At 47.7% G+C, this 70,721-nt stretch overlaps 2 protein-coding genes and 1 pseudogene across 2 annotated transcripts; all 3 read left to right on the top strand.

Moving 5' to 3' along the window:
• Positions 1 to 1,869: 1,869 nt before the first annotated feature.
• On the top strand, positions 1,870 to 17,431 carry LOC132571660 (zinc finger protein 14-like). The gene is made up of 7 exons (XM_060238453.1): positions 1,870 to 1,985; positions 8,193 to 8,694; positions 8,929 to 9,043; positions 11,828 to 11,904; positions 12,078 to 12,204; positions 15,303 to 16,667; positions 16,806 to 17,431. Exons 2-7 carry the CDS (start codon positions 8,281 to 8,283, stop codon positions 17,429 to 17,431), a joined length of 2,724 nt encoding a protein of 907 aa, XP_060094436.1. The 5' UTR covers positions 1,870 to 1,985; positions 8,193 to 8,280.
• Positions 17,432 to 23,230: 5,799 nt separating this feature from the next.
• LOC132571659 (zinc finger protein 84-like) lies at positions 23,231 to 40,081 on the top strand (annotated as a pseudogene).
• Positions 40,082 to 51,281: 11,200 nt separating this feature from the next.
• LOC132572090 (zinc finger protein 345-like) lies at positions 51,282 to 66,550 on the top strand. Its single transcript, XM_060238884.1, has 7 exons — positions 51,282 to 51,381; positions 54,625 to 55,125; positions 55,357 to 55,471; positions 60,161 to 60,237; positions 60,456 to 60,582; positions 62,530 to 62,652; positions 63,720 to 66,550. Exons 2-7 carry the CDS (start codon positions 54,703 to 54,705, stop codon positions 65,426 to 65,428), a joined length of 2,574 nt encoding a protein of 857 aa, XP_060094867.1. The 5' UTR covers positions 51,282 to 51,381; positions 54,625 to 54,702; the 3' UTR covers positions 65,429 to 66,550.
• The last annotated feature ends 4,171 nt before the right edge of the window (positions 66,551 to 70,721 follow it).

Raw genomic sequence — 70,721 nt, 5'->3', positions numbered from 1 at the left:
TTCAGAGCACGAATTCTAATTTGGAGGAACCGGTTTTGATTCCCCATGCCTCCTCCACATGTAGCTTCTGGTATGACCTTGGGCCAGTCACAAGTTCTCTCAGAGCTGTTCTCTAAAGAGCAGCTCTAGAAAGAGCTCTCAGCCCCACCCACCTCAAAGGGTGTCTGTTGTGAGGGAGGAAGGGAAAGGAGATTGTAGGCCGCTCTGAGCCTCTGTCCTTGAAAGGGCAGCTGCTGTGAGAGCCCTCTCAGCCCCACCCACCTCACAGGGTGTCTGTTGTGGAGGAGGAAGGGAAAGGAGATTGTGAGCCGCTCTGAGACTCTTTGGAGTGGAGGGCGGGATATAAATCCAATATCTTCATCTACCTCACAGGGCGTCTGTTGTGGGGGAGGAAGGGAAAGGAGATTGTAGGCCGCTCTGAGCCTCTGTCCTTGAAAGGGCAGCTGCTGTGAGAGCCCACTCCAGCCCCACCCACCTCACAGGGTGTCTGTTGTGGGGGAGGAAGGGAAAGGAGATTGTAGGCCGCTCTGAGCCTCTGTCCTTGAAAGGGCAGCTGTTGTGAGAGCCCTCTCAGTCCCACCCACCTCACAGGGTGTCTGTTGTGGGGGAGGAAGGTAAAGGAGATTGTAGGCCACTCTGAGACTCTGTCCTTGAAAGAGCAGCTGCTGTAAGATCCCTGTCAGCCCCACCCACCTCACAGGGTGTCTGTTGTGGGGAAGGAAGGGAAAAGAGATTGTGAACCGCTCTGAGACTCTGTTCTTGAAAGGGCAGCTGCTGTGAGAGCCCTCTCAGCCCCACCCACCTCACAGGGTGTCTGTTGTGGAGGAGGAAGGGAAAGGAGATTGTAGGCCACTCTGAGACTCTGTCCTTGAAAGAGCAGCTGCTGTGAGAGTCCTCTCAGCCCCACCCACCTCACAGGGTGTCTGTTGTGGGGGAGGAAGGGAAAGGAGATTGTAGGCCACTCTGAGACTCTGTCCTTGAAAGGGCAGCTGCTGTCAGAGTCCTCTCAGCCCCACCCACCTCACAGGGTGTCTGTTGTGGGGGAGGAAGGTAAAGGAGATTGTAAGCCGCTCTGAAGCTTTGATTCAGAGAGAAGGGCGGGGTATAAATCTGCAGTCTTCTTCAGGGCCAAACTGAGCATCTATTCATTTCACCCCGGGAAACCTATCTCCTGGATCCATGCTCTGAGCAAACGGAACTTTGCACTTTTTGTCTAAGACCTGGGAGAGCTCAGACCTTGCTTTTGTCAAGATCGCCAAAAATCAAGTTATTGTTTAAACCACTTTAAACACTCAGCTATACCTCCAGGTTACGTTTTTACCTCCTTATGGAGACCCTCTGGACATGCTCAGTGTGTCTTGCCTTTCCAGAGACTTTGCACCCTATTAGCCATCGTTATATCCATGAAATAAATTTCTGCACGAGGGCCTGAATTTTCAGCACAAACGGGAAAAAACAACTGGATGAGTCGTGACCTAGAAATGGACTGACTTCTGCTGCAGAGAAAGCATGTCTTCTGTTAAACATAAACTCAATCGGCAAACACGGCCGGGAACTGGGGTATTGATTCGTCTCCATTCCTCATGCCTAATTTTCCTAGCCTCTTGATTGTGTGCATTTTGATTGCTTATCTGTGATTGTATTCCTACATATCTCCTAGTAAACGTTTTAAAATATTTTTTACTCTGGAGTCTTCCTTCCGATACTGGACCTTTTTATTACTGATGGAAAGTTCTCTGCTCCAAAAATATCTCTACCTAGACTCTAAAGGTAAAGATAGTCCCCTATGCAAGCGCCAGTCATTTCCGACTCTGGGGTGACGTCGCATCATGACATTTTTGTGGCAGACTTTTCACAGGGTGGTTTGCCATTTGGCGTGAGTCGAAGGACGAGAGCTCTTGGCTTGTGGCTCTTAGCCTGGGGGCTCTGCGAGAAGCCAGAAAAACCAGGAACTGGGGGCCCTAAGCTCCTTGTGTCCCAATAAGGTAAGTAGACTTTAAACAAGGAGAGTCACATAAAAACAAAAGATATTAAAGGTGGTGAGGGGGGGGGTTGTATATTAAAGAAGCAATTGTGAAGGCAGAATGCCAGCAGGAAGGTGGGGGCTATCCAGTGTTTTGCACTGAGTGTCCCGTGTATGACTATCTGCTCACAGGACAGAAGTCTTGGGTGTGTGCTCGATGCAAGGAGCTCCTGGTCCTCAGGGAACGAGTTCGTACCCTTGAGGCCGAGGTAGGGTGGCCATAATGTCTGAAGGCCAGCCAGGGACACCTTTGGGGGGGGGGGAAGGTAGGGGTGCGCGCCGCCGGAAACAGGAAGTGATGTCACTTCCGGTGATGTCACTTCCGGTGATGGCATGCCACCGCCGGAAACAGGAAGTGACATCACTTCCTGTGACATCATTTCCCCCGCGCCACCTGCCGGAAACAGGAAGTGACGTCACTTCCGGTGATGTCATGCCACCGCCAGAAACAGGAAGTGACATCACTTCCTGTGACATCATTTCCCCCAAATGCCACTGCCGGAAACAGGAAGTGACTTCACAGCACTTCCTGTGACGTCCCCTAAAATCCCCCAAATATCACCGCCGGAAACACCAAGATTATTTATAGAGAGGGAAAGGGGGAAATAAAGTTAAATAAAACTCTTTTTTTACTTTTTTCAACGTGAGAAGACTAGAGAGAACGGGTTCCACGCTGAGAAGCCAGACAGATTCCAGTGAGATTCCAGGGGAAGTTCTCCAAGAGAGTTATGCCTACACTATTAGTACAGTGTAGTGAAGCAGAATTACAGAAATCCTGACTAGCCTTCCCAAGCCTCCCGCCCTGGCGGGAGAATACTGGATTTTCAGCCTCTTTTCCCGCTTTCCATAACTCTGGAAGCGGGGGGAGGAGGGGGGAATGGCGCCAAGGAGCATTTGCGTCGTCCGGGGAGGAGGTGCTGAGCCTGGCAAGGGAAATCTTGAGAAGGGAGGCTGGCTCGCCAGCGAGCGGGTGGAGGTGGCTGCCGAACGCAGGCGGGTCTTGACGGACTCCAATGCCCGATGCTTCTCCTCCTCCCTTCCCTTCCCACCCAGCCCCGTTGCAGCAGCCGTTCTTCCTTTTCGCAAGCTGCTTCCCGCGCCCAGTCAGCTGGCTGGGGGGGGGGGGGAGGAGAGAAGCCCCGCCTGCAAAGGACCATGTGCCTTTGCACCTCCGGAGGCTTGATTGCAAGGCTCCACTTTGGGATGGTGTGACTGCTGCTGTAAAGAAGCTGGCAGCAACTCGTGAGTAGAAAGGCCAGTCCCTCGCTTCAGTTGCCAGAAAGGGGGGGGGGGGAGGGAGGAGGAGAGGGAAACGTCTTCATTATTCCCTATGTGGAGATCAATTCTCATAGGGTATAATGGGGAATTAATCTGGAGGTTTTGGGGGCTCTGGGGGAGCTGTTTTTTGAGGTAGAGGCACCAAATTTTCAATATAGTATCTAGTGCCTCTCCCCAAAGTACCCTCCAAGTTTCAAAACGATTGGACCAGGGGGTCCAATTCTATGAGCCCCAAAAGAAGGTGCCCCTATTCTTTGTTATTTCCTATAGAAGGAAGACATTTTAAAAAGTGTGCTGTCCCTTTAAATGTGATGGCCAGAACTCTCTTGGAGTTCAATTATGCTTGTCACACCCTTGTTCTTGGCTCCGCCCCAATGTCTCCTGGCTCCACCCCCAAAGTCTCCTGGCTCCTCCCCCAAAGTCCCCAGATATTTCTTGAATTGGACTTGGCAACCCTAATCCTGACTGTCATTTGGAATAAAAAGAGAGCCATCTCTTAGAACGGGATGGTGGTGCAAATGTAAAAAGGAGCTCCTTTGATGTATCACTACTGCATTTTTACATGCAAAACTGGTATGAACCTCTCTCTGGGTGCACACTACTTACATACAACTCTCTATCACAGATCTGTAGGAAAAACAGTATGCTAAGACACTAGGGTCAGGTTCCCTGCATAAGAACATAAGAGAAGCCACGTTGGATCAGGCCAGTGGCCCCTCCAGTCCAACACTCTGTGTCACATAAGAACATAAGAGAAGCCATGTTGGATCAGGCCAGTGGAGGGAGGGAGCTCCCTCCAAGTGGGAGAAAAAATCAAGAAGGTAGGCTGGAAATGGGGCCTGCAAACCAGAGCAGGCACGTTCTACCACACTCTCCATTCTCTGCATGGTTCTGCCTAGAGTCACATGTCTTTACAGGTCTCTCATGTAAAAATAATTCCATCGTTGTGGGACCCAGGGGGCCGGCGCAGCAGCACGCCGAAGCAGCCTGTCACAGGTCGAGATGCAGGACAGGAACCCGGAAGTGACCGACAGGCTGCTTCAGCGTGCCGCTGCGCCGGCCCCCTGGGCCCCACAACGATGGGACCGATGCCACAGGGATGGGCTCGAAACACTCTATGACCCCTCAAAAGAACAGCAGTCTAGCTCGCTTCCCCCGAGCCCTGCCACCATAAGCCTCAAGGGGGCTCATTTTGCGGCATCTCCCGGCAGGAGGGTGGCATCCGCACGGGACACATATCAAATGAAAGAGGGGGCGCAGGGCTATCAGAAACAGCCAGCGGAGGGAGTCGCGAGACCACCCCACTGGGGGATCCACACCCCGAAAGTGATGAAGGTGGCGCAGATAGAGCCAACAGAGCAAACAGGACAAAATAAATAGGCTGCATTATGCAGCACAGTTGAGAAAGTGCCTTATCCCATATACTGATGAAGTAAATACAGGATCTGAGAACAAAATTGCACCAGAAGACACAAACACAAAGCTCCCTTACACTGAATCAGTGCTTGGGTCCACCAAAGTCAGTATTGTCTACTCCAGTCACAAACACAAAGCTCCCTTACACTGAATCAGTGCTTGGGTCCACCAAAGTCAGTATTGTCCACTCCAGTCACAAACACAAAGCTCCCTTACACTGAATCAGTGCTTGGGTCCACCAAAGTCAGTATTGTCACATAAGAACATAAGAGAAGCCCTGTTGGATCAGGCCAGTGGCCCATCCAGTCCAACACTCTGCGTCACATAAGAACATAAGAGAAGCCCTGTTGGATCAGGCCAGTGGCCCATCCAGTCCAACACACTGTGTCACATAAGAACATAAGAGAAGCCCTGTTGGATCAGGCCTGTGGCCCATTCAGTCAGGAAGGGAGGAGGGAGGGAGGGAGGGAAGGAAGGGAGGGAAGGAAGGAAGAAAGGAAGGAAGGAAGGAGGGAAGGGAGGGAGGGAAGGAAGAAAGGAAGGGAGGGAGGGAGGGAAGGAAGGGAGGAGGGAGGGAGGGAAGGAAGGAAGGAAGGAAGGAAGGGAGGAAGGAAGGAAGGGAGGAAGGGAGGAGGGAGGGAGGGAGGGAAGGGAGGAAGGGAGGAGGGAGGGAGGGAAGGAAGAAAGGAAGGAAGGGAGGGAAGGAAGGAAGAAAGGAAGGAGGGAGGGAGGAAGGAGGGAGGGAGGGAAGGAAAGAAGGCCAGCCGCTCCCCCCGCCAGCCCCCCCCCCCCCGCTTTTGGCTTACCTGGATCCAGGGCGGTGGCGGCCTCTCCTCCGGGCTGCTGGCGGGGCTGGCGGCGGCTGTGGAGGCCGGAGAGGCCGGCGCTGGTCTCTGGAGGCCTCCAGGGACCAGCGCTGGCCTCTCCACGCTGCCTCCGCTGGTCTCTGGAGGCCTCCAGGGACCAGCGCCGGCCTCTCCACGCTTCCGGCGCTGGCCTCTGGAGGCCTCCAGGGACCAGCGCCGGCCTCTCCACGCTTCCGGCGCTGGCCTCTGGAGGCCTCCAGGGACCAGCGCCGGCCTCTCCACGCTTCCGGCGCTGGCCTCTGGAGGCCTCCAGGGACCAGCGCCGGCCTCTCCGGACCCCGCGCGCGGGCGGGGAGGGCGGGGAGTGAGGCAGCCAGCGTCCCTGCGCGTGCGCACACCACTGTGCGCACGTGCAGGGACGCTGGCTACCTCACTCCCCGCGTTCCCCGCCCGCGCGGCCCGCCGGCTCCCCGCTGGCTATACCGGGACCTTGTAATGGTCCCGGTATAGGCAGCCCGGGAGCCGGGATTGGGTGGCCAGAACCGGGAAAGTCCCGGGAGACCGGGACGGTCTGGCCACCCTAGGTGGTTTCCTTAGAAGTAAGTTATGGAGCAGTGGGGGGAGGGGGAGATGAGCTTTTAGATATTGGAAGAAAGGGAGGCGGAGACCATCCCAACCAAGCCAGGCCTGTCCTAGGCTGGTCAACTCCCTCCAGCGTATCCGTTTTCTCCCAGGGAACTGATCGCTGTCCCTTGGAGTTGGGTTCTAATTCTGGGAGAACTTCAGGCCCCACCAGAACCTGAGAAATTCACAGAAACACCTAAAGCCACCATAACCCACTACTGTGAATACGCAGCTAATACACAGATCCAAGTAGGCGGCCGTGTTAGTCTGAAGTAGTAGAACAAAATAGGAGTCGATTGCACCTTTAAGACCAGCTTCGTTTTATTCAGAACGTCAGCTTTCGTGTCCTCTCTAAGCACCCTTCATCAGACGAGGAATCCAGCAGGAGCAGAGCCACGCATAGCTGGTAGGCAGTGGCCCAGAATGCCAAATGGTACAGATTTCAGATCCAATGACAGAATAGTAAAATGATCTGGTAGGCAGTGGCTTAGTGCCGTATTCCTCGTCTGATGAAGTGTGCTTAAGGGCACATGAAAGCTTACGTTCTGAATACAACGAGTAGAAGAAGAAGAAGATATTGGATTTATATCCCGCCCTCCACTCCAAAGAGTCTCAGAGCGGTTCACAATCTCCTTTCCCTTCCTCCCCGACAACAGACACCCTGTGAGGTGGGTGGGGCTGGAGAGGGCTCTCACAGCAGCTGCCCTTTCAAGGACAACCTCTGCCAGAGCTATGGCTGACCCAAGGCCATTCCAGCAGGTGCAAGTGGAGGAGTGGAGAATCAAACCCAGTTCTCCCAGATAAGAGTCCACGCACTTAACCACTACACCAAACTGGCTCAAACTGGCTCTGAGTACATTTTTACTGCAGATCCAAATATTGTTTCTTACGCTCAGTAATCAATCGATCAGTCCACATCTCTTTCATGAGTATATCCGTTGCACAGATCACAATATAAAGTGCCCCTAAAACGCTCTTAAAGTGCAAGCGTCTTCTCAACCCCTCACAAGAGCAGGGGGAAAAGTGCTTGGGCGGATCCTGCGTTTCTTGAATCAAGGGCTTGCAGAAAGACTGCTCCATTTCATATGTCGATTTCAGTGCAAAGTGGGAGCCTTATGAGGATAGCAGGGATCCATTTCTCAGGAATTTCTTTGGAACTGTAGGAAACGTTGTTGGTTAGTTATTCAGGGTAGTTGATGATTTTGGCTTCAGCCACCTAGAGGTTGATAATTCTGTTAGGCACCAGTTTTGTTCAGCTATGTAATTGGGGTTTGTGGGGGAGCAGCGATAATCAGTGTTTTGCAGTGTAAGAAAAGTTAAATATATACAGACGGTAGCACCAGAACCAGTGGGTTGAAATTAAATCAAAAGAGTTTCCGGCTCAACTTTAGGAAGAACATCCTGACTGTTAGAGTGATTCCTCAGTGGAACAGGGCTTCCTCGGGAGGTGGTGGGCTCTCCTTCCTGGAAGGTTTTTAAGCAGAGGCTAGATGGTCATCTGACAGCGATGAACATTCTGTGAATTTAGCCATGAAATTAAAAGACGTTTGCTCCTTGGGAGGACAGCTATGGCGAACCTGGGCAGTATAATAAAAAGTAGAGACATCGCCCTGCCAACAAAAGTCCCTTTAGTCAAAGCGATTGTTGGAACTCTCTGTCTGGGGCAGTGATGCTCTGTTTTCTAGGTGCCTAGGCGGGGGGGGCACAGTGGGAGGGCTTCTAGTGTCCTGGCCCCACTGATGGACCTCCTGATGGCACCTGGGGGTTTTTTTTGCCACTGTGTGACACAAAGTGTTGGACTGGATGGGCCATTGGCCTGATCCAACATGGCTTCTCTTATATTCTTATGATCTTCATTCAGGGTGAGCTGGAATACGGGGCCAGGAGAAAACTGTGATGATTCTCTGGATGAAGGACTTGTTGCATATTCTCTGCTTCTTTTTTGGAGTGGAGGTTGTATTTATATATGTGTCTGCATGTTTGTGTGTGTATATATATACGTATTTTCCTTTTTACACATCTCCTGTCTGTCTCTGTCCCCTCAGAGAGAAAACTCTCTTCATAGTGAAGTGAATAAAGGCAACTTTTCAGAGACAGAGGTGGCCCAAGAGAAGGGGAAGGAGATGGAATATAATGACCCAGAAGGACCTGGAACTGACAAGACAGCAAGCAAAGGCCCCTGATCCCATCCCACCTGGAAGTGGTGTTGAATTCTGGGAAAGGGCTGTGTCAGAGCCCCTGGCTAAGGACACCATGACCTCAGAAGGATGTTGCCAACGTTTCTGGCTATTCCGCTACCATGAGGTGGGTGGGCCCCGAGAGGTTTGCAGCCAGCTCCATTTACTTTGCAGCCAGTGGCTGAAACTGGAGAGGCGCACCAAGAAGCAGATCCTGGACCTGGTGATCCTGGAGCAGTTCCTGACTCTCCTGCCCCAGGAAATGCAGGGCTGGGTCAGAGGATGTGGGCCGGAGACCAGTTCCCAGGCGGTGGCCCTGGCCGAAGGTTTCCTCCTGAGCCAGGCGGAGGAGAAGAGGCAGGCTGGACAGGTGAGGGGATTCCCTCCAGGTGTATCTAATTCAAGCAACAATATCTGTCCTTATCTTAAAGTTTCCTTGCCAGATAATTGTGTAGAGCCTCTTCTGCTAGAGAATTTCTGACCCCTGCAGATAACTCATCAGATCTGCTGATAGGAGGGTATAGAATGTGGGGGTGGGGCAGGATCCATTCCTTGGTCTCTTTTCCATTCCATCTCTTACCCCTCTCCCTTGCTGCTGTTTCAGATGCGGGGACCACCTTTGGAGATGGAAGCTGCAATCCCTGAGGCAGAAGGAGCTTCCTTGGAGCAGGGGCAGAGGGTGCAGGCGGTGGAGCGTGCCCAAGATGCCCTCTCCTGTGGTAAGGACTCCTTGTGCTTGGGGAGCCTGTGAATGTGATGGGTAGGAAGTTCAGGTCAGGTGGAAAAATACATATTTCTGATCTGCAGACAACCCAGAGTTAATTGGTGGCCCTCAATGCCCACACTTTGTGATGTCTCTAAAAGATCAGACAAACTCTTGTAGGGTAATTTGTCCCATAAATTAAAAAATTAATATCTCACCTTCCTTCCCTAAAAGGCCTCAAATTCCCTGGGGAGGGTGGAAGGTAGGCAAACCTCAATAGGGACCCTCCACCTTCTGTGGGAGCAGAGCTCTAATAACCAGTCCCTGGGGGCCAATAATCATAGGGAAATCTGCCCTCAGTTCTTGTGCTTGACGGGTCATCCGGGGGGCTGCTGTGGGCAGCAGGGTGTGTAGAATGTGGATTCAGATTTGCACTAGAACATGCACAGAGTGCCAGGTACATTTGCACTAACTCTAATCATAGAAGATATTTGCATTAACTCTGATCACAGAACCTGCCTTAAAATGCACAAAATAGCACTTTTCTATGAGCTATAGGCCTAGTGATTTTGGGAACAAAGAAGAATATGCTTTCTTATTGGAATCTTTGCTAAGCACATTGCATATCCCTTTTCTCTAGCAAGAATATGTTATCAGCGTATGTTCTGTAAACATCTTCTAGGAGAAAGTAAAGCATTCTCCTATCACCAGGAAAAAGGGCAGAATCACCCCGCGCAGTAGAGATTTCGCTTACTGACACATTTTCTGGAAATCTAAGACAAAGAACTTGCACAACATCCCTTGGCCATCTGCACATTCCTAGAGGAACACGTAACCACAGAGTTCTGTCGAGATGTCATATGCCAGGAAGGCAGGAGACTGGGAGTACAGAACAAAGAAATCCCCAAGCAATTATCTCATCCTGAAAGAGACGGGTTTCTTTGAGCCAATAGGAAAAGTCTAAAACCTAAACGCGAGAACTTTGTAACCAATCCTCAGGCCGGTCTTTGTTATCAAAATTGTATAAACGTTATGCCTTTTTATAGATGGCTTTGAGGAAAAACGCAGGAAGGATGTTGGTACAGAAAGAGAGAGAGTGTTGCTTTTCCTCCTGCCATTGGTGGTAATAAAGGAATCTCTGGATCGACCTTCTTGAACCTCTGGCTGTTGAGTCTCTTAAAGATGAGGTTCAATGTGGCCAAGTGCAAAGTAATGCACATTGGGGCCAAAAATCCTAGCTATAAATATAAGTTGATGGGGTGTGAACTGGCAAAGACTGGCCGAGAGAGAGATCTTGGGGTTGTGGTAGATAACTCACTGAAAATGTCAAGAGAGTGTGTGATTGCAATAAAAAAGGCCAATGCCATGCTGGGAATTATTAGGAAGGGAATTGAAAACATATCAGCCAGTATCATAATGCCCCTGTATAAATCGATGGTGCGGCCTCATTTGGAATACTGTGCACGATTCTGGTTACCACACCTCGAAAAAGATATTATAGTGTTGGAAAAAGTGCAGAAAAGGGCAACTAGAATGATTAATGGTTAGAACTTTAAAGATTAAAGGTTTCCCTGTGAAGAAAGGCTAAAACGCTTGAGGCTCTTTAGTTTGGAGAAGCGTCAACTGCAGGGTGACATGACAAAGGTTTACAAGGATATGCATGGGATAGAGAAGGCAGAGAAAGAAGTCCTTTTCTCCCTTTCTCACAATACAAGAACTCGTGGGCATTCAATGAAATTGCTGTGCAGTCAGGTTAGAATGGATAAAAGGAAGTCCTTCACCCAAAGGGTGATTAACATGTGGAATTCACTGCCACAGGAGGTGGCAGCGGCTACAAGCATAGCCAGCTTCAAGAGGGGATTGGATAAACGTATGGAGCAGAGGTCCATAAGTTGGAACTCTCTGTCTGGGGCAGTAATGCTCTATTCTTGGTGCTTGGGGGGTGGCACAGTGGAAGGGCTTCTAGCCCCACTTGTGGACCACCTAATGGCACTTGGGGGGTTTTTTTGTGGCCCCCGTGTGACACAGAGTGTTGGACTGGATGGGCCATTGGCCTGATCCAACATGGCTTCTCTTATGTTCTTATGTGACACAGAGTGTTGGACTGGATGGGTCATTGGCCTGATCCAACATGGCTTCTCTTATGTTCTTATGTGACACAGAGTGTTGGACTGGATGGGCCATTGGCCTGATCCAACATGGCTTCTCTTATGTTCTTATGTGACACAGAGTGTTGGACTGGATGGGCCATTGGCCTAATCCAACATGGCTTCTCTTATGTTCTTAAATTGGGCTGGGGGACTCTATTGGCATTGATGGTGTGCACAACAGGTGTGGAGTAGGGATGGCAGGCTATGGTCCAGCACTTGCAGGTGCTCTGTAGTGGGTCAGGGTGGGGCTTGGGACAGATGTGGTATCATGTTGAAGTTGCATCTTGCTGAAAACCTGGTTGTGAAGTTGGCATGCCCAGAGACACTCTGAAAACTCTTCCATATGACCCTCAAGTCTCCAGAATTGCTCCGCTTATGTCTGGTCGCACGTGACAGTGAGGTTTTCATCCTATTGCATTTCCACTCCACTTTTCCCTCCCTGTAGAGCAAACACAACTTTCACAGAAGCATTTATAATCCCTGAGGCTCAGAGGTCCCTGCTGCTTCTCTTCTGTCTCTCTCAGAATGTAGTAAAAAGTGTTTTAAAAATGTGTTGAGTGTACTAAGGGCAAGGTTTCACAACCCTGGAAAGGAGGTTTGTGAAGCAGAGACCAAAGAAGCAAACAACCTTCTTTCCTCCCTTAACTCAGGAACAGGCAGTGAAGAGATGCCATTGAGCCATTGTCTTTTCAGAGGGGTGGAAAAGGCTGCTGCACCTCCAATCCAGGTAGGAGACATGAATGGGGTGGGGGTGGGGGGACAATGAGAGATCCTTTGAATGCTGTTCCATTTACCCATCCCAAGCCTTATTTTCCGTACCATCCCAGGCTACTCCCTTCCAGTGTGCGATCTCTGCCTGGCTTGATCTCTGAAGAGGAGGGAATCTTCTTTTTCTTCCAGGGTCCCTTTTCCTTTGAGGAGGTGTCGGTCTCTTTCACGGAGGCAGAGTGGGCCCTGCTGGATCCGGGACAAAGAGCTCTGTACAGGGAAGTCATGCTGGAGAACTATGAGAACGTGGCCTCTCTGGGTAAGGATCTTTCATGGGTGCCAAAGGTGCAACTCGCTGCCATTGTGAAGAGGAATGAATCAAGATATTGAATAGCAATGTATCATTTTAAGGTCTGTCTCTCTACTTGGGGAGGGGCTTTGGCTCCCTGATAGAACATCTGCTTGGCATGCAGAAGGTCCCCAGTTCAATTGTCAGCATCTCTGGAGTAAAGGATCAGGTAGGAGGGGAAGAGAAAGATCTCTGCCTGAGACCCTGGAGAGCCGATGCCAGACTAAGTAGATTATACTGACTCCAAGGGACCAAGGGTCTGATTCAGTATATGGAAACTTCATTCTTCATAGAATCATAGAATTGGAACTGGCCTCCAGGGTCACCTAGTTCAATCCTCTGCAAAATGCAGGGAACCCACAGGGGCCAGAAAAGCCCAAGCACAGCATGTAGTTACATAAGGTGAAAGAACTACCAACAACATCCTTAAATTCTATCACACGAGAGGGGCTCTTGATGGTCCAGCTGCCCAAAAAACTATTTCAAGTGAAGGCAGTTGCACAAATGCTCTGTGGCACTCTATTGACCCTTCCTCTTCCAGTTCTGCCTCTCTCAAGAGGGTTCAGACCAATATCCTCAGAATGATCCTTCAGGTCTCCAGATGTGTCCCGAACGACTCTTGGGACAATAAGTAAGAAGTAAGAGTAAGAAGAAGTTAGAGTAAGAAGAAGACCAAGGACATGGTATGCCCATTGCGAGGGCAGGAAAGTGAAATTGTAACAGGTGATGAAGAGAAGGCAGAATTGATCAATCCCTACTTTTCTTCAGTCTTCTCTTCTGAGGGAAACAGTGCTCAACATGGCAAAAACAGGACATATAAAGAGGGTATGGAGTTCCAACCTACGATCAGCATAGGGGTAGTACAAAAACACCTTGTTTCTTTAAATGAAACCAAGTCCTCAGGGCTAGATGAACTGCATCCCAAGAGTACTAAAAGAGTTTGCAGATGTAATTTCTGAGACTCTGGCCATTATTTTTGAGAATTCTTGGAGAACAGGAGAGATGCCAGAAGATTGGAGGCTGGCAAATGTTGTCCCCATCTTCAGGAAGGAAAAAGGAGGATCCGGGTAACTACCGACCCGTCAGCTTGATGTCTATACCAGGAAAAGTTTTTGAACAAATCATCAGTCAGTCCTGGAACATTTATAAAGGATGGCTGTGATTTCTAAGAGCCAGTATGGGTTTCTCAAGAACAAGGCATATCAGACTAACCTGATCTCTTTTTTTGAGAAAGTGACTACCTTGCTGGATCAGGGGAATGCTGTAGACATAGTTTATCTTGATTTCAGTAAGGCTTTTGATAAAGTTCCACATACTATCATTGACAAGTTATTAAAATGTGGTTTGGATCCTCTTACCGTTAGGTGGGTCTGTAACTGGTTGACAGATCGCACCCAAAGAGTGCTTGTGAATGGTTCCTCATCCTCTTGGAGAGGAGTGACAAGTGGAGTGCCTCAAGGATCTGTCCTGGGACCTGTTTTGTTCAACATCTTTATAAATTATTTGGATGAAGGAATAGGGGGAATGCTTATTAAATTTGCTGATGCTACTAAATTGGGAGGGGTTGTAAACACAGTAGAAGAAAGAAACAGGATCCAGGATGATCTTGACAGGCTAGGAAACTGGGCTGAAACCAATAAAATGAATTTTAACAGTGATACATGTAAAGTTCTGCATTTCGTTAGGAATAATCCCATGCATGGTTATAGGATAGGGGAGACTTGTCTGGGCAGTAGTATGTGCAAAAAGGATCTAGGGGTCTTATGGACCATATGCTGAACATGAGAACAGTGTGATGCGGTGGCTAAAAAGGCAAATGCAATTTTGGGCTGTATCAACAGAAGTAGAGTGTCCAGATCACGTGAAGTGATGATATCGCTTTCCTCTGCTCTAGTAAGACCTCACCTGGAGTCTTGTGTTCAGTTTTGGGCACTACATTTTAAGAAGGATATAGACAAGCTGGAACAGGTCCAGAGGAGGGCATCGAAGATGGTGAGGGGTCTGGAGACCAAGTCCTATGAAGAAATGTTGAATGAGCTGGGCATGTTTAGCCTGGAGAGGCGGTGACTGAGAGGTGATATGATCACCATCTTCAAATACTTGAAGTGCTGTCATATAGAGGATGGTGTGGAATTGTTTTCTGTGGCCCCAGAAGGTAGGACCATAACCAATGAGTTGAAATTAAATCAAAATTTAAATCAAAGATTTTTAAACTAAGGCTAGATGGCCATCTGACAGCGATGAAGATCTTGTGAATTTAGGGGGAGGTATTTGTGAGTTTCCTGCATTGTGCAGGGGGTTGGATTAGATGACCCTGGTGGTCCCTTCCAACTCTATGATTCTGTGTCTCTGTCAGAACTGACTCATCTTTGGGGTGGCCAGTCCTTTATACCTTATCTGGGCCATTATGCAGCCCGCCAAAACTACAGTGCAAAAGTCCGTGCGAAACAGTACAAACTGGTTTCTACCAACACCTTTCTTCTTTAAACATTTAGCAGTTTGAACTGTCTCTGAGAAGAGATAAAGTGTCATTGAGACAGAAGCTTCACTCCCTTATGCAGGGCAGAAACCTGCAATTGTTACAACGGACAGAGCAAAGCCAAGATGAAGCAGGCATAGTGCACCCTCCCCCATTCCTAAGACATTCAGAAATATAAAAATGGCAAGGCCCCTTGGCAGCTGAGAGTGAGCAGCCATCATTGTTGTGTCAAGGGAAAAGGCCAGGAATATCCTTAGGGGATTCCTGATTCACCTCTGAGCAGCATTTGGTTTGGTACAATCACACAGGCTGGTGGGTAAAGAGGGAGGGAGGCCTTCTGGGAGCCTGAAATCTGGAGGCTCAGAAGCTCCTTCTGTGCAAGAGCTCAGCTGAAGCTGTTCACGGGGAAGGGGGTGGGGAGTTATCCTTAAATACTAAACATTCCTGGGAAAAGGTGGCTGTGTGGTTAAGATCAGCCAAAATGGATGAGGCTAAATGGCCACCATTCCTTTCCTTCTATAATCATATAGATGCTGTTCGATCTTACCAGTTTCCCCAAGTGCTAAACATTTCTCTCTCTTTATTCCAGTAGAGGATGATCTGAGGAATGAGGGTGGGGAGAAACTTCATCAGCAAATGCCAGATAGAGTAAAAAATGAAGACTTGAATGAAAATGTAAAGAATGGAGACAGACCTAAAAGAAAGAAAGGTGGTGGTATGGCTGAGAAGCGTGATGGAAGAAAGCAGAATGTACATTTTCCAAAGCACAGGATAAAGAAGGCAAGCAAATCAATTCAGTGTGGAAAGAATTTCAGAAATACATCACAGCTCCTTGTCAACCAAAGAATATACAGAGAGGAGACACCTTTTGAATATTCAGAGATGAGAAATGAATTCAGTCAGAGTAGCTTTCTTCAGCTCCACCAAAAACCCCACACAGGAGAGAAACCCTTTAACTGCCCAGAGTGTGGAAAGAGATTCAGAACAAGTAGCAGTTTTCAACATCATCAGAGAACCCACACAGGGGAGAAACCCTTTGAATGCTCAGAGTGTGGAAAGAGATTCTGTACAAATTGTAAACTTCAACGTCATCAGAGAACCCACACAGGGGAGAAGCCTTTTGAATGCTCAAAGTGTAGGAAGAGATTCAGTACAAGTGGCAATCTTAAGCAACACCAAAGAATTCACACAGGGGAGAAGCCTTTTGAATGCTCGCAGTGTGGAAAGAGATTCAGTAAAAGTGTTAATCTTCAGCAGCACCGAAGAACCCACACAGGGGAGAAACCTTTTGAATGCTTGGAGTGTGGAAAGAGATTCAGTCAGCATAGCAGTCTTCAATATCATCAGAGAACCCACACAGGGGAGAAGCCTTTTGAATGCTCTGAGTGTGGAAAGAGATTCAGTCGGAGTGGCCATCTTCAATATCATCAGAGAACCCACACAGGGGAGAAACCTTTTGAATGCTCAGAGTGTGGAAAGAGATTCAGTCAGCATGGCGGTCTCCAAAATCATCAGAGAACCCACACAGGGGAGAAACCTTTTGAATGCTCAGAGTGTGGAAAGAGATTCAGTATGAGTGGCACTCTTCACCGTCATCAGAGAACCCACACAGGGGATAAAGCTTTTGAATGCTCAGAGTGTGGGAAAAGATTGAGTACTAGAGGCCATCTTCAATATCATCAAAGGACTCACACAGGGGAGAAACCTTTTGAATGCTCAGAGTGTGGAAAGAGATTCAATATAAGTTGTCATCTTCAATATCATCAAAGAACCCACACAGGGGAGAAACCTTTTGAATGCTCAGAGTGTGGAAAGAGATTCAGTATGAGTGGCACTCTTCAACGTCATCAGAGAACCCACACAGGGGAGAAACCTTTTGAATGCTCAGAGTGTGGGAAAAGATTGAATACGAGAGACCATCTTCAATATCATCAGAGAACCCACACAGGGGAGAAACCTTTTGAATGCTCAGAGTGTGGAAAGAGATTCAATACAAGTGGCCATCTTCAATATCATCAAAGAACCCACACAGGGGAGAAACCTTTTGAATGCTCAGAGTGTGGAAAGAGATTCAGTAAAAATGTTAATCTTCAGCAGCACCAAAGAACCCACACAGGGGTGAAACCTTTTGAATGCTCAGAGTGTGGGAAAAGATTCAGTCAGAGTGGCCATCTTCAAAAGCATCAGAGAATCCACACAGGGAAGAAGCCTTTTGAGTGCTTAGTGTGCGTGAAGGGATTCATTTGCAGTGGTCATCTTCAATATCATCAGAGAGCCCACACAGGGGGGAAACCTTTTGAGTGCTCAGAGTGTGGGAAGAGATTCAGTATGAGTGGTAATCTTCAACAGCATCAGAAAACCCACACAGGGGAGAAACCTTTTGAATGCTCAAAGTGTGGAAAGAGATTTAGTCGGAGTGACCATTTTCAACATCATCAGAGAACCCACACAGGGGAGAGACCTTTTGAATGCTCAGAGTGTGGAAAGACATTCAGTCGGAGTGACCATCTTCAACATCATCAGAGAACCCACACAGGGGAGAGACCTTTTGAATGCTCAGAATGTGAAAAGACATTCAGTCGGAATGGCCATCTTCAACGTCATCAGAGAACCCACACAGGAGAGAAAACTTTTGTGTGCTCAGAGTGTGGAAAGAGATTCAGTACAAGTGGCAGCCTTCAAAAGCATCACAGAACCCACATGGGAGAAATAATTTGAATGCTCAGAGTTTGAAAAGAGATTCAGTCAGCGTGGCAATGTTCAACTCAGAGAACCCACACAAGGGAGAAATGTTATGAAGCATCAAAAGCATCAGAGAACACACAGAGGGGAGAACCTTTCGAGTGGACAATGTCCTGCCATAACTCGCCACACCTGGACTCATCAGTGGCCCAAGGGGTGGCTTTCATGAAAGAATGACACCATCCCAATGAATGAGACCACTCTCCCTCCCCCACTGAACTCGCTGATGAGGTGTTGGCCCTTCAGCCTCCGTTACCACAGTGGCAGCTCTCATCCCAGAAGGCCCAATGAGGGTAACAGGAGCAGGCAATGGGACAGGCCCCAGAAGAAGCCAGGACAGACTAATGCATTGGAGAATCCATACAGGAGAAACATTTTAAGTGTTCAGTTAGATTCAGTTAGGTTAGAGTGACCATGTTTGACTGCATCAAAGAAACCACACATGGGGAGGAAATGTTTGAGTGGTCAGATTGATTAAAGAGATTCAGTCAGTGTGACAATTTTCAAAAACATATATGAACTCATATAGGGGAGAAACCTTTTGAATTCTCAGTCTTTAAAAAGAAATTCCATTGCCGAAGGACTCTTTAATGGCAACTGAGATCCTACATAAGGAAGACATGATTTTAATGTTTGGAGCATTGAAGGAGATTCAGTCGAAGCGGTACTCTTCTGCTGCGTCAAAGAACCCACATAAGTATATTCCATGTAACTCCTTAGCCCAGGGGTGTCAAACATGTGACCTAGGGGCCAAATCAGGCCCCCGGAGGGCTCCTATCAGGCCCCTGAGCAACTTCGCCAGGTTTGCTCAATTGCACAGGAGCTACAGAGCAAAACCTCAGTTTTCTCCATTGTTTGAGGCTCCTCCACTCTCCTGGTTCCCTGGGGAGGGAGGGAAAGAGCCAGAGCTTCCTTTGCCCAGTTCCCTGGATCCCATGGGAGAAATACAAAGAAAGCACCTTTAAGACCAACAAGAGCTAATGTTTTAAACATGCTTTGTTTTAATTTTTTTTTAAAAAAAAAATTGTCGTATTTTTCTGTGTCCTTTAAAAAGTTTATATCTTTGTTACCTAATCTTAAACAGATACACACATGGCCTGACATGGCCCAGCTCAGCCCGATAAGGTTTCATTTATCTGGCCCTCATAACAAATGAGTTTAACATCCCTGCCTTAGCCAATAAAAAGAGCTTTCCCTTTTTCACACCTAAAAGACAACCACAGACCATAAACAGTATTGAGAAGATGCTTACTGCTTTAAAAGACTTGAATCTACAGAAGAAACCTTGCCCTAATCAGAGAGAAATGTTATAAATGTTTGGACTGTGGAAGGAGCATTAGCCATATTGAAAATCCCAAAAAGACCCCACAGAGAAGAAAACAAGGATGAGCAATGGGATCTCCAGGTCAGAAAATCAGCTATTTCTCTTTTACAATAGAAGAATTCACCCAAGGGAGGAATCTCATCAATGCTCTGTATGTGGGAAGAGCCTGAGGCACGAATCTCACTTTCATGTTCCTCAGAGAAGTCATAAAAAGGTGAAACTTTCTTGTAGCTGATTCTGATTAGGTTCTTTAAAGGACCAGGTGGTGTTGGTTCAAAAAGGCTGAGAACATAGTTACACCAAGGAGGGAGGGTGCTTTTGGTGGTTCCCCTCCTCTGTGAAACTTGCTATTTCGGGTTATCTGCCAACCTAACTGAATCTTCAAAACTGGTGAAAACATTTCTTTTCCCAGATCCTGTGAAGGAATCTGCTGCTGGTGTAAATATAGTGTGGTGAGATGGCATCCTTACTTCACAAACATTTTTGTCTGAGAAGCAGTTCTAGAGAGCCATTTCTCAACCCTAATCCCTCCCTAGTCCAGCCTACTGTGAGTTTTTTGGGGTTTCACCACTTTGAACATAAGAACATGAGGGAAACCATGTTGGATCAGGCCATCAAGTCCAACACTTTGTGTCACATAAGAACATAAGAGAAGCCATGTTGGATCAGGACAATGGCCCATCCAGTCCAACACTCTGTGTCACATAAGAACATAAGAGAAGCCATGTTGGATCAGGCCAATGGCCCATCCAGTCCAACACTCTGAGTCACATAAGAGAAGCCATGTTGGATCAGGCCAATGGCCCATCCAGTCCAACACTTTGTGTCACATAAGAACATAAGAGAAGCCATGTTGGATCAGGCCAATGGCCCATCCAGTCCAACACTCTGAGTCACATAAGAACATAAGAGAAGCCCTGTTGGATCAGGCCAATGGCCCATCCAGTCCAACACTCTGTGTCACATAAGAACATAAGAGAACCCATTTTGGATCAGGCCAATGGCCCATCCAGTCCAACACTCTGTGTCACATAAGAACATAAGAGAAGCCATGTTGGATCAGGCCAATGGCCCGTCCAGTCCAACACTGTGTGTCACACAGTGGTAAAAAAAAAAGAGGTTCACAAGTGGGGCTAGAAGCCCTTCCACTTTGCCCCCCCTCCAAGCACCAAGAAGTCAAAAGCATTCCGTTTCTTGGATTAATTTCGGTTGAAAGATAACGAGAAGTAAAGGTTCTAAAGATCAGACCTCGCCTTCCCCACAAGATCGGCCCTACCACTAGGCAATGAGGGCACCTGTGTAGGGCACTGGCCTCTGGGGAGTGCCAAATTGGCTGCCCCCCACCATGTTACTCGGGCTTCTCCTCCCCCGCACTTCCCGGAACTGCCAGAGACGTTTGGGTTGGCTGGGCTTTACCTCTGCATTTCCAACTGAGGCTGAGAACTCAGGAGGAAGATCTCCCCCACCCCCATCTCTTGGGAGACTCCGAGAGGCACCAGCGGTGATCCCTCCATCCTATCCTAGCCCATAGGATAGAATGGAGGGATCATGCTGCCTTTGCAGCCCAGAGAAGGGGTTTAAAGTATAATACTCCATCTGTAGAGTTTTGCCACAGTGGCGGCCTAATTCCTGCATTCTATCCTATGGGCCCATAGGACAGACGAATGGAGTCCATAGGCTAGAGCAGCAGTGCCGGAACTGGAGGGAAGCAGAGGGGGGCACTAACCCTGGTTGCCATCAGGAGGCACCAAATTGGGTGCCCCCAAAGGGCAAAAAAATACCATGCCGCCCACCACCCCTTTCTCCTTCCCGAGTCTATGCACAGACTCGGGTAGAGAAAAGGGAGGGGGGGGAACAGCAGAATGTCATTTGCTCCCCGCCCACCCTTTTCTTCTTCCTGGGTCTGTGCAGAGACAGGAAGAAGAAAGGGGTGGGTGGGGGTGATGGTGCTGTGGTGTTTGCTCCATCCTTGGAGCTGAGGACAGAGCAAATGCTGCAGCATTCCTCCCACCCACCCCTTTCTACTTCCACCAGAAGAAAGTGGCGGGTGGGGGGGTGCAGTGGTGTTTGCTTCATTCTCAGAGCTGAGAACAGAGCAAAAGCCACTGCACCACCGCCCCCCCCCCCCGCCCCTTCTCCTTCCTGGGTCTATGCACAGACCCGGGAAGGAAAAAGGGCCGGGAAGCGGTGCGGCGTCATGTGCTCTAACACAGGCTCTGAGGACAGAGTAAATGCCATTGCTCCACAAGTGCCTGTGTTGGGGGTGTGACTTGCCTGGGGTGGTGGGCATGCCCCCCACACCATTTTTTGAGTGGGAGCGCCTTTTTTTAGTTTTGCCCCCACTCAAAAATGGGTACTTCCAGCCCTATAAAGCAGGGGTGTCAAACTCATGTGTTATGAGGGATGGATCTGATGTAATTTTTTCCCATTTGAAAAATTAACAATTAATTGTGCCGGAGCAGTGCCAGATCTGGAGGGAAGCAGAGGGGGCGGTAGTCCAGGGTGCCGTCAGGGGGCACCGGCACAGATCCGGCACAATTAACGATTAAATTCATTTCATATGCATTATATATCAAATTTTGTCATGTATCATACACATTACATAAAAGCAATCAGATAAATTTCATTTCATATTTTTAATTCTATTATAGAAACAGAGAGAAAACATATCCATTAAAGATCTTTATACCTCAAATTACCTCGATGTTACAATCTCTATTGGGCCATCGCATTTATTTTCAAATTATTGAGAAGTTTCTATCTGGTATAAAACTCTTTTCGTTAAAATAGAAGATAACTTGTTCCCTATTATAGTCAAAATCCTCATTTTTTTTGCTCCAGATCCTTGTAATCAAAAAAGGGATTATTCAGCATTTTACCCATTTTATAGAAATGCCACAATTCTTCATACCATTGCTTCTTTGTTGGAGCTGATTGAGCTTTCCAATTTTTGGCAGTAACTAATCTGGCCACATTCTAAACCACTTCCTACCAGCTATATATAGCTCTGCTCACTGTGACCGATTCCTCGTCTGAAGAAGTGTGCATGCAGATACGAAAGCTTACATTCTGAATAAAACTTGGTTGGTCTTAAAGGTGCAACGTGACTCCTGTTTGGAGTTAGGCGATAGTTAGATATCGTCTTATAATACTGAAATTTTATTGCTGCAATTCTGGATGCATTTGAAGGCGAAATCCAAGCTTTAGTCCAATCTATCTCAATTGTTTCCATCATAATTTGTTTTTTTCCAATTCTTTATATATGTTGGAGGTTTGGGATGCAAAATCTCTATTATTATTATTATTTTATAATTTTTAAATACTTTATGCTTCCTATGTTTATCTGGTTCTTTTAGGGTCTCTTCAAATTTTGTTAATGGTCTTTCAAATATCCCGGATCTAATTAGGGTTTGAATTAGATTTCTTACTTGAAAGTATTGTAACCAAGGGATAGGTTTACATCACTTCTCTGCTACTCTTTTATCTATAATCTTTCCTTGTTTATACTAACCTGAGGGTCTGTCAAGATCCTTCTCTGCCCATTCTTGAAAAGGACTATGATACAACCCAGGTGGAAACCAACTTTGATTTACCATGGAAGATAACGGTGATATTTGTAGGAGCTAATTCTTTTCTTTATTTGTCCGATAATCTTATCATATTTGATTAAAAAGGGGACTTGCTGGTGTGAAATAAGATCTTAACTTTGGTTTTGTCCAGATATTTCCAGGAATTGTTAATGGTTCTACATATTTCTTTTCTACCATAATCCATTCCTCTTTTGCTTTTGGGTTTAGTGACTTAACTAATTGTGCCAAATTGGCTGCTATATAATATGCCTTTCAATTTGGGAACTGAAGGCCTCCCTTTTGGTAAGGTTTACATGTCATGCACCTGCTGGCCCCCGCCATGCCCCGCCGTGACCACTGCTCACTTAGTGACCTGGCTTGGGCCGGGGTTCGGCTAGGCGTCCCAGAGGTCTCAGAATGTCGGAGAACAGAGCTGGGTTACCTCACCCATTTATGCTCGTGTCCTCCCCGGCTGTGCTGGGGCTCTACTCTCTCTCCGTCTCGGCAGCCCGTTTCTCTCATCAGCCAACTTCCTCCCTGACCTCTCAGCCTTGCGGCCTTTTATCCCTCTCCCAGCCCCCTCCCTTCCACCCTGGTCCCACCCTCGGGTAGCTCCGCCCCTGCTTATAGGTGGGGACACTGAGGAAGGTCTCCCTGGGGCAGGGTCTGCAGGTGGCTGGAACACTGTGGTTGCTTCTGGGCGCGGCAGCACCAGCCACCCTGGTTAGGGGCTCCTGCCTCCTCCGCCCTCTTGGCCGAACAGCATTCCTGCCCTCTCTCTTCCCGCCGTGGTCGCAGTCTCTCTCCCCGCCGTGGTTGCGGCTCGGCCATCTCACCCATGCCTGGGGGTGGGTCCGTCGGTTCCTGGCTTCAGCCGGCGTCATGGAGGGGCAAGCCGCGTCAGGCGGCCAGGAGGTAGGTGGAAGCCTCGGGGGGGGTGCGGGAGGGGCCCCCGACAGAGTCCCGTCTCAGCCGGGACGGGACATTACATAAAGTGGAAAATTTTACTCTCAGCTTTCTGTTTGCCCATATACATTTATTAATTAATTTATGCCATTTTAGTAGTTTTAAATCAATAATTTCAATTGGTAGGTTACGAAACAAATATAAGAATTTAGGGATAACAAAACTCTTTATGGCAAGAATTATCTCTGGCATGTTAAAATTAATTTATTCCCTTTATTTAATTGTTGCAAAAAAATTTAATTTTCCAAAATTCAATTTTACAATTTCATCCATGTGCTTAAGTATATAAACTCCTAAACATTTCCATTTTTGTTGGACCCAAGAGAACGGGAATTGGTCTTTTATTACTTTTATCATATTTTTATGTACATTTATGGGACGTAATATAGTTTTTTGTGATTTCATTTTTATTCTGGATATTTGGACAAATAGTCATAAATTTTGATAAAGGGCTATTTATTATTTATGAGGTAATGTGGTGTTATATATATATATATATATATAACACCACATTGTCGGACCCAGAGGCAAGGAAAAGATGAGTAATGTTCAAGATCTTTATTCCAGCATCATAGGCAGATACAGGCGTTGTCGGAATTGGCTCTCCCACCAGTTCCTTGCACTTATAACTTTGCACTGACCGTTATAATTCAAGCCAAGCGCACCAAGCAAAAGCGGGGATTTTGCGTGGGTTCGCTATTAGTCTCTCATCACCCCAGGTGCTTGTTATCACCCCTTTGGTTACATCTCCTCCAGCTCTCCTGATCTTGGTTGCGTAGTAACTTGCAAGTTCCCAGACATGCCACCCTCCCGCCAGATAAGCAGGCTTCAAAGCGAGCATAGCAAAGCACAACGTTAGCATTGTATAATTGTTTGAATACATATGGCAAGAGGAACAAAGATGGAGTGACTCTTGACACACATCAGCAAACATAGAGATTTTATGTTCTGTCCTTCCTGTCTTCACTCCTTCTGTATTTTTATTTTGTCGTATTACTTCTGCTATTGCTAAGGCAAACAATAGAGCTGAGAGGGGGAATCCCTGATGAGTGCCCCTTTTTCATCCTGTAATTGTCTAATCATTTTTGATTGTTGAATTTCCTTCCATCTCCAAGACAGTAATTTTAAGGGGTTTTTGGATTATTCCCAATATTTTTGTTTCGTGTAAATCACACCTTTTTGTATTTTTTCTGTTTCTAAGTCTAATAGTTTTCTTTTCTGCAACTAATTTTTATAGTATTTATTTGAGCCTATTAATCTATGTTTCTTTTCCAATTTAATGTTAGCTAACATAGCATCTCTAATTTTGTTTCTTTGTTTTTAAAAATATGCTGTCAATGATATAATTTCTCCTCTCAGGACAGTTTTCCATGTATCCCAGACAACTGATGGACATATCTGTGACATACTATTTTTTTTAACGTTAAATAATTTTTTCCTATATTTTTCTTTTTTTTGTAATAAAGTGTTATCAAATGACCAAATTTTTTGAGTCCTGTGATAAGAACTGCAGTACAATAAAGTTTTATCAGTTGTTTATGAAATTTGCTATTGGGTCTCATATACTGGTTCTATGGAAACGCCATATTGTTTGGGAAAGTGGTGGTTATGGGAGAGGCTTATGAACTACAGAAAGAGAACATTTCTCTCACATGAAAAAACGGTTAAATCACTTGGGGCTGTTTAGCTTGGAGAAACATTGACTGCGGGGTGACATGACAGAGGTTTACAAGATTATGTATGAAATAGAGAAGGCAGAGAAAGAAGTACTTTTCTCCCTTTCACACAATACAAGAACTCGTGGGCACTCAATTGCTGAGCAGTCAGGTTAGAATTGACACATGGAATTCACTGCCACAGGAGGTGGTGGCGGCAGCTGCAAGCATAGACAACTTGGAGAGGGGACTGGATAAACAAATGGAGCAGAGGTCCATCAGTGGCTATTAGCCACAAGTTATTGATGGAACTCTCTGTCTGGGGTGAGTGATGCTCTGCGTTCTCGGTACTTGCGGGGGGGGGGGCAACAGTGGGAGGGCTTCTAGTGTTCTGGCAACACTGGTGGACCTCCTGATGGCACCTGGGTTTTTTTTGGCCGCTGTGTGACAGAGTATTGGATTGGATGGGCCATTGGCCAATATGGCTTCTCTTATGTTCTTAAGGTAGACCCATCCTATAGAGCAGGTATGTCAAACATGCAGTTCGGGGGTCGAATCAGGCCCCCGGAGGGCTCCTATCAGGCCCCCGAGCAACTGGCTGTCATCTGCTTCCTTCTGCCTCTCTCTTGCTTCTTTCTGCATCACAGCTTGCTTTGCTAGGCTTCCTCAATTGCACAGGAGCTGCAGAGCAAAACCTCTATTTTCTCCATTGGCTGAGGCTCCCCCTCCCCTGGGGAAGGAAGGAAAGAGCTGGAACTTCCTTTGCCCAGTTCCCTGGATCCCGTGGGAGAAATACAAAGAAAGCATCTTTAAGACCAATTGCTAACGTTTTAAGTTTTTTAAAATATATACTTGTGTTTGTCTGTGTTCTTTATAAAATTTATATCTCTGCTACCTAATCTTAAATAGGTACACACATGGCCCGGCCCAACATGGACCGAATATCAAGGTCTCACTTATGAGAACTCAAGGTTCTCATTTATGTCAGATCCGGCCCTTGTAACAAATGAGTTAGACACCCGTTCGCTAAACAGTCTGTTTGATGAAGAGCCTGATCTCATCACCACTAACCCCCTTTTCGACACACACCCCCAATTGCGTTTTACTATCTTTATTCTAGATCCAGGTGGGCAGCCGTGTCGGTCTGAAGCAGTCGAACAAAGCATGAGTCAAGTGTACCTTTAAGAAGAAGAAGATATTGGATTTATATCCCGCCCTCCACTCCAAAGAGTCTCAGAGAGGCTCACAATCTCCTTTCCCTTCCTCCCCCACAACAGACACCCTGTGAGGTGGGTGGGGCTGGAGAGGGCTCTCACAGCAGCTGCCCTTTCAAGGGCAGAGGCTCAGAGCAGCCTACAATCTCCTTTCCCTTCCTCCCCTACAACAGACACCCTGTGAGGTGGGTGGGGCTGGGAGGGCTCTCACAGAAGCTGCCCTTTCAAGGACAGAGGCTCAGAGTGGCCTACAATCTCCTTTCCCTTCCTCCCCCACAACAGATACCCTGTGAGGTGGGTGGGGCTGAGAGGGCTCTCCCAGCAGCTGCCCTTTCAAGGACAACCTCTGCCAGAGCTATGGCTGACCCAAGGCCATTCCAGCAGCTGCAAGTGGAGGAGTGGGGAATCAAACCCGGTTCTCCCAGATAAGAGTCCGCACACTTAACCACTACATCAAACTGGCTCTCCTTAAGTCCAACAATATTTTATTCAGAATAGATCCAAGTGAGCAGCTGTGTCGGTCTGAAGCAGTCGAACAAAGCAGGAGTCAAGTCTCATCTTTAAGACCAACCAATTTTTATTCAGCACGTAAGCTTTTGTGTGCTAAAAACACACTTCTCCAGACGAGGGGATCACGGGTAGAAGAAGTGGCTTGTTTTTTTTTAACACATGAAAGCTTACTTCTGAGTAAAAATTGGTTGATCTGAAAGGTACCACTTGGCTCCTGCTTTGTTCAATATCTTTATTCCAGGAGGGGGACTGACGACTAAGACTAAAGAGGGGGCGGGATCCAGCTTCAGCCTCCTTTTTTCTGAGCTGGCTGAACAGCACGGGACACCGCAGTGCAGCCCCCCTGCAGCAAAGTTACTCCAGAGCAGTTCCATTGAGCAGGACAAGGCGTGGCTGACGCCAGCCCTTCTGGGCACTTCTCTCCTGCCTCTGCAGCACGGAGAGGGTTAAAACCCACGAGCTGCTTGCTAGAGGGGCCTAGGGGAAAGGAGGGCAAAGAAGAGGAAGGGGCTTTTCCTGGGGGAGGGGTTTGCTTTTGCAAGGCAAAGGAGGACTGGGGGTGGGGAGGAGGCTGCATAGAGCAGCAGCAGGAAAAAGGGAAAGCCGTGCAGCCGCTGGATCCCAGGAAGGTCTCCTTAGAAGTAAGTCATATGGGGGGGGGTAAGCTTTTAGATCTTGGGAGGGAGGGAGGTGGGGGTCATGCCAAGCCGTGGCTGTCCTAGGTTGGCCACCTCCCTCCCGTGCAGCCATTTTCTCCCGGGAAGCTGATCTCTGTCTGCTGGAGGTGGGTTCCAATTCTGCGAAAACTTCAGGCTCCACCTGGAGGTGACAAACCAAGAGATTCAGGGAAACAGCCAAAGCCCCCATAATCAGCTACCGTGAATAAATAACTCACAAATTTTTGCTGCAGATCCAAATATTATTTCTTATGTTCAGTAAGCAATAAATCAGTCCTCATCTCTTTCATGCATCTACCCGTTGCACAGTTCAGAATATGAAATGCCCTCATTGTCTCTTAAAGGGCAAGCGTCTTCTCAGCCTCTCACAAGAGCAGGCGAAAAGTGCTTGTGCTGATCTTGTTATTTCTGGAATCAAGCTTGCAAAAAAAAAAATACTTCCCAATTTCATATGTCGATTCCAGTGCGAAGTGGGAGCCTTGTGAGGATGGCAGGGATCCATTTCTCATGAATTACTTTGGCGCTGTAGGAAACTTGGTTGGTTATTTCTTCAGGGTATTATTTTGGGTATTATTTTTGATATTTCTTTTGGATATTTCTTCATGGATTATTTTGGCTTCAGCCACCTAGAAGTTGGTACCTCTGCTCTGCAAGCACAGTTGGTTGGGGAGTATTTCAATGTAAGAAAAGTTAAATGTATGAAACTGACATTCTCTTGCTGGTCATTTGCATTCTGCAAACCAACAACCCAAGCAGGCCTTTTGGGGAGTGGGGTGAATTAAGAAAGGGGTGCAGGCTGGAGGAAGGGAAGTCCAGCCTGCACTGGAATCGGCTGCAGCCCCCTCCTAAGCCCCTGATGTGGGCCCAGTGTGGGGCTGTGGCTGCCACCAACAGAGGAGATACAAATTGGAGTCTGTAAACCCACAACTTAGAAGTCAGAATGACACCCAGATTTATGGCACTTCAGACCTATGACATGTCTGCTTTTTATCACTTTCCACTGCTGTCACAGCCCAGTTAACAATACTAAACAAACAAACATAAGAACATAACATAAGAACATAAGAGAAGCCATTTTAGATCAGGCCAATGGCCCATCCAGTCCAACACTCTGTGTCACATAAGAACATAAGAGAAGCCATGTTGGATCAGGCCAATGGCCCATCCAGTCCAACATTCTGTGTCACAGAAGAACATAAGAGAAGCCATGTTGGATCAGGCCAATGGCCCATCCAGTCCAACATTCTGTGTCACAGAAGAACATAAGAGAAGCCATGTTGGATCAGGCCAATGGCCCATCCAGTCCAACACTCTGTGTCACTTAAGAACATAAGAGAAGCCATGTTAGATCAGGCCAATGGCCCATCCAGTCCAACATTCTGTGTCACATAAGAACATAAGAGAAGCCCTGTTGGATCAGGCCAATGGCCCATCCAGTCCAACATTCTGTGTCACAGAAGAACATAAGAGAAGCCATGCTGGATTAGGCTAATGGCCCATCCAGTCCTACACTCTGTGTCACATAAGAACATAAGAGAAGCCATGTTAGATCAGGCCAATGGCCCATCCAGTCCAACACTCTGTGTCACAGAAGAACATAAGAGAAGCCATGCTGGATTAGGCTAATGGCCCATCCAGTCCAACATTCTGTGTCACAGAAGAACATAAGAGAAGCCATGTTAGATCAGGCCAATGGCCCATCCAGTCCAACATTCTGTGTCACACAGTGGCCCCCCAAAAATTATATATATATAGCCACTGATGGACCTCTGCTCCATATTTTTATCTAAACCCCTCTTGAAGGTGGCTATACTTGTGGCCGTCACCACCTCCTGTGGCAGTGAATTCCACATGTTAATCATCCTTTGGGTGAAGAAGTACTTCCTTTTATCCGTTTTAACCTGTCTGCTCAGCAATTTCATCGAATGCCCACACAGACCCAAATTTGTGATTCTTTTAATCTGCTAAAAACATCCCCATGACTCTACATACCAACTCAGTGTCCACTTTCTCTGTATTTAAAGATGACTTGACGTTCCCATTTTGTCTGATGAAGTCTGCTTAAGAGCATACGAAAGCTTACATTCTGAATAAAACTTAGTTGGTCTTAAAGGCGCCACTTGTCTACTGCATTGTTTTATGTCAGATCTGGCCCTCGTAACAGATTAGTTCGACACCCCTGGCTTAGGGGTTTTTCAAAATAGTCTGGACTCTGGGAAACGGTCCTTCTTCCAGGGTGAAGGACGCAAGAAGGAGTCATAGCCCAAAAAGCTGAATGAAGTGACCAAGGAACTGTGACTGGGCACAAAAACATAGAAAAATCAACCTAATAATAATAATAATCTTCTTATCTTCATCATTGTATTCAAAACTACTCATTTACATACTTATAATCACAGTACGTACTTATAACAACTGTCGTTCTTCATTCTTGCGTAAGAGGCTGCCTGAGTTCGGAAAAGCTTTCCTTGCCAGACTGTTCAAGTATCGGATTGGGTGAGTTAGTGCTTTGTTATAATGATTGTAAGTGCTTGTATGTTGTATGGATATTTTTGGAAATGGCTGCATTCTAGAGATTTCTTGAGACTTACCTTCATTGGTGAGTCCATTTTGCTTACTGGCACCGGCTGAAGAAGGCATAAGCGGCCGGATACATTGATTGAATCCGGACGGTACGTCCTAGGACTGGTGGTCTGATAATTCTGAAGGATAGTCTTCAGACTATTGGCCTCCATCTGCTTGAGCCCTCAGAGGTCTTGAGGATTTTTGGGGTACATCTTGTTTTTGGAGTGTAAATGGACTGAGGACTATGTTTCTATCAGAGCACACTTGCGAACTCTTCGTAAATCCCCTTGATATAGTGTGACTGTGTTTATAAGTATGTACATATGAGTAGTCTTGAATACAATTCTGATGATATATTCATAGGTTGATACTTCTTTCAGGACGAGCTGGAAAACAGGGCCAGGAGAAAACTGTGATCGTTCTCCGGATGAACTTGTATATTCTCTGCTTGTTTTTTTTTCTTAGGGGGTTGTATTTGTATGCGTGCGCGTGTGCATATTCTCCTTTTCACACACTGCAGTCTCTCTCCATCCCCTCAGGGAGAAGCCTCTCTTCAGAGCCAAGTGAATAAACGGAAGTTTTCACAGCCAGAGGGGAGCCAAGAGAAGGGGAAGGAGATGGAAGAGCAGGACCCAGAAGGACCTGGAACTGACAAGGCAGCAAACAAACGCCCACATCCCACCCCAGCTCAGAGTCGTGTTGAATTCTGGGAAAGGGCTGTGCCAGAGGTCGTGGCTAAGGACACCATAACCTCAGATGTATACTGCCAACTTTTCCGGAAATTTTGCTACCATGAGGCTGACGGGCCCCGAGAAGTTTGCAGCGAGCTCCATGGACTTTGCAGCCAGTGGCTGAAGCCGGAGAGGCACACCAAGAAGCAGATCCTGGACTTTGTGATCCTGGAACAGTTCCTGATGATCCTACCCCAGGAAATGCAGTGCTGGGTCAGAGGATGTGGGCCGGAGACCAGTTCCCAGGCGGTGGCCCTGGCCGAAGGTTTCCTCCTGAGTCAGGCAGAGGAGAAGAGGCAGGCAGGACAGGTGAGGAGGGATTCCCTACAGGTGTGTCTAATTCAAGCTGCAATATCTGACCTTATCTTAAAGTTTCCTTGCCAGATAATTGCCCAGAGCCTCTTCTGCTAGAGAATTTCTGACCCTTGCAGTTATCTCATCAGATCTGCTGATAGGAGTGTGCAGAGTGTGGGAGTGGGGCAGAATCCATTCCTTGGTCTTTTTTCCATTCCATCTCTTACCCCTCTCCCTGGCTGCTGTTTCAGATGCAGGGACCACCTTTGGAGATGGAAGCTGCAATCCCTGAGGCAGAAGGAGCTTCCGTGGAGCAGGGGCAGAGGGGGCAGGAGGTGGAGCGTGCCCAAGATGCCCTCTCCTGTGGTAAGGACTCCTTGTGCCTGGATGCAGTTGGGGCAGCCTGTGAATGTAATGGGTGGAGAGTTCAGGTCGGGGGTGGGGGTGGGAATACATATTTCTACAGACAACACAGAGCTCATTGGCGGCAATCAATGTCCACAAACTGTGATGTCTCTAAAAGGAGATTAGACAAATTCCTGGAGGTCAATTTTCCCCATTAATTTAAAAAATTCATATCTCACCTTCATACCATAAAAGGTCTCAAATTGGTGGTGGGGAATGATAGTAGATAAGCCTCAGCAGAGCTCTTCAGCCTGGTGAATCGAGGGCGTCTCCACCTTATGGCGCAACAGAGCTCTGAAACCCAGTCCCTGGGGGCCAATAATCATGGGGAGATCTGCCTCTGGTGCTTGTGCTTGAAGGGTCATCTGGGGGGCTGCTGTGGGCAGTAAGGTGTGGAGTAGGGATGGCAGGCTATGGGGCCCAGCACTCCCATGTACTTTGGAGAGAGTCTTCGGGTAAGGCTTGGGACAGATGTGATATCCAAGTATGAAATTTCTGTTTTCAAGGGAAAAAAAAGCGGGGAAAGGGAAAACGGAAATAGAAAAGTAATAATACCTCTGTAAAAGAAAAATAGCATGCAATCTGAAGGTCGCTATCGAATTCAAATAAAAGAAAATTTCATCATGCTGTTACACGCTTAGCCTCTCATCACAGTAGTCCTATAGGGTTATATTGTAAGTTCCCATTTAGGTTATCAATTTAGCTTGCGTTTCGACCATGTAAACCGAAGAATATTAACCACAGTTCACACCAAAGCATTTTAAGTGTCTAGCCATACATATAACTTCTCCCAGGGTGCGGTCAGACGGAACATTAACCGCGACTCACCCACGCCCCCCCATGCAGAGTTAAAGTGGACGTCCAGACATTCACATCTGTCAAACCATGTGGAGTCGTTATCATCCCGACTTGCTCCGCATGAATGGCGCATTAATTTGACAGTACATAAAGTCCGGCCCTTTTTCAAAACAGCGACACAAGATCGGCTTTTTGTTGTTTGGGCAGCTCACGCGCGATACTGCCTCCCACCCAGCAGACATGCGCATTGCCAGATCATCCGGGAATCTGAGATGACACTTTTGCTTCTCCAATCAACACAGGATCGGAGGGGGGGAAAACGTTATCCCACTATTCAGAACAGGAAAAAAACCTTTCTTTTCAATGTGAGGATTTCAAGATATCATTGTCACTGCCAATTTCTAGGAAAATAATTCCTGCCAGTTCCTTGGTTTGGATCGGCAACGTTAATTCCGGAAACTTTCCCCCTTCCCCCCCTGCCGCTGAAGCAATGTTTGATTTCCCAGCTCCAAGCAGTTGGGCGCATGCTCAATGGACCCCCCCCCTCCCAGAAATCACCATCACCGTGTGATCGATCAACTGCTTTTCACTAACGGGACCAACTCTTTATACGACCGTTCGTGTGAACGCCGCCACATCGGAATTTTCTGCCCCGGTCCAGAAAAAGGCTCTTCCTTCTCGCTTTAAGTGGTCCGTCTGGCCGCACCCCCAGTATTCTCTTGCTTCTTCCCTGCAAGCAATAGCGATAAATAGCTCATCTCTGCTTCTTCCAGTATTTTCCCAATCAGTTCCTGTTTCGTGGGAGGACAGATGTGATATCGTGTTTAAGTTGCTTCTGGCTGTAAACCTGGCTGTGAAGTTAGCATGCCCGGAGACACTCTGAAAACGCATTCATATTACCCAGAACTGCTCGATTCACGTCTGCTCCGTCGTGACGGTGATCTTTCATGCTTTCGTCCTTTCCCTCCTCATAGAGGAAACCCAAGTCTCACAAACCCAAGTCTGAAATATGTTGGCAGCATTTATAACCCCTGAGGCTCAGAGGTCCCTGCTGCTTCTCTTCTGCCTCTCCCAAAATGTAGTAAAACGTATTTTAAAAATCTGTTGAACATACGTAGGGCAAGGTTTCACAACCCCGGAAAGGATGTGTGTGAAGCAGGGAATAAATAAGCAAACACCCTTCCTTCCTCCTCTGACTCAGGAACAAGCAGTGAAGAGATGCTGCTGAGCCGTCGTCTTTTCAGAGAGGTGGAAACAGCTGCTGCACCTCCAATCCAGGTAGGAGAGATGAGCATGGCGGTGGGGGGGGGGGGAGGAGGGGCAGCCAGGGTCCTTTCTATTTTCTCAGTGGAGTTTTTGCTCCTTCTGTTTCTACAAGGGGTCTGTTAGAGAGGTCTTTTGAATGCTGTTCCATTTACCCATCCCAAGACATGCTTTCTGTACATGCCCAGACGACTCCCTTTCAGTGTGAGATCTCTGAAGAGGAGGGAATCTTCTTTTTCTTCCAGGGTCCCTTTTCCTTGGAGGAGGTGTCCGTCTCTTTCACGGAGGCAGAGTGGGCCCTGCTGGATCCGGGACAAAGAGCTCTGTACAGGGAAGTCATGCTGGAGAACTATGGGAACGTGGCCTTTCTGGGTAAGGATCTTTCCTGGGTGCCAAAGGTGCAACTTGCTGCCATTGTGAGGTGGAATGAATCCAAATATTGAATAGCAATGCATCATTTTGACACCCTTCCCACCACTTGGGACGGGGCTGCAGCTCCCTGGCAGAGCATCTCCTTTGCATGCAAAAGGTCCCAGGTTCAGTCCCCAACATCTCCAATGAAAAGGATCAGGTAGGAGGTGAAATGAAAGACTCTGCCTGAGACCCTGGAGAGCCAATGCTGGACTGAGTGGATGATACTGACTTCAAGGGACCAGGGGTCTGATTCAGTATAAGGAAACTTTACATGTTCATTGAATCATAGAATTCAATGATCCCACAGGGTCCCGCAGGGTCGAAGGGGCCAGATCCTCATTTCTCTGTTGGCAACCTTTCCAACACACCCTTCCACCTGGGTAGGATTACAAACATCTGCTCTGCCCGTGAGCTGGAAATGATCCTGTCAAGGATGGAAACCTGCGTCCCCCTAATTCAGTCAGACAGTCAAAAATGCATTGCGTATAGCCATTGGCCATTACAAAACAGAACCTGAACAACAAAGTTTCCAATTAGCACCTTAAAAGTTCCTCAGAAAGGCCTACCTCAAGAAGCTACAGGATTTGATATTACTCTTGCTCTTATCTTCTTAGCTGCAAGGGCAAACAAAGAGACTCCGTGGGACGCATGACCATCATTGTCAGACAACAGAAATATAATCTTTTCAGTTTCTGAATGTGCTTTTAAGGGGATTCGTACTCCAGACAGAAATTTAATACTGGGGATGTTGTAGAGAGGACAGGATAGAATATAATGGGGGAGGTTCTCTATCATAGGCGAACCACAGACGCAAAAACATTGTTCTGTTGGGATGTGGGAATATCGACCAGTTAACAGAGTCGTTTGCATAGTCTGAAAGCAGAGAGCTGTGAAGGATGTTCTGATGTCAAATCTGGAGATATGGACCACGTAGGGGGATCTCGGATGGTCAGATTTGATTAGTCTGAACCAGGGGGGCTACTTTAGATTTTAGGATCCCCCTATATTTCGACACCATACAAAAGATGTGGTAGAACCTTGCTTTTAAGTAATTTTAGTGCCGGATCTATCAAACGTCCACCCTTTGTATGAAAAAAGTGGAGAACTGACCCAACAATCCTCAGTGCTGAGGTGGGCAGGGTCCCCCTAGTTCAGTGCTCTTTGTATCTTAGCAACAACCAATTCAGTGGGTAGACCCCTTTTAAAAAATATACAACATTTTATTAAGGATTTAAAACTAAGACATCACAAAACAGTATAGTTTCTGAATCTCAGCAACAGTTAAAGAAGAAAAGGTATCTACTTAAGATATGAAATGGGGAGGGACAGTGGCTCAGTGGTAGAGCATCTGCTTGGGAAGCAGAAGGTCCCAGGTTCAATCCCTGGCATCTCCAAAAAAAGGGTCCAGGCAAATAGGTGTGAAAAACCTCAGCTTGAGACCCTGGAGAGCCGCTGCCAGTCTGAGAAGACAATACTGACTTTGATGGACCAAGGGTCTGATTCAGTATAAGGCAGCTTCATATGTTCATATGAAATACTTAAATGGTACCTCTTTTTGCAGCATACATACAGTATTCCAACTGTACCCAAGGTACTCTAGAGCAGGGGTCCCCAACCGCCCGGCCGTGGACCGGTACCAGTCCATGTTCTGTTAGCAACCGGGCCATGAGTTGTATAATTATTTCATTATATATTACAATGTAGTAATAATAATAAGAAGAAGATATTGGGTTTATATCCTGCCCTCCACTCCAAATTTCTGAGTCTCAGAGCGGCTCACAATCTTCTTTACCTTCCTCTCCCACAACAGACACCCTGTGAGGTGGGTGGGGCTGAGAGAGCTCTGACAGAAGCTCCCGTTTCAAGGACAACTCCTGTGAGAGCTATGGCTGACCCAAGGCCATTCTAGCAGCTGCAAGTGGAGGAGTAGGAAATCAAACCCAGTTCTCCCAGATAAGAGTCTGCACACTTAACCACCATGCCAAAGTAATAGAAATAAAGTGCACAATTGTATCATCCCAAAACCAGCCTTGCATTTGGAGAAAGGTTGGAGAGTTCTTCTACAGGATCCCAGGAGCAGATTTCTTTTCCAAATGAGCTGGTTCAGAGTGAATGTCCTTCACTGTTATGCAGGGCCGGCTCACCCACTAGGCAAACTAGGCGGTTGCCTAGGGCGCCGGGGGGGGCCCATGCCGGGGTTGCCTAGGGTTCCCCCCCATGCCCCACCAAACCCTCCTTTCCCTTCGCATCCCCCCAGCGCACCACCCACCCGTGCCTCCACCAGCCCACCACTGTCACCCACCTCTCCTCTCCTTTCCTTCCCTTCCCATCATCTCCCTGAGGGAAGGAAGGAAAAGGAGGGGTGGGTGGCAGCAGTAGCAGTGGCGGCGGGCTGGCGGAGGAGGCATGGGCGGGTGGGCACACTGGGAGGGGTGCGAAAGGAAGGGAAAGGAGGGACGGGCAGTAGCAGTGGCAGGCTGGCGGATGAGGCATAAGTAGCAAGCAGTGCGCTGGGGGTTGCAACGGAGTGCCGCACTGCATTGCTGTGCTGTGGGGGGGCTGCACCTGGGGGCGCCTACATGGGGTGCCCTGCGCCCTTGGTCCGGTGCTGCTATTATGTCAATGGAAGAGAAGAAGAAGAAGAAATTGGATTTATATCCCGCCCTCCACTCTGAAGAGTCTCAGAGCGGCTCACAATCTCCTTTACCTTCCTCCCCCACAACAGTCACCCTGTGAGGTAGATGAAGATATTGGATTTATATCCCGCCCTCCACTCTGAAGAGTCTCAGAGCGGCTCACAATCTCCTTTCCCTCCCTCCCCCACAACAGACACCCTGTGAGGTAGATGAAGATATTGGATTTATATCCCGCCCTCCACTCCAAAGAGACTCAGAGCAGCTCACAATCTCCTTTCCCTTCCTCCCCCACAACAGACACCCTGTGAGGTAGATGAAGATATTGGATTTATATCCCACCCTCCACTCCAAAGAGACTCAGAGCGGCTCACAATCTCCTTTCCCTTCCTCCCCCACAACAGACACCCTGTGAGGTAGATGAAGATATTGGATTTATATCCCGCCCTCCACTCCAAAGAGACTCAGAGCGGCTCACAATCTCCTTTACCTTCCTCCCCCACAACAGTCACCCTGTGAGGTAGATGAAGATATTGGATTTATATCCCGCCCTCCACTCTGAAGAGTCTCAGAGCGGCTCACAATCTCCTTTCCCTCCCTCCCCCACAACAGACACCCTGTGAGGTAGATGAAGATATTGGATTTATATCCCGCCCTCCACTCCAAAGAGACTCAGAGCAGCTCACAATCTCCTTTCCCTTCCTCCCCCACAACAGACACCCTGTGAGGTAGATGAAGATATTGGATTTATATCCCACCCTCCACTCCAAAGAGACTCAGAGCGGCTCACAATCTCCTTTCCCTTCCTCCCCCACAACAGACACCCTGTGAGGTAGATGAAGATATTGGATTTATATCCCGCCCTCCACTCCAAAGAGACTCAGAGCGGCTCACAATCTCCTTTCCCTTCCTCCCCCACAACAGACACCCTGTGAGGTAGATGAAGATATTGGATTTATATCCCGCCCTCCACTCCAAAGAGACTCAGAGCAGCTCACAATCTCCTTTCCCTTCCTCCCCCACAACAGACACCCTGTGAGGTAGATGAAGATATTGGATTTATATCCCGCCCTCCACTCCAAAGAGACTCAGAGCGGCTCACAATCTCCTTTCCCTTCCTCCCCCACAACAGACACCCTGTGAGGGGGGTGGGGCTGGAGAGGGCTCTCACAGAAGCTGCCCTTTCAAGGACAACCTCTGCCAGAGCTATGGCTGACCCAAGGCCATTCCAGCAGGTGCAAGTGGAGGAGTGGGGAATCAAACCCGGTTCTCCCAGATAAGAGTCCGCACACTTAACCACTACACCAAACCGGCTCTCTGAAGGAGCAACCATAGGGAACTCCTGATTTGCTTCTGATCAACATTTGGTTTGGTACAATCATAACTGGCTGGTGGGGATGGAGGGAGCGAGGCCTTCTGGGAGCCTGAAATCTGGAGGTTCAGAAGCTCCTTGTGGGCAAGAGCTCAGCTGAGGCTCTTCATGAGGAGGGGGGTTGGGGGAAGGTATCCTTAAATACTAAATATTCCTGGGGAAAGGTGGCCATGTGGTTAAGATCAGCCAAGCTAGATGAGGTCGAAGGGCCATCAGTCCTTTCCTCCTGCAGTGACATAGATGCCTTTGGATCTTACCGCCTCTCCCAAAGGGTAACAGGATCTCTCTCTTTATTCTCTTTATTCCAGCAAAGGATGATCAGACAAATGAGGAAGATGAGGAACTTCATCAGGAAATGCCAGATAGACTTGAGAATGAAGATCTGAGTACAGATGTCAGAATTCAAGGCAGACCTACGAGAAAGAAAGGAAACCGTATGGTTGAGAAGCATGAGGGAAGAAAGCAGGACGTGTATTTTCCAAAGCATAAGATAAGGAATGCAAGGAAATCCATTCAGTGTGGAAAGTATTTCAGAAATAAATCACAGCTCTTTGCGCACCAACGAATACACAGAGAGGAGAAACCTTCTGAATACTCAGAGACCAGAAATAAGTTCAGTCAGAATAGCACTCGTCTACTGCACCAAAAAAACCACACAGGAGAGAAACCCTTTGAGTGCTCTGAGTGTGGAAAGAGATTCACTCAAAGAGGCAGTCTTCAAGCACATCAGAGAACCCACAAAGCGGAGAAAACTTTTGAGTGTTTAGAGTGTGGAAAGATATTCAGTACGAGCAGTGGTCTTCAAACACATCATAGAACCCACATTGGGGAGAAACCTTTTAAGTGCTCAGAGTGTGGAAAAAGATTCAGTACAAGGGGCAGTCTTCAACTGCATAAGAGAACCCACACAGGGGAGAAACCTTTTGAATGCTCAGAGTGTGGAAAGAGATTCCATACAAGTGGCCATCTTCAGTATCATCAGAGAACCCACACAGGGGAGAAGCCTTTTGAATGCTCAGAGTGTGGAAAGAGATTCAGTCAGAGTGGCAGTCTTCAATGTCATCAGAGAACTCACACAGGGGAAAAACCTTTTGAGTGCTCAGAGTGTGGAAAGAGATTCAGTCAGAGTGGCAGTCTTCAACTGCATCGGAGTACCCACACAGGGGAGAAACCTTTTGAGTGCTCAGTGTGTGGAAACAGATACAGTCAGAGTGGGACTCTTCAACTGCATCAGAGAACCCACACAGAGGAGAAAACTTTTGATTGTTCAGAGTGTGGAAAGAGATTTAGTACGAGCAGCAGTCTTCAAACACATCGTAGAACCCACACGGGGGAGAAACCTTTTGAATGCTCAGAGTGTGGAAAGAGATTCAGTACAAAGGGCAGTCTTCAACTGCATCAGAGTACCCACACAGGGGAGAAACCTTTTGAGTGCTCAGAGTGTGGAAAAAGATTCAGTACAAGGGGTAGTCTTCAACTGCATCAGAGAACCCACACAGGAGAGAAACCTTTCGGATGCTCAGAGTGTGGAAAGCGATTCCATAAGAGTGGCCATCTTCAGTGTCATCAGAGAACCCACACAGGGGAGAAGCCTTTTGAATGCTTAGAGTGTGGAAAGAGATTCAGTCAGAGTGGCCATCTTCAATGTCATCAGAGAACCCACACAGGGGAGAAACCTTTTGAGTGCTCAGAGTGTGGAAAGAGATTTAGTAGAAGGGGCAGTCTTCAACTGCATTGGGGCACCCACAAAGGGGAGAAACCTTTTGAGTGCTCAGTGTGTGGAAACAGATACAGTCATAGTGGGACTCTTCAACTGCATCAGAAAACCCACACAGAGGAGAAAACTTTCGATTGTTCAGAGTGTGGAAAGAGATTCAGTACTAGCAGCAGTCTTCAAACACATCATAGAACCCACACAGGAGAGAAACCTTTTGAGTGCTCAGAATGTGAAAAGAGATTCAGTACAAGGGGCGGTCTTCAACTTCATCAGAGTATCCACACAGGGAAGAAACCTTTTGAGTGCTCAGAGTGTGGAAAGAGATTCAGTACAAGCAGCAATCTCCAAACACATCAGAGAACCCACACAGGGGAGAAGCCTTTCGAATGCTCAGAATGCAGAAAGAGATTCAGTCAGAGTGGCAGTCTTCAAGCGCATCAGAGAATCCACACAAGGGATAAACCTTATGAATGCTCAGAGTGTGGAAAGAGATTCAGTCTGAGGGGGAACCTTCAAGAACATCAGAGAACACACACAGGGTAGAATCTTTTGAATGCTCAATGTCAGGTTCTGCTTCTGCCACACCCAGACTTGTGAGTGGCCACAACAGATGCTTTCATAACACAGGGACACCATCCCAATGAATGAGACTGCTCCTTCCCAACTGAACTTACTGATGAGCTGTCAGCCTAGCAGCCTTTTTTACCTCAGTGGTAGTTGTCATCCCAGAAGTCCAGTTGAGGGCAAAGGGAGCCAGCGATGGGAAACGTGTCAGAAGAAGTGAGGGCAGACTACTCAATCAAAGAATTCACACGGGGAAAAGCTTTTCAGTGCTTAGATTGTGGAAAGAGATTCAGCGAGAGTGGCCAGCCACATCAAAGAACCCACCCAGGAGAGAAACCTTTTGAGTGCTCAGATTGTTAAAAGAGATTCAGTCATTGGGACAATTTTGAAAAACGTATGTGAAACCCATATGGGGAAGAAATTCAGAGACTGGAGAGAGATTCTGATGCAAAAGGACCAGGGCTTTTTTTGAGCAGGAACGCAGTTCTGGCTGGGCTGGCATCAGGTGTTGTGGCCTATGCAAATGAGTTCCTCCTGGCCTTTTTCTACAGAAAGCCCTGTGTGAAACAATTGTGACATTGGGGGTGCAGCCTAATATGCAAACTGGTTCATGCTGGGCTTTTTCTACAAAAAAAAAAGCCCAAAAAAGGACCCTTTGATGCCAACTAAGAATCCACACAGGGAAGACACAATTTTAATGTCTGGAGCTTTGAAAGCGATTTGGTTAGAGATTCGGTTCGAGCAGTACTCGTCTACTGTGTTGAACCCAGTCAAGAAGGATCTGTGTAACTGCTCACACCTAAAAGATGACCACAGATCATAAAAAGACTTGAAAATATGTGAACTGCTGTAAAAGACTTGAGTCTACCCGATAAACTTTACCCTAATGAGGAAGAAATGTTATAAGAACACGAACTGTGGTAAGAGTTTTAGCCACGTTCAAAACCTCAAAAGGATCCCACAAAAAAGAAACAAGGATGGGCAATCGGATCGCTGGGTCAAAGGATCAGTCTCAGGTACAAGTCCCTGACAGTGGCTGGGTTTTAGATTTGTGATTCAGAAACAACCAAGCGCTTTTCTTGTTCGTATTGTCATTACTAATGAATGGTCAGTTACTAAAAGCATATGCATGTGTTCATATCTATATTTGCACGTGTATTGTTTTATATAGTTATGTATTTAACTATCCACATACGTTCATGACTATCCCTGCCTTTTAATATCAGCATTTATTAACCTTTATATATAAGAATGTAAAAGAAGCCATGTTGGACTAGGCCCACCCAGTCCAACACTCTGTGTCACACAGTGGTAAAAAACTAACAGAACCCAGGTGCCATCAGGAGATCCACCAGCGGGGCTAGAACACTACAAGCCCTCCCACTGTTGCCCCTCCCAAGCACCAAGAATACAAAGCATCACTTGCCCCAGACAGAGAGTTCCAGCAGTACCCTGTGGCTAATAGCCACTGGTGGGCCTCTGTTCCATATGTTTAGCCAATCCCCTCTTGAAGCTGCCTATGCTTGTAGCCGCCACCACCTCCTGTGGCAGTGAATTCCATGTGTTACTCACCCTTTGGGTGAAGAAAGATTTCCTTTTATCCATTCTAACCTGATTACTCAACAATTTAATTGAGTACCCACGAGTTCTTGTATCACGAGAAGAGAGAAAAGTACTTCTGTCTCCTCTTTTCCATATATAACCTTGTAAACCTCATGTTACCCCTCAGTCGACATATCTCCAAGCTAAAGAGCCCCAAGCATTTTAACCTTTTTTTCATAGGGAAAGTTTTCCAACCTTTTAATCAGTTTAGTTGCCCTTTTCTGCACTTTTCCCAATGCTATAGTATCTTTTTTGAGGTGTGGTGACCAGAATTGTACACAGTACTCCAAATGAGGCCGCACCATCGATTTATACAGAGGCATTAGGATCCTGGCTGATTTGCTTTCAGTTCCCTTCCTAATAAACCCCAGCATAGCATTGGCCTTTTTTATTGCAGCTGCACGCTGTCTCGACATCTTCAGTGAGTTATCTACCATGTCTCCAAGTTCTCACTCTTGGTCAGTCTCTGACAGTTCGGACCTCATCAGCTTGTATTATAGTTAGGATTTTCGGCTCCGATGTGCTTTCCTTTGCACTAGACGCCCACTCACCCAGCCTCGACAGATCCCTCTGGAGTGCCTCACAAGCCTCCCTGGTTCCCACCACCCTCAACAGTTTAGTGTCACCCGCAAACTTTCTTTCCTATTAATTAGCCCATTTTTGATCCACGAGAGGACTTGTCCTTTTACCCTATGAGTCTTGAGCTTGCTTAGGAGCCTTTGATGAGGAACTTTATCAGAAGCTTTCTGGAAGTCAAGGTAAACAACATCTATTGGGTCTCCTTTGACCACATGTTTGTTCATTCCCTGAAAAAACTCTTACGGGTTATTGAGACAAGATCTTACCTTACAGAACCCATGCTGAGTCTCCCTCAGTAGCTTTTGTTCATCAATGTCCCTACTCATTCTCTCTTTAAAAACAGTTTCCACAAATGTTCCCAGTATCGATGCCAGGCTGACTTGTAATTTCCTGGATCTCCTCTGGGACCCTTTCTAAAGATGGGGGTGACATTATCCGCCTTCCAGGCCTCAGGAACGGAGGCAGGTTTTAATGAAAGATGATTTTTCAGGAGATCTAGGAGTTCACATTGGAGTTCCTTCAGGCAAGGGTGGCTGCCATTATTCCCTATGGGCAATCAAGCATTCTCTATTGGCAACTCTGTATTCTCTTATGGGCAGTCGCTGTCCTTAGGCCAAGCCTGGTCTCCAGTATTCCCTATGGGAAACAGTGGTCCCCATTATTTCCTTTGGGCAATCATGCATTCTCTATTGGCAATCGTGTATAGTCTGTGGGCAATCACTCTTCTTAGGGCAAGCCTAGTTTCCTTCATTCCCTATGAGCAATCATGGAGTCTCTACTGGCAATGATATATGGTCCATGGGTAATCGCTGCCCTCACTGGAATAGCATGGATTCTATAATTTCCTATGGGCAAGTGTAGTCTCCCTTATTGTCTATGGGAGACCCTGGTCAATTTCCTTTACCTTCCTCCCCTACAAGAGACGCCCTGTGGGGTAGGTGGGGCTGAGAGAGCTCTCCCAGAAGCTGCCCTGTCAAGGACAGAGTCTCAAGAGTAGCTCACAACCTCTTTTCCCTTCCTCCCCCGCAACAGACACCCTGTGAGGCAGGTGGGGCTGAGAGAGCTCTCCCAGAAGCTGCCCTTTCAAGGACTGAATCTCAGAGTGGCTCACAATCTCCTTTCCTTTCCTCCCCACAATAGGCACCCTGTGGGATAGGTGGGGCTGAGAGAGCTCTCCCAGAAGCTGCCCTTTCAAGGGCAGAGTCTCAGAGCAGCCTACAATCTCCTTTCCCTTCCTCCCCCACAACAGACACCCTGTGAGGCAGGTGGGGCTGGAGAGAGCTCTCCCAGAAGCTGCCCTGTCAAGGACAGAGACTCAGAGTAGCTCACAATCTCCTTTCCCTTCCTCCGCCACAACAGACACCCTGTGTGGCAGGTGAGGCTGAGAGAGCTCTCCCAGAAGCTGCTGTTTCAAGGAAGTGGAGGAGTGGGGAATCAAACCCGGTTCTCCCAGATAAGCAGAGCCAGCCTTGCCACTAGGCAATTTAGGCAGTCGCCTAGGGTGCTGGGCTCCCGGGGCACCAAATTGGCAACCACCCACATGACTGCCAATGCAGTCTTGCAGGCGGCATGCTGCAGCAGAGTCTGGGACAGTGAGGAAGCTGGATCTGGTTGCTTTCTCCCTGCCTTTCCCCCTCCCCCCAGAGAGGGCGCTGTTCTCATCATCTGACTGACTCTAGCCTCCAGGCCTCACTGCCTTTCATCCTTTTGTTTACACCCATTGCCTTGTGTGCTTCACACGTCTCTGGCTGATGCAGAGCATGTTCCAATCTCGAGCATCTCTGGGTCTGCCCGCAGCCACATTCCTCAACGTCTAGTTTGAAGAGGTAAGGCAAAGCATCCTCCCACGACCCCCTCCACCATTGTGTGTGTTTGTGTGCATTGCACTGATTCTTGACTCCAGGCAGCTGGTGGTGGGGGGGAACTTGCTCAGATTTCCTCCAGGTGGGTGGAAAATTGCTCAGTTTCCATGCCTTACCTTTGCAGCTCCTCCTTTTTGACAAGACAATCGGTCAAAAACTGGCTAATTAATAGGAAAGAAAATTTGCGGATGATACTAAATTGTTGAGGGTGGTGAGAACCAGGGAGGCTTGTGAGGCACTCCGGAGGGATCTGTTGAGGCTGGGTGAGTGGGCGTCAATGTTTGGGTGAGTGGGCCAGTTTGGTGTAGTGGTTAAGTGTGCGGACTCTTATCTGGGAGAACCGGGTTTGATTCCCCACTCTTCCACTTGCACCTGCTAGCATGGCCTTGGACCAGCCATAGCTCTGGCAGAGGTTGTCCTTAGGGGAGGGACTGTGGCTCAGTGGTAGAGCATCTGCCTGGTATGCAGAAGGTCCCAGGTTCAATCCCTGGCATCTCCAAAAAAGGGTCCAGGCAAATAGGTGTGAAAAAACCTCAGCTTGAGACCCTGGAGAGCCGCTGCCAGTCTGAGAAGACAATACTGACTTTGATGGACCAAGGGTCTGATTCAGTATAAGGCAGCTTCATATGTCCATATGTCCATATGTCCAAAGGGCAGCTGCTGTGAGAGCCCTCTCAGCCCCACCCACCTCACAGGGTGTCTGTTGTGGGGGAGGAAGGGAAAGGAAATTGTAGGCTGCTCTGTGCCTCTGTCCTTGAAAGGGCAGCTGCTGTGAGAGCCCTCTCAGCCCCACCCACCTCACAGGGCGTCTGTTGTGGGGGAGGAAGGGAAAGGAGATTGTGAGCCGCTCTGAGACTCTTCGCAGTGGAGGGCGGGATATAGATCCAATATCATCTTCTTCTATCTTCTTCAATGCGGCAAATGCAGTTCAACGTGGCCAAGTGCAGACTAATGGACATTGGAGTCAAAATTCCTAACTATCAATACAAGTTGATGGGGTCCGAACTTGTAATCTTTCATTAAAATCTGCAGAGTTTGGCCTGGGAGACTACAACCCCTAGCGCCAGGCCTGGGTGTCAACACTGATTTCATTCTCCCACAGGGATGGAGGGCGGGGGGAGATATTCACACGAGCAACGTCCCAAGGAAGCTGTGCTCACCATTAGAAACGCAGCTCCCCACTCAACATGGGTCTGGTTGAAGCCGAAGGTATACCAAAAAATTCCGAGATGGGTTTCACCCGTGGAAGCTTTCATTCGACCAAAACTACTAAATCCAAATATGATTTGGAGGTATGAGGATTTACTGGAACAAAATACTGAACTGAAATCTAAAGAGGAGCTAGAGTCCCTGAATGTTACTATGTTGGTGGTTGAGATTACAAATGGAGTCTAAATATTTTAAAGATAAAGTAGTTGGCTTCTCTACTCAAGACAAGGTAAGACTTTGATAAGATAATCTTAGGATTCCAGGAGAAATTGATTGCGAAGTTCTATCCATACCTATTGCAAATAAAAATGCAAGTCAAAACTGTAAGTGGGCAAGGAATACAGACTACCGCAATATTGGTAGATGAGTGGGAGCCTTTATGGAAATTCAACATTAAATTACTTTTTAAAGAGAATGTTTACAAAATGTTTCATAGATGGTATGTACCTCCTGAAACATGGTCTAAAATGTATGTTAATGTATCTAACAATTGTTGGAAATGTACTTCACGTACTGGAACTTTTTATCGAAAGCTATTGGAACGTGAGCTATTGCAGAAAATTATGAAAACGCAAATTCAGTTTAAGCCTGAGTTATTCTTACTGAACATTTATCCTAGCAATTATTCAAAAGGGGCAAAACATTTAGTGGCACATATTAATACAGCAGCAAGAATTTTGATTGTGCAAAAATGGAAACACCAGGAACTGCCTACTAAGCAAGAACTGATTGGAAAAGTCCAGGTGAACTTGACTATTTATCTTCTTTATTGAGATGCAAGACTGTAGAAGATGCTAAAAATATTGGGAACCAGTATATGCTTGGCTTGACTCTTCTGCTTGAACCCCTCATTATTGCTACCCGAAGAAAATTCCTATTTTTACTTCTTGAATCCGTATCACGACTGACTCAGATGTATACTAACTAAGACTTATGGTATTTACCCTTTATCGCAATGTATTTTGAATCTTTCGGAATTATCTCTCCTTTCTTGGTTATTATGATATGCAGATTGTCACATTTCCACATCCATTTTTATTTTCCCATTCCCCTCCTGCCCTCCCTACCTCCTTCCCCTTTATTGTAAACCTAATAAAACTGTTTAAACAAAAAAAGAAAATAAAAGAAGATGATATTGGATTTATATCCCGCCCTCCACTCTGAAGAATCTCAGAGCGGCTCACAATCTCCTTTCCCTTCCTCCTCCACAACAGACACCCTGTGAGGTGGGTGGGGCTAAGAGGGCTCTCCCAGCAGCTGCCCTTTCAAGGACAGAGTCTCAGAGCGGCTCACAATCTCCTTTCCCTTCCTCCCCCACAACAGACACCCTGTGAGGTGGGTGGGGCTGAGAGGGCTCTCACAGCAGCTGCCCTTTCAAGGACAGAGGCTCAGAGCGGCTCACAATCTCCTTTCCCTTCCTCCCCCACAACAGACACCCTGTGAGGTGGGTGGGGCTGAGAGGTCTCTCACAACAGCTGAGAATGAGGCTGCAGGTTGTTGGGTATACTAAAATGGGGAGGCGGGGGGAACAGAGGCACCGGCAGATTGCAGGGAGCATCCACCCGTGGTCCATAGCAGGGGTGGCCAAACGGCGGGTCAGGAGCTACGTGTGGCTCTTTCACACATATTGTGTGACTCTTAAAGTCCCCATCATCCTGCCAGCTGGCTTGGAGAAGGCATTTCTCTCTTGAAATCACTTCTCCAAGCCAAGCCAGCTGGTGGCTTGGAGAATGCATTTAAAGTTATTTTCTTTCCACCTCTCCCTCCTCCCTTCCCCCATCTGTTTTCCTTCCTTCCCTCCCTCCCCTCTTCCTGTCTTATGGCTCTTAAACATCTGACATTCATGTCTTGCGGCTCTCAAACATCTGACATTTATACCATGTGGCTTTTACGTTAAGCAAGTCTAGGCATCCCTGGTCTGTAGCCTTCAGGAAAGCTAGCTGAGGTGGCTGAGGTCATCTTGGTGGGCAGGCATCAACCAGATTGAGCAGCAACCTTCTGCCTGACTCCGTAGCCCCAAGTCAGCCATGACTTCATTGGGGAAACTGGGGAAATCTTGCCTCTGTGTGCCTCTAGAGGAATAAAGACCAATGAAAGGGGACCAGTTTGGTGTAGAAGAAGATGATATTGGATTTATATCCCACCCTCCACTTCAAAGAGTCTCAGAGCAGTTCACCATCTCCTTTCCTTTCGTCCCCCATAACAGACACCCTGTGAGGTGGGTGGGGCTGAGAGGGCTCTCGCAGCAGCTGCCCTTTCAAGGACAGAGGCTCAGAGCGGCTCACAATCTCCTTTCCCTTCCTCCCCCACAACAGACACCCTGTGAGGTGGGTGGGGCTGAGAGGGATCTCACAGCAGCTGCCCTTTCAAGGACAGAGGCTCAGAGCGGCTCACAATCTCCTTTCCCTTCCTCCCCCACAACAGACACCCTGTGAGGTGGGTGGGGCTGGAGAGGGCTCTCACAGCAGCTGCCCTTTCAAGGACAGAGACTCAGAGCGGCCTACAATCTCCTTTATCTCCCTCCCCCACAACAGACACCCTGTGAGGTGGGTGGGGCTGAGAGGGCTCTCACAGCAGCTGCCCTTTCAAAGACAACCTCTGCCAGAGCTATGGCTGACCCAAGGCCATGCTAGCAGGTGCAAGTGGAGGAGTGGGGAATCGAACTCGGTTCTCCCAGATAAGAGTCCGCACACTTAACCACAACACCAAACTGGTTCTCCACACCAACCTGTAGTGGAAGGGGCTTGAAGGGGCAGCTGCTGCGAGAGCCCTCTCCAGCCCCACCCACCTCACAGGGTGTCTGTTGTGGAGGAGGAAGGGAAAGGAGATTGTAGGCCGCTCTGAGCCTCTGTTCTTGAAAGGGCAGCTGCTGTGAGAGCCCTCTCAGCCCCACCTACCTCACAGGGTGTCTGTTGTGAGGGAAGAAGGGAAAGGAGATTGTAGGTCGCTCTGAGCCTGTGTCCTTGAAAGGGCAGCTGCTGTGAGAGCCCTTTCAGCCCCACCCACCTCACCGGGTGTCTGTTGTGGGGGAGGAAGGGAAAGGAGATTGTAGGCCGCTCTGAGACTCTGTTCTTGAAAGGGCAGTTGCTGTGAGAGCCCTCTCAGCCCCACCTACCTCACAGGGTGTCTGTTGTGGGGGAGGAAGGGAAAGGAGATTGTGAGCCGCACTGAGCCTTTGTCCTTGAAAACGCAGCTGCTGTGAGAGCCCTTTCAGCCCCACCCACCTCACAGGGTGTCTGTTGTGGGGGAGGAAGGGAAAGCAGATTGTAGGCCGCTCTGAGACTCTGTCCTTGAAAACGCAGCTGCTGTGAGAGCCCTCTCAGCCCCACCTACCTCACAGGGTGTCTGTTGTGGGGGAGGAAGGGAAAGCAGATTGTAGGCCGCTCTGAGACTCTGTCCTTGAAAACGCAGCTGCTGTGAGAGCCCTCTCAGCCCCACCCATCTCACAGGGTGTCTGTTGTGGGGGAGGAAGGGAAAGCAGATTGTAGGCCGCTCTGAGACTCTGTCCTTGAAAACGCAGCTGCTGTGAGAGCCCTCTCAGCCCCACCCATCTCACAAGGTGTCTGTTGTGGGGGAGGAAGGGAAGGGAGATTGTGAGCCGCTCTGAGACTCTGTCCTTGAAAACGCAGCTTCTGTGAGAGCCCTCTCAGCCCCACCTACCTCACAGGGTGTCTGTTGTGGGGGAGGATGGGAAAGCAGATTGTAGGCCGCTCTGAGACTCTGTCCTTGAAAGGGCAGCTGCTGTGAGAGCCCTTTCAGCCCCACCCACCTCACAGGGTGTCTGTTGTGGGGGGAGGAAGGGAAAGGAGATTGTGAGCCGCACTGAGCATCTGTCCTTGAAAATGCAGCTGCTGCGAGAGCCCTCTCAGCCCCACCCACCTCACAGGGTGTCTGTTGTGGGAGAGGAAGGGAAAGGAGATTGTGAGCCGCTCTGAGACTCTTGAGTGGAGGGCGGACTATAAATCCAATGTCGTCGTTGTCTTCTTCTATCATTCCCTAATAGGGCAAGCATGGATTCTCTATTATTGGCAATCATGTATTGCCTGTGGGCGGTTGCTGTCCTTAGGGCAAGCCTGGCCTCCATCATTCCCTATGGACAAGTATGGATACCCCGGGAGGAGCGCAACCCTCTGCAGCAGAGGCTGAAGCTCCTCTCTGCAGCAGGGAAAGGGTTAAAACCCGCCGAGCTGTTTGCTAGAGCGCCCGAGCAAGGTGGGGGCAGGAGAGGAAAGGGGCTTTTCCTGGGGGAGGGGGGGAGCTGCAGGGAAGCATTGCAGCAGGCGGATCCCTGCAAAGTTTACATGGAAGTAAGTGCGGGGTGGGGGAGAGGGAGGGAGGCGGGAATCATGCATTGGAGAAAGTCCAGAAAAGGGCAACTAGAATGATTAAAGGGCTGGAACACTTTCCCTATGAAGAAAGGTTGAAACGCTTGGGACTCTTTAGCTTGGAGAAACGTCGACTGCGGGGTGACATGATAGAGGTTTACAAGATAATGCATGGGATAGAGAAAGTAGAGAAAGAAGTACTTTGGGGAGGGACGGTGGCTCAGTGGTAGAGCATCTGCTTGGGAAGCAGAAGGTCCCAGGTTCAATTCCTGGCATTTCCAAAAAAGGGTCCAGGCAAATAGGTGTGAAAAACCTCAGCTTGAGACCCAGGAGAGCCGCTGCCAGTCTGAGAAGACAATACTGACTTTGATGGACCAAGGGTCTGATTCAGTATAAGACAGCTTCATATGTTCATATATATATATAAATTTTTTTTGGCCACTCTGTGACACAGTGTTGGACTGGATGGGCCATTGGCCTGATCCAACATGGCTTCTCTTATGTGACTCAGAGTTTTGGACTGGATGGGTCACTAGCCTAATCCAACATGGCTTCTCTTATGTTCTTCTGTGACATAGAGTGTTGGACTGGATGGGCCACTAGCCTAATCCAACATGGCTTCTCTTATGTTCTTCTGTGACACAGAGTGTTGGACTGGATGGGCTATTAGCCTAATCCAACATGGCTTCTCTTATGTTCTTCTGTGACACAGAGTGTTGGACTGGATGGGCCATTAGCCTAATCCAACATGGCTTCTCTTATGTTCTTCTGTGACACAGAGTGTTGGACTGGATGGGCCATTAGCCTAATCCAACATGGCTTCTCTTATGTTCTTCTGTGACACAGAGTGTTGGACTGGATGGGCCTCTGGCCTGATCCAACAGGGCTTCTCTTATGTTCTTCTGTGACACAGAGTGTTGGACTGGATGGGCCACTAGCCTAATCCAACATGGCTTCTCTTATGTTCTTCTGTGACACAGAGTGTTGGACTGGATGGGCCATTAGCCTAATCCAACATGGCTTCTCTTATGTTCTTCTGTGACACAGAGTGTTGGACTGGATGGGCCATTGGCCTGATCCAACATGGCTTCTCTTATGTTCTTATGTGACTCAGAGTGTTGGACTGGATGGGCAATTAGCCTAATCCAACATGGCTTCTCTTATGTTCTTCTGTGACACAGAGTGTTGGACTGGATGGGCCTCTGGCCTGATCCAACAGGGCTTCTCTTATGTTCTTCTGTGACACAGAGTGTTGGACTGGATGGGCCACTAGCCTTTGTCCTGTCCAACTGATTTACCTTTTAACATGCAACATAGATATATACGTCATTCTAGTTTGCCTTTAGGGGAAAATACATTGAAATATAGTGGGAGATGGGTTTAGTGTATGTAATGAGATAATATCCCTTGTTTGACTATGTCAATACAAAAGATGAAGCTCCTCCAGGAGGCGTTTCTCCTTCCTCTGCAGCACTGAATGAGTTAAAACCGGTGACCTGCTTGCTAGAGAGGCCCAGCAAGGTGGGGGGGGGGCAGGAGAGGAAAGAGGCTTTTTCCCGGGAAGTGGAGGGGTTTGCATTTGCAGGGCGAAGGAGGACTGGGAGGGGGTGCAGAGAAGCTGGAGAAGGAACAGGGAAAAGCCCTGCAGTAGCCGGAACCCGGGGAGGTCTCCTTGGAAGTAAGTCATATGGGGGAGGGATAAGCTTTTAGATCTTGGAAAGGAGGGAGCCAGGGCTGCCCTAAGTTGGCCAGCTCCCTCCCCTGTAGCCCTTTTCTCCCGAGCAATTGATCTCTGTCCCTTGGAGGTGGGTTCTAATTCTGGGAGCACTTCAGGCCCCACCTGGAGGTCACCAACCCAGAGATCCATGGAAACAGCTAAAGCCCCCATTATTAACTACATAACTAGCAACGTTTACTACAGATTTGGAATACTTTCCGTATGAAGAAAGGTTAAAACGCTTGGGGCGCTTTAGCTTGGAGAAACGTCGACTGCGGGGTGACATGATAGAGGTTTACAAGATAATGCATGGGATGGAGAAAGTAGAGAAAGAAGTCCTTTTCTCCCTTTCTCACAATGCAAGAATTCGTGGGCATTCAATGAAATTGCTGAGCAGTCAAGTTAAAACAGATAAAAGGAAGTCCTTCTTCACCCAAAGGGTGATTAACTGGTGGAATTCACTGCCACAGGAGGCGGCTACAAGCATAGCCAGCTTTAAGAGGGGATTGGATAAAAATATGGAGCAGAGGTCCATCAGTGGCTATTAGCCACAGTATATATATGTGTGTGTGTATATATACACACACAAATATATTGGCCACTGTGTGACAGAGTGTTGGACTGGATGGGCCATTGGCCGGATCCAACATGGCTTCTCTTATGTACTTATGTTCTTATCCAAATATTATTTCTTATGGTCAGTAATCAGTCCACATCTCTCCCATGCATAGATCCATTCACAATATACAGTGCCTTAAAATGTCTCTTAAAAGTGCAGGCGTTTTTTCAACCCCTCACAAGAGCAGGCAAAAAGTGCTCGTGCGGATCCTGGATGTCTTGAATAAAGTGCTTGCAAAAAGACTGCTCAGTTCCATATGTGGATTTCAGTGCAACGTGGGAGCCTTGTGAGGACGGCAGGGATCCATTTCTCAGGAAATCCTTTGGAACTGTGGTTAACTTCGTTGCTTATTGATTCAGGGGAGTTGATTGTTTTGGCTTCAGCCACCGAGAGGTTGGTAGCTCTGCGAGGCACCAGTTTTGTTCAGCTGTTTAAGCAGAGTTTGTTGGGGAGCAGCAACAACCAGTGTTTTTCAAATGTAAGAAAAGTTAAATGTATGAAACTGACATTCTCTTGCTGGTCATTTTCATTCTGCAAACCAACAACCCAAGCAGGCCTTTTGGGGAGTGGGGTGAGCGAAAAAGGGGCACAGGGAAAGGGAAGTCCGTCCTGTTCTGCAATTGGCTGCGGCCCCCTCCTAAGCCCCCGATGTGGGCCCAGTGTGGGGCCAGGGCTGCCCAGCAGAGGAGAGGAACATTTAAAATACCCCATTGCCAAGCTGGAGAGCAGCTAGCAAACCAGCTGGTGCTCATGGAAACACAACCTACACCCACCAATCAGAGCATTAGGCAGCTCCCCTGACGGGCAGAGAGGGGTGGAGCATGCTGATGTGGCCACACCCCCAATATATACAAGGCCAGGAGGAACAAATGCCACACAGGAATCCATCACTGTGAGGATTGTGGCATGGAAACACACCACGGCATTCCACAGATGTGGGTTCAAGTCCCCACCAGCATCAGTGTTTTGCAAAGTGAACACAAAAGGAGAGAACGCACATGCTCCAAACTCATCACCCTGCCCCGTCACTCCATGGCTCATTGGGCAGAGGCAGATGTGACACAATGCCAAACTGTCCCTCCTGCATTGGGGTTAGGGTGGGAGGAAGGGCATCCTTTTGCCAGGCGAGAGAGGCACAGACCCCCAGGCAGCACAACGGGGAAACACCAGGGCATGTTCCCAGGAGGGGAGGGTTCAGATCTTGTTAAGGGAGATGCCAACAAATATATGAAGCCTGCCTTTGGAGGGTCAGGAGGCCCAGAAAGGAATCCCGGACAGAATCCAATGTGTTAAATTATTCACGCTGATTGGCTTGTTGCAATGGCAGGTATATTGACTGACTCTCTCCCCAACTTCCATCTCCAGCAGAGCACCATTGAGATACTTAGAAGCCATGCAAAGGTGTTCAGGGTCTTGGCGTAGGATTTATTCCAAATAGTCTGGACTCTGGAAAATGGTCCTTCTTTCAGGTTGGGCTGGTAGAAAACTGTGGTAGTTCTCTGGATGAAGGACTTGTAGTATATTCCCTGCTTCTTTTTGGGACTGGAGATTCTATTTATACGTGCATATATATATTTTATTTATTTATTGCATTTATATCCCACCCTCCCCAGTGGGCTCAGGGCAGCTAACAACAATTGACAAAACATAGTATTAAGAACAAGATGCTATAATATCATTAAAACAGTTTGACGTTCAAAGCAATTTAAAAATATAGTATAATTTCCAAAATGGTCACGAGGACGGAGAAAGTAGAGGAGTACTTTTCTCCCTTTCTCACAATACAAGAACTCGTGGGCATTCCATGAAATTGCTGAGCAGTCTGGTTAGAACGGAGAAAAGGAAGTACTTCTTCACCCAAAGGGTGATTAACATGTGGAATTCACTGCCACAGGAGGTGGTGGCGGCTACAAGCATAGCCAGCTTCAAGAGGGGATTGGATAAAAATATGGAGCCGAGGTCCATTAGTGGCTATTAGCCACAGTATAATATACATGTGTGTGTATATATATACACACACACACACACACGCATTGGCCACTGTGTGACACAGAATGTTTGACTGGATGGGCCATTGGCCTGATCCAACATGGCTTCTCTTATGTTCTTATGATACAAATGGTGGGTTTTAGTTCTTCTTGAGCCCTGCATCTGACAATGTTATAAAATCTTTGGCGCTCTAAATTTGTACTGGGGTGGTTCCGGTGTCAATGCTGCAGAGTGGTGAGATGGTGGTTGCCTCCCCGTTCTTTATTAAACGCTAGTTTCAATAATTCTGTCTTGCAGGCCCTGCGGAATTGTTCCAAGACCCGCAGGGCCCTGATGTTTTCGGGGAGGGCGTTCCACAGGGCAGGGGCTGCCACTGAAAAGGCTCTTACTCGAGTGCTGGACAGCTGTGCTTCTTTTGGCCCAGGGATCGTAAGAAGATTTTGTGTACTTGATCGAAGTGCTCTCTGAGCTTATATGGGGAGAGGCGATCCCCAAGGTAAACCGGTCCCAGGCCGTATATCTGTGTCTGCACGTTTGTGTGTGTACGTATTTTCCTTTTGACACACTCCTGTTTGTCTCTCTCCCTGGCCCCTCAGGGGGAAGCCTCTCTTTAGAGCCAAGTGAATAAAGGCAAGTTTTCTCAGACAGAGGCGGCCCAAGAGAAACGGAAGGAGATGGAAGAGCAGGACCCAGAAGGACCTGGAACTGGAAAGAGAGCGAGAAAGAGCCCCCATCCCACCCAACCTCGAAGTGGTGCTGAATTCTGGGAAAGAGCTGTGCCAGAGAGCCTGGCTGAGAACACTATGACTTCAGATGTCCATTGCCAACACTTCCAGCAGTTCCGCTACCATGAGGCCAGTGGGCCCCGAGAGGTTTGCAGCCAGCTCCATGGACTTTGCAGCCAGTGGCTGAAGCCAGAGAGGCACACCAAGAAGCAGATCCTGGACCTGGTGATCCTGGAGCAGTTCCTGACCCTCCTTCCCCAGGAAATGCAGGGCTGGGTCAGAGGATGTGGGCCAGAGACCAGTTCCCAGGCAGTGGCCCTGGCCGAAGGTTTCCTCCTGAGTCAGGCAGAGGAGAAGAGGCAGGCAGAACAGGTGAGGAGGGGATTCCCTCCAGGTGTGTCTAATTCAAGCCACAATATCTGACCTTATCTTAAAGTTTCCTTGCCAGATAATTGCCCAGAGCCTCCTCTGCTAGAGAATTTCTGACCCCTGCAGATAACTCATCAGATTAGCTGATAGGAGGGTGCAGAGTGTGGTAGTGGGGCAGGATCCATTCTTTGGTCTCTTTTCTATTCCATCTCTTACCCCTGGCTGCTGTTTCAGATGCAGGGACCACCTTTGAAGATGGAAGCTGCAATCCCTGAGGCAGAAGGAGCTTCCTTGGAGCAAGGGCAGAGGGTGCAGGCGGTGGAGCGTGCCCAAGATGCCCTCTCCTGTGGTAAGGACTTGTTGTGGCTGGATGCCATTGGGCAGCCTGTGAATGTGGTGGGTGGAGAGTTCAGGTCAGGGGGGAATGTACGTATTTCTACAGACAACACAGAGTTAATTGGTGGCACTCAATGTCCACAAACTGTGATGTCTCTAAAAGGTCAGTTTGTCCCTTAAATTAAAATTTCATATCTCACCTTCCTTCCATAAAAGTTCTCAAATTCCCTGGGGAGGGGAAGGCAGGCAAACCTCGAAAGGGACCCTCCACCTTCTGGGGGAGCAGAGCTCTGAAACCCAGTTAGGACCAGAACTGAGGGGTTGAAATTAAATCAGAAGAGTTTCTGGCTCAACATTAGGAAGAACTTCCTGACCGTTAGAGCGATTCCTCAGTGGAACAGGCTTCCTCAGGAGGTGATGGGCTCTCCTTCCTTGGAGGTTTTTAAACAGAAGCTGGATGGGCATTGGACAGCAATGAAGGTCCTGTGAATTTAGGGGGAGGTGTTTGTGAATTTCCTGCATTGTGCAGGGGGTTGGACTAGATGACCCTGGAGGTCCCTTCCAACTTTATGATTCTATGATTCTAAGAACTTCCAGACTGTTAGAGCGATTCCTCAGTGGAACAGGCTTCCTCGGGAGGTGGTGGGCTCTCCTTCCTTGGAGGTTTTTAAACAGAAGCCGAATGGCCATTTGACAGCAATGCAGATCCTGTGAATTTAGGAGGAGGTATTTGTGAATTTCCTGCATTGTGCAGGGAGTTGGACTAGATGACCTTGGAGGTCCCTTCCAACTCTATGACTGGTGAGGACTGGGAAAGTTATTTTAAAATTTACCATATGCTACATATATGAGAATATCCTTGCATTTCATGAAGATGAATAGTTAGCACATAGTGACAAACACAGAACAGAATTCACAATATCTGGCATGCACTGGAAAGTAGGTGTGGATGAGGGAGGATCAACCATTTTGTGACTCTTTTAACTACTCTGATTGCAGCTGCAAGTAGAAATAACTTTCAACAGATATGCATCCTATTTAAAGGTGAGCCTGCATACATATTCTATAGGAAGGAGGTGCTCTAAAACCACACTGAGCATTGGTCCTCATATTGGTATGGGTCACATGTGCCTCATATTCAGGTGAGAGTATTCAATGTACTACAGGGTACTTTGTATTTTTAAACATTTGTACCCTACCTTTCCTCCTAAGGCAATCAGTAACATATTTCTAAAGACTTCTTACATAAAACCTGTCAGGTGTCAAAACACACACACAAAAACTTCATCTAAAATGTCCACAGAAACAAAACTATTTTGTCCTTCTGAAGACCAACAGCAATGTGAACTTTCTTAGCTCCACAGAGAGCTTATTCCACAGAAGTGGAGCCAGAACAGAAAAAGTTCATGAGCATCTGGTTGCCACCTCTGTCACTCTCAGGGAAGACAACACTAACCCATATTGATCTTAGAAGCACACTGATGGCATGTGAATTTACAGAGACTGATGTCTTTCAGAATTTTAAAATGATCCATTAATGACTATGAAGCAGGTGTGGCCAAACTTGCTTAACATAAGAGCCACATAGGATAAATGTCAGATGTTTGAGAGGAAGAAGAAGACGACTACATAAGAACATAAGAGAAGCCCTGTCGGATCAGGCTATCCAGTCCAACACTCTGTGTCACATAAAACATAAGAGAAGCCATGCTGGATCAGGCCAATGACCCATACAGTCCAACACTGTGTCACATAAGAACATAAGACAAGCCACGTTGGATCAGGCCAGTGGCCCATCCAGTCCAACACTCTGTGTCACATAAGAACATAAGAGAAGCCATGTCGGATCAGGCCAGTGGCCCATCCAGTCCAACACTCTGTGTCACTTAAGAACATAAGAGAAGCCCTGTCGGATCAGGCCAATGGCCCATCCAGTCCAACACTCTGTGTCACTTAAGAACATAAGAGAAGCCCTGTTGGATCAGGCCAATGGCCCATCCAGTCCAACACTCTGTGTCACGTAAGAACATAAGAGAAGCCATGTTGGATCAGGCCAGTGGCCCATCCAGTCCAACACTGTGTCACATAAGAGAAGCCCTGTTGGATCAGGCCAGTGGCCCATCCAGTCCAACACTCTGTGTCACATAAGAACATAAGAGAAGCCCTGTTGGATCAGGCCAATGACACTCTGTGTCACATAAGAACATAAGAGAAGCCCTGTTGGATCAGGCCAATGGCCCATCCAGTCCAACACTCCAGTCCAACACTCTGTGTCACTTAAGAACATAAGAGAAGCCCTGTTGGATCAGGCCAATGGCCCATCCAGTCCAACACTCTGCGTCACATAAGAACATAAGAGAAGCCCTGTTGGATCAGGCCAATGGCCCATCCAGTCCAACACTCTGCGTCACATAAGAACATAAGAGAAGCCCTGTTGGATCAGGCCAATGGCCCATCCAGTCCAACACTCTGTGTCACGTAAGAACATAAGAGAAGCCCTGTTGGATCAGGCCAATGGCCCATCCAGTCCAACACTCTGTGTCACGTAAGAACATAAGAGAAGCCCTGTTGGATCAGGCCAATGACCCATCCAGTCCAACACTCTGTGTCACAGAAGAACGTAAGAGAAGCCATGCTGGATCAGGCCAATGACCCATCCAGTCCAACACTCTGTGTCACGTAAGAACATAAGAGAAGCCATGTTGGATCAGGCCAGTGGCCCATCCAGTCCAACACTCTGTGTCACGTAAGAACATAAGAGAAGCCATGTCGGATCAGGCCAGTGACCCATCCAGTCCAACACTCTGTGTCACGTAAGAACATAAGAGAAGCCATGTTGGATCAGGCCAGTGACCCATCCAGTCCAACACTCTGTGTCACGTAAGAACATAAGAGAAGCCCTGTTGGATCAGGCCAGTGGCCCATCCAGTCCAACACTCTGTGTCACATAAGAACATAAGAGAAGCCCTGTTGGATCAGGCCAATGGCCCATCCAGTCCAACACTCTGGTCACGTAAGAACATAAGAGAAGCCATGCTGGATCAGGCCAATGACCCATACAGTCCAACACTGTGTCACATAAGAACATAAGACAAGCCATGTTGGATCAGGCCAGTGGCCCATCCAGTCCAACACTCTGAGTCACATAAGAACATAAGAGAAGCCATGCTGGATCAGGCCAATGACCCATACAGTCCAACACTGTGTCATATAAGAACATAAGACAAGCCCTGTTGGATCAGGCCAGTGGCCCATCCAGTCCAACACTCTGGTCACGTAAGAACATAAGAGAAGCCATGCTGGATCAGGCCAATGACCCATACAGTCCAACACTGTGTCACATAAGAACATAAGACAAGCCATGTTGGATCAGGCCAGTGGCCCATCCAGTCCAACACTCTGTGTCACATAAGAACATAAGAGAAGCCATGTCGGATCAGGCCAATGGCCCATCCAGTCCAACACTGTGTCACACAATGGCCAAAAAAAGAAAAAAACCCAAATGCCATCAGGAGGTTCACAAGTGGGGCTAGAAGCCCTTCCACTTTGCCCCATTGAATAGACCAGAGTAGGATTCTGAGTAGACATGCTTAAGACCCAGAGTCACTGTCAGCTTAACCTACGTTCACAAAGAGGGGGAGAACAACGTTGTGAGCCAGTTTGAATCCTCAGTGGGGAGAAAGGGCTCCCCTAAGTTTACCCTTTTTACGTTGTGAGGGAGCCCACAGCTGCCGAAGAGAAGGAAGTGGAGGGAGGGGTCCAGGACAAAGAAAGCAGCTGGGTTTTCCTCCCCACAACACATGAAAGGAACCTGCTGCTGGCTGCTGGGTCCTAGTGCTCTTTTGATGTCCTTCCGTCTCTCCATGCCTTTCCAAACAAGTGCCCAGTCCATCTCCCCTCCTCTCTCTCTCTCTCACACACACACAGAGGATCCCACGCAGGGATGGAAGGAGGCCACCAGGCGCTCTTGCAGGGACGGCAAGGAGCTCTGCTCAGCTGGAGGAAGAGGCACCAGGGACACCCCAGCTATGGAAACTGCGGGGAGGGGGGAGCTGGCCCGGGGCCCCCAAAGACCTGGGGCCCGTAGGGAAGTGCCTAGTTTGCCTAATGGTTAATCCGGCTCTAGCTATGGCCCAGCACTTGTAGGCACTGGAGAGGGTCTCGGGGTGGGATTTGGGATAGATGTGATGTCCTGTTGAAGTTGCATCAGGCTGAAAACCTGGTTTAATTTAATTTAAACTTAATTTGCGGTTTATACCCCGCCCTATCCCGTAAGGCGGGCCCAGGGCGGCTTGCAACATTAAAACGTTACAATAACAATAAATAAAACATCTCCAATTCAGCATGCCCCAGAGACACTCTGGAAACTCATTCCTATGACCCTCCAGTCCCCAGATTTGCTCCAGGCATGTCTGCTCCAATGTGACGGTGAGGTTTCATGCTTTTGCATTTCCACTCCTCATTTCCCTTCTTGTAGAGCAAACATAACTCTGACGGAAGTCTGAAATACATTGGCAGTATTTATAATTCCTGAGGCTCATCGGTCCCTGGTGCTTCTCTTCTGCTTCTCCCAGAATGTAGTAAAAAATATTTTAAAAACTAGTTGAGTGTACATAGCGGAAGGTTTCACAACCCTGAGAATAGTGCGTGTGTGAACCAGGAAACAAACAAGCAAACACCCTCCCTCCCTCCTTTGTCTCAGGAACAGGCAGTGAAGAGATGCTGTTGAGCCGTTGTCTTTTCCAAGGTGTGGGAACAGTCGCTGCACCTCCAATCCAGGTAGGAGAGATGAGCGGGGGTGGGGGGGGCACAGCCTGGGTCCCTCCTCCTTTCTCAGGGGAGCTTTTGCTCCTTCAGTTTCTACAAGGGGTCCGTGAGAGAGATCCTATGAATGCTCTTGCATTTACCCATCCCAAGCCTTATTTTCTGTACCTTCCCAGACGACTCCCTTCCAGGGTGAGATCTCTGAAAAAGAGGGAATCTTCTTTTTCTTTCAGGGTCCCTTTTCCTTGGAGGAGGTGTCCGTCTCTTTCACTGAGGCAGAGTGGGCCCTGCTGGATCCAGGACAAAGAGCTCTGTACAGGGAAGTCATGCTGGAGAACTATGGGAACGTGGCTTCTCTGGGTAAGGATCTTTCCTAGGTGCCAAAGGTGCAACTTCCTGCCTAAGTTCACAGAATCAGCATTGGTGTCAGGTGGCCGTCTAGCCTCTGTTAGAATCCCAGGATCACAGAGTTGGAAGGGGCCATAAGGGGCATCTAATCCAGCCCCCTGTTCAATGCAGGGTCAGCCTAGATTTAACATCCCTGATGAGTGTTTGTCCAGCCACTGCTGAAAGACTGCCAGGGAGGGGGAACTCACCTCTTCTCTGGGTAGCTGATTCCACAGTAGAACAAATTGTGCTTTAAAAAGTTTTTCCTCATGTGCAGCTTGTAGCTTCCTGTCCTTACGGCGAGTCCTCTCCTCTTTTTAAAAACCCCCAAAGAAGGAGAGCTCCCCACCTCCTAAGGATGGTCCCAGGCCCAACCCCCAGAATCTCCAGGGAAAAGGATCAGGTAGGAGGTGATTGGGAAACGTCTGCCTGAGATCTTGGGAAACTGCTGCTGACCTGAGGATACTGACTTCAGTGGGCCGAGGGTCTGATTCAGCCTAAGGCCACTTCATGTGTCCAGGTGGGTCTTCTTGCAGATGGGCGACTGGGACCAGTGTTGTGGCCATCCCCCAAGCCAGAGAAGGTATGTTGACCTGGGACAAAGGGGATGAGAGTCCCTCAGAAGGACTCTGGGAGGGTTCAAATCCTTCTTGCTCTGTTTCCAGCCTTCATAACACACCCTTTCCTCTGGATAGAATTTCATTTGCTCTGCCTGTGATCTGGGAATGATCCTGTGAAGGATCAAAGCCTGGGTCCCCCTGGGTCACTTCTCTTTGTACTTGAGCAACACCCAATTCGCTGGCTTCACACAAGTAAAACAGACCCCTTTTAAAAATGAAGTATATTGATAATTCGAAAATAAGACATCACAGAACAGCACAGTTTCTGCAGCTCAGCAACAGTAAAACAAAAAAAAAAAACTTAGCTATTCTGTCTAAGATAGGAAGCCCCTAAACGGCACTCCTTGTTGCAGCATCAGTATTGCAAATGGAGCCTAATGTACTCCAGAGAGATGTATTCATCATGATGCAGCAAGGAAACATCCAGGTGTACTAGCATCCCAGGAGCATAATGTTAGCCTGACTTCCCTCTCATCCATGCCCATATTATAGTTTCTGTCTCTCTAGGATCAGGTGGTATGAATGACCCAATCAAGGCAAATGCCTAGTTTAGAATGAACTTTGAAGATCCTTAAGATCATCTGCTGCTCAAATACTGAAGCATTTTTGCATTGTTCGTCTGTTACATCCCCCTCCCCCTAGGCAAATGCCTAGTTTCCCCCCACGCGCCTCCTCCTCCCTCCCTACCCCATCCCATGTCGATTTCAATGCCTCTTCCATCCAGGAAGTGAGGAGGGGAGGAGTCAGCGGCAGCTGGTCCTGACAGATTGTGAGCACGGCCCTGCAGCACGGTTTTACCTGCTGATCGAGTGATCGGCAGAGGGAGGGCTTTAGACAGCCAGAACGCGGCACTAGAGCCAGTTCCGTGGGGAAGGGAGGAGAGGAGGCATGGGGGGCACTGTTTGGAGCAACAGGCAGCCAGTCTGCCTAGGGAGCCATGGGGCATTGGACCACCCGTGACCATCCTCATCCCCTCACCCTCCTGTTTGCAGAACTGGATAAAGGTTCTCAGGATTTACCAATGGCCACATTCTGGGATCTGGCCTTGAGAGAAATAATGATGTTAATTGCAGGGAGACTCAAATCATGAACATCCACAAGTCACACCAGACCACTTCAAAATACCTGAAACCCTTGGAGGAACTAGGATTCTATTGCATTCCCCTTATCCTGGTTCAGATTCCGGGCTTTCATCTGGACTGGGGTGCTAACCTTCCAGAAGAATTTTTAGTCTTTTATTTTTTCCATCCCCATGTAAGAATGATCACTTTCTCTCCCTTTCTCTCCCTCTCTGCAAAAGAAGCCAGAACTATAAGAGAAACTATGGCGGAGAAAGAGATCGGTCTTGCATTCAAAGAAAGTTTGCAGAGTTCTTCTAGAGGATCCCAAGAGCATATCTCCTTCCCAAATGAGCTGGTTCAGAGTGAGTGACCGTCACTGTTATGTCAAGGGAACACTCCAGAAATAACCGTAGGAGATTCCTGATTCCCTTCTGAGCTACATTTGGATTGGTACAATCATGCAGGCCGGTGGGTAAGGAGGGAGGGAGGCCTTAATCTGGAGCCTCATAAGAACATAAGAGAAGCCATGTTGGATCAGGTCAGTGGCCCATCCAGTCCAACACTCTGTATTACACAATGGCCAATATATGTGTGTGTTTGTATGTATATATATACACACAAACACACACATATACATACATACATACATATACACAGAAATAAATATATATATATACACACACACACACAAACACACACACACACTGTGGTTAATAGCCACTGATGGACCTCTGCTTTATATTTTTATCCAATCCCCTCTTAAAGCTGGCTATGCTTGTGGCCGCCACCACCTCCTGTGGCAGTGAATTCCACATGTTAATCACCTTTTGGGTGAAGAAGTACTTCCTTTTATCCATTCTAACCCGACTGCTCAGCAATTTCATTGAATGCCCACGAGTTCTTGTGTTGTGAGAAAGGGAGAAAAGGACTTCTTTCTCTACTTTCTCCATCCCATGCATTATCTTGTAAACCTCTCTCATGTCACCCCGCAGTCGACGTTTCTCCAAGCTAAAGAGTCCCAAGCGTTTTAACCTTTCTTCATAGGGAAAGTGCTCCAAACCTTCAATCATTCTAGTTGCCCTTTTCTGCACTTTTTCCAATGCTATAATATCCTTTTTGAGGTGTGGTGACCAGAATTGTACACAGTATTCCAAGTGAGACCGCACCATCGATTTGTACAGGGGCTGATACTGGCTAATTTGTTTTCGGTTAGAAGATCCGTCTGGCACTAGTTAAGCTGAAGTTCTCCATGGGTGGGGGAAGTATCCTTAAATACTAGATATTCTTGGGGAAAGGTGGAGGGGTTGTTAAGATCAGCCAGCTGGATGAAGCCAAAGGGCCATCAGTCCTTTCCTCCTGCAGTCACAAAGATGCCTTTGGATGTTACCAGCCTTCCCAGCTGCTAACAAGATCTCTCTCTTTATTCCAGCAAAGAATCATCAGAGGAATGAGGAGGGTGAGAAACGTCATCAGGAAATGCCGGATGTAGTTGAAAATGAAGACTTGAACAAAAATGTCAGGAATCGAAGCAGTATAAAGAGAAAGAAAGGTGGCTGTATGATTGAGAAGTGTGATGGAAAACAGAGGAATATATATTTTCCAAAGCACAGGAAAATGAAAGCAAGTAAATCCATTCAGTTCAGAAAGAATTTCAGAAATAAATCACAGCTTCTTCTGCACCAAAGAATAAAGAGAGAGGAGAAACCCCCTGAATACTCAGGGACCATAATTAAATTCAGTCTCAGTGACAATCTTCAACAGCATCAGAGAATCCACCCAGGGGAGAAGCCTTTTGAATGCTTTGAGTGTGGAAAGAGATTCAGTCAAAATGGTTATCTTCAGAATCATCAGAGAACCCACATGGGAGTGAAACCTTTTGAATGCTCAGATTCTGGAAAGAGATTCAGTACGAGTGGCAGCCTTCAAAATCATCAGAGAGCCCACACACGGGAGAAGCCTTTTGAATGCTCAGAGTGTGGAAAGAGATTCATGTGGAGTGGCAGACTTCAAAGGCATCAGAGAACCCACACAGGGGAGAAGCCTTTTGAATGTTCAGAGTGTGGAAAGAGATTCAGTACGAGTGGCAGTCTTCAAACACATCAGAGAACCCACACAGGGGAGAAGCCTTTTGAATGTTCAGAGTGTGGAAAGAGATTCAGTCGGAGTGGCGGTCTTCAAACACATCAGAGAACCCACACAGGGGAGAAGCCTTTTGAATGCTCAGATTGTGGAAAGAGATTCATGTGGAGTGGCAGTCTTCAAAGGCATCAGAGAACCCACACAGGGGAGAAACCTTTTGAGTGCTCAGAGTGTGGAAAGAGATTCAGTACGAGTGGCAGCCTTCAAAATCATCAGAGAGCCCACACAGGGGAGAAGCCTTTTGAATGCTCAGAGTGTGGAAAGAGATTCAGTACGAGTGGCAGCCTTCAAAATCATCAGAGAGCCCACACAGGGGAGAAGCCTTTTGAATGCTCAGAGTGTGGAAAGAGATTCATGTGGAGTGGCAGTCTTCAAAGGCATCAGAAAACCCACACAGGGGAGAAGCCTTTTCAATGTTCAGAGTGTGGAAAGAGATTCAGTATGAGTGGCAGTCTTCAAACACATCAGAGAACCCACACAGGGGAGAAACCTTTTGAATGTTCAGAGTGTAAAAAGACATTCAGTCAGAGTGGCCATCTTCAAAGGCATCAGAGGACCCACTCAGTGGAGAAGCCTTTTGAATGCTCAGAGTGTAGAAAGAGATTTAGGACGAGTGGCAGTCTTCAAAAGCATCAGAGGACCCACACAGGGGAGAAGCCTTTTGAATGCTCAGAATGTAGAAAGGGATTCAGTCAGAGTTGCAATCTTCAACATCATCAGAGAATCCACACAGGGGAGAAGCCTTTTGAATGCTCAGAGTGTGGAAAGAGATTCAGTCAGAGTGGCAGTCTTCAACATCATCAGAGAATCCACACAGGGGAGAAGCCTTTTGAATGCTCAGAGTGTGGAAAGAGATTCAGTCAGAGTGGCAATCTTCAATATCATCAGAGAACCCACACAAGGGAGAAGCTTTTTGAATGCTCAGAGTGTGGAAAGAGATTCAGTAAGAGTTGCAGTCTTCAATATCATCAGAGAACCCACACGGGAGAAGTGTTTTGAATGCTTGGGGTGCGGAAAGAGATTTAGTACAAGCGGCAGTCTTCAATATCATCAGAGAACCCACACAGGGGAGAAGTGTTTTGAATGCTCAGAGTGTGGAAAGAGATTCAGTAAGCGTTGTTATCTTCAATATCATCAGAGAACTCACGCAGGGGAGAAGCCTTTTGAATGCTTGGAGTGCGGAAAGAAATTTAGTACGAGTGGCAACTTTCAATGTCATCAGAGAACCCACACGGGGGAGAAGCCTTTTCAATGTTCAGAGTGTGGAAAGAGATTCAGTCAGAGTGGCCATCATCAAAAGCATCAGAGAACCCACAGAGGGCAGGAGGTTTTGTACGAGTGGCAATCTTCAGTATCATCAGAGAACCCACACAGGGGAGAAACCTTTTGAATGTTCAGAGTGTGGAAAGGGATTCGTGTGGAGTTTCAGTCTTCAAAGGCATCAGAGAACCCATACAGGGGAGAAACCTTTTGAATGATCAAAGTGTGGAAAGAGACCCAAAGGATAACCTTTCTAATCCTCAATGCCCGTCCATGGCTCTCCACACCTGGACTTGGAAATGGCACTAAGGTAGGCTTTCATGATAGAGGGACACCATCTCAATGAATGAGACATACACTGAACTTGCTGAAGAGCTGTTGGCCCATCAGCCTCCTTTACTGCAGTGGCAGCTGTTCTCCCATGCAGCCCGATGAGGGTAAGGGGAGCAGGCGATGGGACAGGCCCCAGAAGAAGCGAGGACAGACTACTGCATTGGAGAATCCAAACGGGAGAAACCTTTTGAGTGCTCGGAGTGTGAGAGAAGATTCATTTAGAGTGGCACTCTTCAACTGCATCCATGATCCCACACATGGGGAGAAAATGTTGAAAAGGGATTCAGAAAGTGTGACAATGTTCAAAAGATTAAAGGAATAAAGAATAAAATTCATTTTATTGGTTTTAGAGCAGTTTTCCAGCATGTCAAGGTCATCCTGTATCCTATTTCTGTCTTCTACTGTATTTGCAACCCCTCCCAATTTAATATCATCAGCAGATTTAATAAGCATTCCCTCTGTTCCTTCATCCAACTCATTTATAAAGATGTTATTGTAAGCTGCCTGACAAATAAATGTTATAAGTGCTCGGACTGTGGAAAGAGCATTAGCCATGTTCAAAATCGAAAAAAGATCCCAGAGAAGAAAACAAGGATGGGCAATGGGATCTCCCAGTCTGAAAATCAGCTAATCTCTTTTCTAGAATCGAAGAGTCCACCCAAGATAGGAACCTTCTCAATGCTCTGCATTTGGGAAGAGCCTAAGGCATAAGTCTAGCTCTCGTGTTCCTCAGAGAATCCATAAAAGGGTAAACCTTCTTAAAGCTGTTTCTGATGAGTTCCTTCAAAGGACCTGGTGTTGGTTCTGAAAGGCTGAGAATGTGGTTACACCAAGTAGGGAAGCTGTTTTTCGTGGTCCCCCTCCTCTGTGAATCTTGCTCCTTCAGGGTATCTGCCAATCTAACTCTGACATCTTCAAATCTGGCAAAAACAGTTCCTTTCCCAGAGCCTATGAAGGAATAGAAAATTTGAGGTAACAGACATCTACAGCCTCTCTGCTTCTGGAGTTAATATAGTGTAACCAGCCAGCAACCTTAATTCACAAACATTTTTATCTGAGAAGCAGTTCTAGAGAGGCATTTCTCAACCCTAATCCCTTCATAGTTCAGCCTGCTGTGAGCTTTTTGAGGTCTTCCCACGTTGAAGCCGAAAGCATTCTGGCAGTAGGAAAGAAACAGGTTGTGTCCCCTAACCCAAGAACTCAGTAAATTCAGTGGCCCCTTCGGGTACAATGCAGAACTGATCCAGGGCTATCTGGCGCTCTGCGGGAGGCATTGGTTTTTAAGGTACTGGCACCAAATTTGCTGTTGGCCCATCAGCCTCCTTTACTGCAGTGGCAGCTGTTTTCCCACGCAGCCCGATGAGGGTAAGGGGAGCAAGCGATGGGACAGGCCCCAGAAGAAGCGAGGACAGACTACTGCATTGGAGAATCCAAATGGGAGAAACCTTTTGAGTGCTCGCAGTGTGAGAGAAGATTCATTTAGAGTGGTGCTCTTCAGCTGAATCAATGATCCCACACATGGGGAGAAAATGTTGAAAAGGGATTCAGAAAGTGTGACAATGTTCAAAAGATTAAAAGAATAAAGAATAAAATTCATTTTATTGGTTTTAGCGCAGTTTTCCAGCCTGTCAGGGTCATCCTGTATCCTGTTTCTGTCTTCTATTGTATTTGCAACTCCTCCCAATTTAATATCAGCAGATTTAATAAGCATTCCCTCTGTTCCTTCATCCAAATCATTTATAAAGATGTTATTGTAAGCTGCCTGTCAAATAAATGTTATAAGTGCTCGGACTGTGGAAAGAGCATTAGCCATGTTCAAAATCCAAAAAAGATCCCAGAGAAGAAAACAAGGATGGGCAATGGGATCTCCCAGTCTGAAAATCAGCTAATCTCTTTTCTAGAATCGAAGAGTCCACCCAAGATAGGAACCCAAGAACGCAGTAAATTCAGTGGCCCCTTCAAGTACGATGCAGACCTGATCCAGGGCTATCTGGCACTGTGGGGGAAGGGTTGGTTTTTAAGGTACTGGCACCGAATTTGCTCTGCTGCAGATTGTGCCTCTTCTCAACCCTCCCGCCCTAAATTTACGAAAGATTGGACCAGGGGGATCTATTCATGGGACCTAAAGAAGAAGGTGCCCTCTTCCTCCATTTTTCTCAGTGAAGGGGGTTGGGGAAGGCTCTCGAAGGGACCGTCCCTCTAAACCCCTTCCTTCTCCAAGCCACAGAACTCCATGGAAGCGAGCTCTGAAGCAGGGTTGCCACTTTCTGGAAAGTCAGGGAAACGGAAATTGCTCAGGGAAAGTCAGGGAAATTGTGATTAAAATATATTTAAGCTGTGGATTTTTGACCGGCTGCTGTAAGAACATGATCTGTTCTTGTGGCAGCTGGAATAGAGAAGGAGCAGAATACAAGTAAAACTCGATGTCCTTTCCCAGCTCCACCTTTTTCTCAGCTCCACCCCCAGCAACCAGCCTCATGTGTTTGTTGAGCTCTGTCCCTGCATGATTTCCCAGGTCTGCCTGCAGCATTTGCAAAGCAATGCTAGTTTAAACATTTAGCAATATAAAAACTTTAAACATCTAACTGTTTTCGTCCCTACCTGCTAGTATTGCATTTAACTTACATATAAAGAGAAACATGTTTTGGGGGTCATGCTTGGGTATGGAATGGATGTTTTGTCTCCTGCTAAACCCAGCACAGAGTTGCAAATGAGTTTTGCCACTGTTGGATTTCACGGACAACTAGCGCTTTCTACTCTGCACCATGCAAAGTAAATTTTGCAAATGTGATTGCTTGTTCCTGCTGGAGTTTGTAGAGTACCAACTCTCTCACCCTGTCTCCTGACTTCTCCCATCCATAAAGGTTGCAAATGAGGGTTGTCTGCTTCTCTAGATTGCAGAAACCCCACCTCTTTCCTTTCTACTGATCTGCTCATTACGCTTTGTGAAATTAGAAAGTGAAAGTGAAACTTTCCCAGGTTTGGAAAGTTCCTACTTGTTAGCATTCAGAATTGCAGTTTGTGTCTTGGTGCAATAATTGGTGCAATTGCAAAACAGATGTTGCTGCAGTTAATGTTGAAAGAAGCTGATATTAAATCTCTTACTTTGACAAATATTTTTGCAGTTGAGATTTCTGTAGTTCTGGAGTAGAACATTTCATTAAGCCTTGCATTAATGCAACATGACATGACCTATTCGCTTTTTAACTTGCGGTTATAGTTGAATGGTGGTCAGGGGAATTGACAAATGTTGGTGGGGCAAATGAAAAATAAAATTTTAGTGGCAACCCTGTGAAGACACGGTTCATTCGCCCTGGAGTCGCATGGTTTGGAGAAGGGAGTCATCTAAAGGAACAGTCCCTTTAAATTTGGAGAGCTGAATCAGCACCCCCAAATCATAGGCCAGAAGGATTCTCACGATCCCAAATGCTGATATTTTGGCACACACAGCCGGTCTGCCACTTAGAATCCTAGAGTTGGAAGGGACCTCCAGAGTCATCTAGTCCAATCCCCTGCACAATGCAGGAAACCCACAAAAACCTCCCCCTGAATTTACAGGATCTTCATTGCTGTCAGATGGCCATCTAGCGTCTGTTAAAAAACCTCCCAAGGACTTACCAGGGCCTGGGCCTTTTCCATCATGGCTCTGCCTCTGTGGGCGGGGCTCCCCAAAGAGGTGGGGGTGGGGCCCCCCTCAGAGATCTTCAGGAGGGGCTGCAAGGCCTGCTGGTTTTAGGGCTCTTATGGGGGATTGGATCTCAGTTCTATCTTAAGGGAGCGAGGAGAGCGCTATTGTGTTTTAGGTTCCAGCTGGAAATGTTTATTATTGTAAGTTGCCTTGAACTACAAGGGAGAGTCCACCCTCGGCGCTAGTGACCCTGTACAAGGCTGCTGCCTCAGGCCAGGTGCCTCCACCGCCCCTCACCTCCTGGGCGAGGGTGAGCTCGGCGGCTGCTGCCATGGAGCTTCCAGGCTCAGTGCATGCAGGTGTGCTGGCTCTCCATCCCTCGCATGTGCTTGGGAGCACAGACAGGAGGGACGGAGTGACGACGAGCGACCAGTAGACGTGCACGCGGAGGCTGGAAGCCCCGTGGCAGTTGCCACCGATCGAACAATTTCCTTCTCCTTCTGGAGCCGTGCTCCAGGCAGCTGTCTCAGGCTGCCCGAGGGACGTGCAGGCGTTGAGAGAACCTTGACCGTCACCATCATGGAGTGGGGCTTGGTGGATTGGCTTAGGGTCTTTTGCAAGGGGATGGAGTGCCAAAGAGCCAGGTGTTGCAGCAGGCGGTTGAAAGCTGCATTTTGCACAAGGGGGAAGAGTTGGCCATCCACGGCAATCCTCTCGTTGCTAAGGTGAGCGACTGCTTCTGTGGTCTTCCTTAGATAGTGCCTCCCGGCACCCCAGGATTCCAAGGCTGACTGTGTCTGAACATGGAGGTTCCCTTTAATGACGCTGCCTAGTAGACATTATTAGCCCTCTCCTCCATGAATCTGCATAATCCTTCTTTAAAGCTGTGTCTGCCTGCGGCCCTCACTACATCCTCTGGCAGCAAATTCCACATTTTAATCGCTTGCTGTTTAAAGGAGTGTTTCCTTTTGCCCAGCCTCAGTCTACTGCCCGTCAGGTTCATTGGATTCCCAGAAGGTCTAATAGGGGTCTTTTTTTGGGGGGGGGGGGATGTCTTTCTGTCAACTTTCT

This window comes from Heteronotia binoei, chromosome 5 (genome assembly GCF_032191835.1).
Source record: "Heteronotia binoei isolate CCM8104 ecotype False Entrance Well chromosome 5, APGP_CSIRO_Hbin_v1, whole genome shotgun sequence".
NCBI lineage: Eukaryota > Metazoa > Chordata > Lepidosauria > Squamata > Gekkonidae > Heteronotia > Heteronotia binoei.
This window is presented reverse-complemented; position numbering and strand designations above follow the sequence as displayed.

Excerpts from the sequence above, each read along its gene's own strand:
- LOC132571660 (XM_060238453.1), top strand. The coding sequence starts at position 8,281 with ATGACCCAGAAGGACCTGGAACTGACAAGACAGCAAGCAAAGGCCCCT. Across the intron at positions 9,044-11,827 it reads CCAAGATGCCCTCTCCTGTG|GAACAGGCAGTGAAGAGATG; the intron begins GTAAGGACTCCT and ends CCCTTAACTCAG. Across the intron at positions 12,205-15,302 it reads TGAGAACGTGGCCTCTCTGG|TAGAGGATGATCTGAGGAAT; the intron begins GTAAGGATCTTT and ends TCTTTATTCCAG.
- LOC132572090 (XM_060238884.1), top strand. The coding sequence starts at position 54,703 with ATGGAAGAGCAGGACCCAGAAGGACCTGGAACTGGAAAGAGAGCGAGA. Across the intron at positions 55,126-55,356 it reads AGAAGAGGCAGGCAGAACAG|ATGCAGGGACCACCTTTGAA; the intron begins GTGAGGAGGGGA and ends CTGCTGTTTCAG. Across the intron at positions 60,238-60,455 it reads TCGCTGCACCTCCAATCCAG|GGTCCCTTTTCCTTGGAGGA; the intron begins GTAGGAGAGATG and ends TTTTTCTTTCAG.